Below are 72,089 nucleotides of genomic sequence, written 5' to 3'. Positions count from 1 at the left end.
CAAAATTATATTTGTTAATTTTTGGTAAGTTTAAGTCAACTTTGATAAAATTCTGCTTGTAATACTGTCCAGATTGTAAATTGTAAATTTTTGGTAAGTTTATTTCAACTTTGATAAAATTCTGCATGTAATATTGTCCTGAATGTAAAATATTGTATAATTTCTCTAATGAAAGATAAAAAAATTCCAGTTCCTATAGATGCATTAGAGTACACTGCTAAATGGAATGTAAACGTTGTAGAGTAACTTCTCTCTCTATTCCATCACTGCATGAACTCCCTTCACTAAGTCATGGTCAACATTACATATGTGCATTTTGAAACCTGTCCAGTATTTCTGCTCTTTTGTTCTTCCTTTGCTCAGTTTCCCTTGTTTGCTTGTAATTCTGTCTCCCTCCCCCACAACACTGGTGGGAATGGCAACAGATGAATAATGAAAGTAGGGAGGGAAAGGAACAGAGATTTGCTGGATTCATACAAGACAAATACAGACTGTTTTGAGTTGGCAGGCTTTACATTGAATGAAGGATCTCTCGCATCATTTTCTGTAAGAGGAAGAGATGTGGTGGTTGAATAAGAGATTGTCGATGTAATATGCGTGTGAGATCAATGGGATAAAAAGGAAAAAACATAGACAAGGTATGAAAAACCGAATCCTTTCGAGTTGATACAAATGTGACGCACACACACACACACACACACACACACACACACACACATATATATATATATATATATATATATATATATATATATATATATATATATATATATATATATATGTTTGTATGTATTATTCATGTATATATATAATATATATATATATATATATATATATATATATATATATATATATATATATATATATATATATATATATATATATATATATATATATATATATATATTTATATATATATATATATATATATATATATATATATATATATATATATATATATATATATATATTATATATATATATGTATATATATATATATATATATATATATATGTGTGTGTATATATATATATATATATATATATATATATATATATATATATACACTTTCAAATTACTCATGTAACATTAATTACCTTAGTTAGTCATCGGGTAAGCTTGACATTCAGAGAGGAAAAAAGGCATCTGACATTCGATAATCAGCAAAGGACGGTGCAATGTTAACCCTTTGAAGAGCGACCGGCCGAACACGCAAACAATGTTTAACAAAGCTTTGGACTGAGAGTGTTATTGCTTCACTGAGAATGCATGCATGCAGTGTCTCTAAATAAGACTTGCGATATCTCTTTTTTTTTTTTAACAGGTAGGAATTTTTTTTTTTTTAACAGGTAGGAATCCTTTCTCAGTTAACACAATGGATTTGGTTTTGAAATTTAGTCGTTAAAGCCAAACACAGGGGTACTCGCTTAAAAGAGTCTAAGGAAGGAAATGGAGCGGTTGGACAGTATAACTGAAGAAAGGGATTAGGTATTGGGGGTAGAGTAATAGGCTACAAAGTGGTTGCTGCAGGGACCAAAGGGATGTTGCAAACGCCGTTTAGTAATGCCTACAGTGCTCCCCGTGAGATGCGCTGACAGCATAATCCCCCGTAAGTGAATACACAGAGATTATGTATTAGGTATTAAAGGGAAGGCACTTTGAATGTGTTACCTACTTTTGAATGAAAATTATCAGAATTTTTTTAAAGTGTGTTCGACATAAAGACCATTACTACCTCACGTGTTTGAAAATTATTTCAATATATTGTTAGTTACATAACTAGGGTGTTGAATGTGACAAGACGAAGGTTCATAAAAATAAATTGTATTTGAATCAATTTTAACTGCAGGCGATAGATTGACATAAATGAACACCACGACAAAAGTACTAAAATACAGTGACCCCTGTAACCTTACACCCGTAAGATTTGCAGTTTTGAAAAATAAAATTTCTTCCAGCCACGTTAACATGGAGAACTTTGAACCGTGCAATATTTCTAACACGGAAATAGAAAAGTGACAAACCATTTTTCTGATTTTACACAACAGCTGGCGACGTTCGTGCATTAAATGGACTCAAAAGACAAACAAATGACAAAGTGGCAGAGTATATGTCATATTGAATCAGAGGTCAATAAGCCTATAGGTTACCGGAGAAAGCAATGCACCTAGCTCTTTGTTGGGTGAGTCGGTAGAGCTGCGGACTGTCACTCGATGGGCCGAAGTTCAATTCCCCGGCCGGCTGATTAAGAGTTAGAGGAATTTATTTCTGGTGATAGAAATTCATTTCTCGCTATAATGTGGTTCGGATTCCACAATAAGCTGTAGGTCCCGTTGCTAAGTAACCAATTGGTTCTTAGCCACGTAAAATAAGTCCAATCCTTCGGGCCAGCCCTAGGAGAGCTGTTAATCAGCTCAGTGGTCTGGTAAAACTAAGGTATACTTAACTTTTTAATGCATCTAGCAATAAAACCGCACACACCTACACACACACATAACCTAATCACATAAAGGAAAACATAATTTGAGAGTACTAACAACACCAGTAAATCGAGAAATTAATGAGAGATGGAAGGAATTTGGCAAGACGCGTCCCCTAAGGCTTTATTCCTTTCCTTTATTCCATTTCCCCTCTCTCTCCACGTCCCATTTTCCCACTCCCTTACACTAACATCCTTCCCACCATCTCACACACACACACTCACACACCAGGCTACTTCGCCTCTCCTTTGTCTGATCGGCGGGGTGCTCATTTCTTCATTTTCCCCTGGCTATTTGGCCGGGTGTTGGGAGTCGTAGAGAACGCTCCCTGGAGAGCGGCGTTTCTTGCATTTCTTACGCTTCCCTGGTATCGAACAGTTCATTCCGCCATCCCGTACAGCACGAGCACAAGACAGTTTCGACAAAATTCTACGGTTTTTCTTTTTCTCGGATTCACCACTTGTCTCTACGATGGGAAAAGTTTATTTTTATAGTACCCGTAACGTTCAAATTAAACTGATGTCCATTTTTTTAATGACACTTTCAGCACAAGAACAGGACATTCACGGCAAAATTCTCGGGTTTTCTTTTTTTTTTTTTTAATTCACCATCTTGGCTTTACAAAGGAAATGTTTATTTTTTATAAAACCCGTAACGTTTAAGTTGAATTAATGTATATTTTTTTAATGACTCTTTGAGCAGTTGTAGTGATTTTACAGTTTTACACAATTAGCACAACAATTACTGTTATTTTTTTTTCTTTTTTTTTCGCCTTACTGATTCAGAGCATTTCTAGATAGAAGTTATCTTGTCAAGACCATTGGGAAAAAAATTCATTGGGTCAGACAGCCATCACTGTTTTAAAATATTAATTATTTTACATACTATGGCGGAGGTTACACAGCTTAGTTTGTGCTTGCAGTATGCATTTTTAATTGTAGTATTGAACTATGTATAATTCTTATATAACAAGCAATTTGTAAAATCGACCAGAATGCCCATAAAAAAAATTTACGGGAAATGGTATTCAAAGATTATAAATATCAACACCCTAAATTAAGATAGCGAAAGTTTTTGTAAGAGAATAACAGATCAACTTAGAATCAAGGAGAGACAGGTATCACAAAGTTCTACACTTTCTTTTAGTACATCCCAAGAACAGGTACCATAGGCAATAGTGAATAGTTACAGACATTTTTTATTGGGAAAGTGACCCATGATATTGCTGTTTCATTCTCAGCCTGGTCGTTGTAAAAATATACATATCTGAATACTTTTCTCCAGGTTACAGGCCTCATAAAATAAGCCAGTAAAGTTCTGCGTTACACTGAACAGCTGTTGGGTGTGAGGAATGGTTCAGGATATTACATCAGGCCACATAAGAAATGTAACTCATGGTGAAATTTATGCCTCAGTGGGACTTCCTTTTATGGTGGAAAGAATTTGTCGAGTGAAATAAGGCGATACCAAACGTCCCGAAAGGTTTATAGATTAGGAGGATACAGTGTCAGTAACCGAAAGCATTCCTTTGAGATCTGAAGTCAAATAACGCGGCGATGGTAATTTCCGTTCACGTGAACGACTCTGTGATATATCAGAACTGGTCGATTCCTTTTGTAAAAAATTCACCTTTACCCATTTCTTACTACCCGAGAGAGAGAGAGAGAGAGAGAGAGAGAGAGAGAGAGAGAGAGAGAGAGAGAGAGAGAGAGAGAGAGAGAGAGGTGGAAGGGAAGGTGATATTGGAATGCTCATGTTTGTTCTATAAAAATTCACCCTCGTTCTTTTTCTTCCCTCTTGTCTTCTCTCGTGGGTGTATGAGAGAGAGAGAGAGAGAGAGAGAGAGAGAGAGAGAGAGAGAGAGAGAGAGAGAGAGAGAGAGAGAGAGGAAATATAATATTCGAAGTCTGGGGTTTAAGTGGGAAAGGTTTTTCTTCGAATCAAAAGGTTCCGGAGGAGAGTGACTGAGTACCGAAATGGAAAGACTTCCGGAAATGGGTTAGGAAATTGATCGCCAAACTTGGGTTCCGGTAAAATAATGCAAATATGATTCTGATTCTCTCTCTCTCTCTCTCTCTCTCTCTCTCTCTCTCTCTCTCTCTCTCCTGATCTTCTTATCTGGTGTTTTTCTTTCTCCGAAAGAGATTAAACATAAATGAATTCAACAGGGAGAGGGAGAGACCAATACTGTTTAGACATTGTTAATTTTTTTCCAGAATAGACCAAGAGTTACATTTACAGCAAGTGCTGATGAATTTATAGGTTTATAGGCTTGATGTCACTTATTATTATGCCACCATTTCAAGATGAAGTAATGAAACACAAATATAATAAACTTAACATACAGATAGGAACAGGGTAATGGAATGTAAAAATCTTCTGACCGTAGAGAGTATACAGAGATAAAGTGGTAGGTAATGTACAATTGGTCTCGAGATCATCAGAGTTGACTGACACAGCAATAGAAGTATTATAAATTCAAAGTTCTAATTTGAATACAACTGAATTGCCTCTTTTGCATCTTTCTGATTTCATGAAATTTTCTTCCCATTGTTATTGTGTCTTGGTAAATATAGCTGTTGTGTCTGTGCTACGTATTTCAATTGCATAAATTTTCTCCGGAGCTTTTGTCACAACTTCTTCCCCCTAATTGGGCTGCAAGTTCATACTCTCATGAGTTTGATATAAGACAGGAAAATATCATCTCTTATTATCCATCTTGACAAGTTTACTCATTTGAAAATTGTTTGTCCGCCTGCTCAATACTGCTTGCATTTAATGGCGAAAAATCTTAACTACAAAAAACTGTCTGTTATGTTGGCTGCATATAAAGAGCCGTTCAACAGTTGCTGGTAGGCGACTATAAATATATGGAAAAATAACTGTTTTACATATTTCCTGTAGAAGGTTCATGCAAAACAGTTTCAGGTACACCCAGACAACGTCACAGGAGAAAGGGAGTTCTTGGATTCCTTTTCAAACAGACTGTTAACTGCAATATACTTTTCTCCAATGATGTTCAGTCCTTGTTATCCCATTGCGGAAAAAGTTTGCATCCTGGTCCTCCAAGCACTCAGCAGCATGATGGCTCAATTATATGTTCCCAGAATTGGTAACCATGCTGGTGGGATTTAGGCCTTGGAATCATTCATAGGTCAGATGGTGACAAATCAGTTGAGTAAGGATCTGGAAGTAACAATTTAAAGACACATTTGGTCATGTGTTGTAAGTGGATGGGGGGCCATTTTCCTAGAGGATCAGCACACCCACTTGCAGCTCTCCTTTGCTTTTGATTTTGATGGGTTTTTTTCCATGTGGTAATTCTGGTATGTCATGTTCCCCATTAATGATCTGACCTCTTTTCAAATGATCTATTGTCATAACAACCTCAGAATCTCTAACCATAGCGTCCGTTACCCTGCCTACAGACACCACTTGCATGATTTTGGTAGGTGGTAACCTGTGTTATTTCCATTGCTTGCTGTGAACGTATGTTTTATCCAGAATTATAAATCACATTTAAAAACTAACTGTATCGGCCTGGAAATAATTCGGAAGTGTTCTGTAAGTTTTCAGTCTGGTCAAGTTCTGTTCTGTTGTCAACATTCATGGGACCCATTGGGCACACAGCTAGCTCATGACTAAGATATCAGTCAAAACTTGCTTACTGGGCCGTGGTCTGGGCTATCTGTTTAACACCTTCAACTATGGGTCATCTGCATTGTCCCTGTCCATCTTGAATGCATTAGTCCACTTCATTTTACTGGAATATGAATAAATCTTACCAAGTATGTGTGACAGTGTCGTCATGGAATTCCTTAGGGATCTAATGCAAAATGCTTAATCACTATGTAGCCTTCTGTATTTAGTTCATTTAGTTCATTTTCTTCGTACCATGGGAATTTCAAAGGGTCTGCTCACTTTCATTGCAATGAAATCAAATAATTTCATTATTGTTTGGTCTGTAAGGGCTGTACGACATCAGATCAAAAAGCTTCCTTTACTGTTCTTCATATCGGGCGAAGCCAAGAACTTTTTAAGGGATTCTGATAAATATATTAAATTTAAAATTATACATATACTAATGCCTTTTACCCATAAATTTAGATCTTAATAAAAATCACTATTAAGCAGACAAAATCACAAAGCTCACATCAAATGTAGCGGGAATTAGAACCTCTTAATTTACATATTTCACATTTAAAAAGTTTCGTATTTTTAACCATTCTAACTCTCCATTCCCACAGATGTCTATGACCCCGTTCCGTTTTAAAGCATCAATCCTTTTTCCTCATTTACCCATGTAGTCCTTTTTTTTTCTTTTTTGCAAAATTAACAGAATAGAGCTATAAAGCGTTAGACTAAATGAGAGGGAAACATTAGTGTAAAAGCAAGAGAGAGAGCAATACCGAAAATGGGGCAATAGAGGGAAGAGTGCGACAATTCCACTTCTCTTTTGATGACCACTAAAGGCCTTTGTTATGGTGGCCACTAAGGGCTTTTTTAATGCATAAGGAGATTGCTTCCTGTTCTCCCTCTTCCTCTCTTTCCCCTTTTTTTTTATTTGTGTGTCTTGTTGTTGCTGTTTTTTTTTTTTTTTTGTACATGACAATTGTGTATTCTAGTCACGATATGCTTTTTGTTTCTTGATGACAGAAAATAGCCAGTAAAAATGTGAACATTGTTTCTGACGAAAGAAAGGGCTTCTCAGATGTTTACTATTTCCAGAGATAATTTGGCATTGATAAGTTAAAAAAGATATTTATTATTATTATTATTATTATTATTATTATTATTATTATTATTATTATTATTATTATTATTATTATTATTAGCTTGATGGTACGTGCTATGCTGTGCTGGAACCCAACGCTGCCCGTCATGTCTCCCCTACCTACCCTTCCCCCACCCGGGGTGGACAAACAGGTTTGCAGGAGGAGGGTGGCTGTGTCATGTCTCCCCTACCTTCCCGATCGCCTACCTACCCCGTCCCCACCCAGGGTGGACAAACAGGTTTGCAGGAGGAGGGTGGATGTGTCATGTCTCCCCTAACCTCCCAATCCTGTACCTACCCCGTCCCCACCCAGGGCGGACAAACAGATTTGCAGGAGGACGATGGCTGTGTCATGTCTCCTCTACCTTCCCGATCCCCTACCTACCCTGCCCCCACCCGTGGCAGACAAGTTGGTTTGCAGGAGGAGGGTGGATGTGTCATGTCTTCCCTAGTTTCCCGATCCTTTACCTACCCCACCCCCACCTGGGGTGGACAAACAGGTTTGCAGTAGGAGGGTGGATGTGTCATGTCTCCCCTACCCTCCCGATCCCCTACCTACCCCACAAACAAGAAAAGATCCATTCGGATTTTATTATTATTATTATTATTATTATTATTATTATTATTATTATTATTATTATTATCATTATAGCTGGCTGTGCAGTGAGACAGTAGAATATCAAAGTGATCTGAAATTTATAGCATTTGTTCTTTCCTTCGTAATGCTAAAAGAATTGGCTCTTGGCCTTAACATTAATCTTAAGAGGACCAACAAGTAGTCATCAGGGACCTGTGACAATGAATTACAATAGAATGCATTTATTGAGTGGTCGATCTCATAATACGTTCCCATGCTATGATTCGCTTTGGGTAATGCACACTGCATTTAATTATTCTAAGTATTGTCGAAAGATATCCTCATTGGCATTAAATATCTGTCATATTCCATGATATTAAAAATTTTTTGATAATGCACAGTAATTTTTGTACATAACAATCATCATCGTCATCATTATGATTACTAGTGGGTACAAAAGTTCCTATGCCTTATTAATGTCTTCTTCAGGTCATGGAATATGATTGATATTTTGTGCCAGTGAGGACATACTTTGACGATGTTCAGAATAATAATCAGTATTATTATTATTATTATTATTATTATTATTATTATTATTATTATTATTATTATTATTATTATTATTATACCAGCCAGGGTGACAGACATCTTGATAAATATGATAGAGCTTTTACAACCAAAGAAATTTATTGTGAAATACTGATATTACTTAAACGCGACAAAGGAAAAACAAGCAAACGTAAGATGATTTTATTTCTAATGGCTTTGCCTTTCAGAATTTTCTTCAAAAACCCTTAAGGTCTTTGGAGAGAGTACTCGCATTTTATGCAAAGTATTGCCCCCAAGGCACAATGATACTCGGGCGTAAAATTGAGTGTAAAAGTGCCCGGTGCTCTTATGTGCTTTAGCACCTGAAATTTTCTCTCTCTTTCTCTCTCTCCGTTATTTTCACTTCCACTGGCGCGCACACACACACACACACACACACACACACACACACACACACACACACACACACACACATATATATATATATATATATATATATATATATATATATATATATATATATATATGTATATATATATGTATATATATATATATACATATATATATATATATATATATATATATATATATATATATATATATATATATATATATATATATATCAAATATTCTCACCCATCTCTTTGAACGCTTTCTCTCATCCAAACCTACCTTATACACTCTGGCCAGCTAACTCAACACACGTCACTGACTGCATTGCTTAATCTCACTTGCTGTGGTTGCGAATTTTGTCCTGCTTAACGAGCTATGTTGTCTTTAGATAACTCACATTTAAATGAGTACTGTAAGATTTTGAAAAAGCGTTACTGATGAGCAAACATCGAAAATTTAGTGTTTGATCCTCCATGTTACTGTCCTGAAATGATTCCAGAAAAGATAGATGTAAGGAAAATTTCATCTACCTACACCATTGTATCTAACAAATTTTGAGAAGCATACTTACTGATGAAGGTTCAGTCCAGTGAAAGTTGTGGGTCACACTGACATACAAACAGAGATTTTACATGATATTTTGTGGCTCAACATGTTACATTCCAGTCCCCAGTGCATCAAATTTTGAGAGCAATTCTGACCTTCAAGTAGATCGTTTTGAAATGGATCTGTTCAGTCTTAAAAACTTTTAGGCCTGATGAGTGTTTTTAGATGGTATGTCTGTCACGTATGTAATTATTACTAAAAATGAATCAGCAGTGACTTGTGGAACATCCGCTAGGCCAATGTTTCTAAAGTTTATTCATTGGGGATCAGTAGGTGACCTATGACTTAAGTTTGAAGGTTCCTACTTTTCCTTTTCTCTTGTTACTTACATATTGATTGATAACTTTATTATTCCAACTTTATTAATCAAGCATGACATTTTTCGAGGTTAGACACCAATTTCTTCCTTTCTTCCCTTTATCTTCAGACCGGAATTAGATGATTCGATTATGTTTACCGTCTACTGGGCCTTTGTATAAAGAATTCAGATCTGATTCCAGACTTTCCTATTGTGTAATACACAGTAGATTCAGCATTAACTTTGGAAGATCAAACGCCAAACTTCGTTAATTAAGTAGAGAACTGAGAGCTAGCCCAGATATACTGGCAGATGCAGAAGCCCTGTTGTGAGGTATCAGAAAGTTAGAAAGTGATGGATCCCCTCAGGAGATGATCACATGAAGTTCACATCTTTGCCGGGGCGGGGTTGTGTTTAGGCCTACGCTAATTAGCTTATGTCTCCGTTTCTCTATTAACTCGCGTATGCGGCAAATCATCAGCGGATTATAGTGCAGGGTCAGAAAAACAATTTTTTTTAATAGAGGAGTCATTGTAATTATAGGTAACCTTGGGAGTGTACTGGTGAAAACCTGAAAGATTCAAGAGCCATTTTTATTGTTTTCTGGTTACCATTTACCACAGACTTTCTGGTAGAATCGTTGAAATACCTACGGGAATCATATCTCACTAGAGCATTCATTATAATTATAACTTAAATGAGGTTCTCTTAATTTTTTCGTAGCAAATTGTAAGTTTAGCTTCAGACTTGGAACTATTTTCTGCAGAAACTCCTGACCATCAGCCCTTCATCTTGATAGGCCTATGAATTTAGGTGTCTAATGAACTCTGTGCGGTTTTATACGTTAAACGGATGAAAAGGGCAAGTTAAATGAATTCGAAATCGTTCTTTGTCTGAAAGACACCTACTCCAGATGGTCATTAACATGTCATGGCGATATTTGTGAGAGTGACTCCAGTCAGAAGGTAAAGGTTAAAAGGCACTTATATATCTTTGGACTTCCTTTCATGTTCAGAAAACATTTAGAGGAAAATAAAAAAAAATGGAATAATGATTTATCCTTCATAAATTATTTCCTATTACAATGACTTCCTTGGATACCATTCTACATAACTTTTGCCTTAGGTTTTCTCGGCTTGAGGGGATTAGAGAAGTCATATCTGCCCTTTGTAAAAAGTCTAATGAAAAAGTCTTTTATTTTAGAGAAGTTAGTGATTCGAAAGCCTTTAACAAGATGAAACTTCATATTCTGGTAACTGGTGAGAGATAATTCCTCTCCTAAAGAAGCCTTTAACAAGATGAAACTTCATATTCTGGTAACTGGTGAGAGATAATTCCTCTCCTAAAGAAGGCACGATGGATCTTTTTTTTTTTCGAAAATGATATGGGATCATTTGTTGATGTGTCTAAAGATACCTTATAGAATTAGCCTTTGGTTCTGACCTCGTGTCTCTCTCTCTCTCTCTCTCTCTCTCTCTTGTACTCCGATACTGATACCTTCATGTATTAGTAAATAAGAAACAGAAGACTCATTAATAAGCAGTATCTTAAAAGGTAAACAAAAATAAATCACAGGATATTCATCCTGTGACTAACGAATCTAGGATGAACCCGAGAGGGACCCCTTTCTCAACATACCATTTTGTCCCCATTTCTTTATTCTGTGTAAACATGAACCTTCAATCTTCTCTTCTTTCCAGTAATTTCAGTATCTTTCAGCTGTCACTAATACTATCATCAGCAAACTTCTCCCACTCCAAAATTCATTCCTGACCCCTTGTCTCAGCCTGCAAAAGTTGAATAGAATGGTATCCAAGGAAGTCATTGTAATAGGAAATAATTTATGAAGGATAATTATTTCATCTTTTTTTTTCTCTAAATGTTTTCTGAACATGAAAGGAAGTCCAAAGATACATTAGTTCCCTTTAGGTTTTACCTTCTGATGGCAGTCACTCTCAAAATATCGCCATGACATGTTAATGACTATCTGGAGTGGGTGTCCTTCACTTAAACAAAGAACGATTTCGAATTAAGTTAACTTCCTTTGGCATCTGCTTATCTTACAAAACCGCACACAGTCGATGAACACAATTCATTTGACATGTAAATTTTCTACGTAATCTTTTACGTCTCTCAGCTCCATTTTCACAAAAATGTTGAACAGACTTACACCAGACCAGCCTTGCCACGTCTGCGCTGCTAAATCCTAGCATCACCTCCATCATACAAAAATGCTAATTACTCTCATCTCATTACCTTCAACATCACGTATCCCCAATACTCTCCACACTGGTTCACTGTCAGTTCTTTCGTAACATTAAAACGTTGAAGAAGAATAATTGGTTGCAGCGGTGACCAGACCATTTTTTTTAGGTTCAATTTCCCTCAATTACAAGGAACTAAGAAACTTAATTAAAGATCTGAAATCTAGACAGACGTCGCATCAGGTTCTCCAACCGCATCTTCACCCCATCAGAGATTCAGCGATAATGTCTTGCAGTTGCATCTCGACCCAAATGAGTTTTCCTTCCCGTCGTCACAATTTCCGTCCGCATTCGTCGGACTTTCACTCTCCCATGTTTTATTCTATCATAAATCGCTTTTCACACAAGGCACTATTGTGAACTTCGGTTGCGTGCTATCTATTTAATCTTCATATACGTTGCGTTTTATCGTTATTTTCTCAGTGGTCTGGTAAAACTAAGGTATACTTTTTTTTTTCTTCTATGGAAGGAGTATTTTGTTTGGTCACCGTTTTTCCTTCTGTCTGCTTCCCTTTTTAGGTTCTTCCGCCGCTGGCTCTTATTTCCCACGACATTCTCGTTTATTTTATCTCCCACCTTCGCTCAGCCATGGCCAACCCGTTCCCTCGCTCGAGCTCGGAAACTTTTCGTCTACTTTTTTCTTCGCCTCGATCTTTCTCTCTCGGGTTTCCACGACCTCCAAACTCGCCTCTTTTACGGTCCTTCTCCCATTTCCATTTTTATTCCGTCCCCATTCCTTCATAAAACTTCGCGGGGACCTATTTGGAGGGGGGGAGGGGGAACGGAATAGGGGTAAAAAAAAAGTGAGAAAGGTGGGAAGGATGAAAGGTTAATTGGTTTAGTATAAGAATCGGGACGCGTCTCAGGATTTCCCTTATATTCTTTTATGACTCATTTCCATTTCACCCTTTTTATGTCGTTCATTTCAGCTTTGTTCTTCCCTTCCTGTCCTTTTTCCCCTTTCCACAGTTTTAACCCCTTCTTGCTTTCTCAAAAGCTGCAATTTCCAGACACAACCAAGTGTTAAGGCAACTCCTGCTTCAAAAGAGGAACTTAAGGGGAAAGTTTTCTTTTTCGTTCTTCTTGTGAAGATTCCAGTGGGTTTTCTACCTCTAGGTATTGGCGTTAAAGGAAAGTACACCTACACACACACCCACACGCACGCACACACACACACACACGCGGGCGCGCATGGACGTAAAGAGGTAAACGGGAGGTCTCTGGAAAGACATACGCAATTACAAGAAGACATTGGGGCACAGAGAGAGAGAGAGAGAGAGAGAGAGAGAGAGAGAGAGAGAGAGAGAGAGGGAGGAGGTGGGAGAGGGGAATCAGAGAGAGAGAGAGAGAGAGAGAGAGAGAGAGAGAGAGAGAGGGGAACCAGGGGAGAGAGAGAGAGAGAGGCGGTGGGAGAGAGAGAGGGGAACCAGAGAGAGAGAGAGAGAGAGAGAGAGAGGCGTTGGAAGAGAGAGAGGGAAGAGAGAGAGAGAGAGAGAGAGAGAGAGAGAGAGAGAGGCGGTGGGAGAGGGGCCTGGTTCATACATATAACCAGAGAGAAAGGCGAGGAGGCCCACTGAATAATTTAATCAGAAAGTTACCACCACAACAACAGTGATTACGGAAGCCAAAGAATATCGCCTGTTGAAATTAAATAAGCAGAATGTGGGAGGAAGAGAGTAGAATAATAAGCTACTATAGGCCTACCTCTCCAGTAATTATAAAGTAACACAGATATAATGGAAAATAGAATGTGAAGCATTTCTTTATTTTACGAATGTACGAATCAGTTAGTTTAAGACAATCCTTAAAATGCAATCAAACTACTTCCATTTAGTCAGTAATAATAAAAATTATATATTTTACATATTTCATAAACAGTTATATATTTTTTTTTAAATTACCAGGTATTCAACAAAACATATCAGCATTAGACTTGAAAATAGAATTGAGACTCCTAATACAAAAACAAAACATTAACTGATAACCAAAGTGCATGATTGGGATACATACACTCGCTGTAATTACCTTAATTTTAATAAATGGCAAATATATTCTTGTCAGAATCACTTCTCATCCTTCTTTGTGTGAAGTCGTGGTTACTGACGACTTTTGGAACCGTTTTGAGAATGTTGGAACCATGTAAAGGAAGCTTGTGTATGGAATAAAAATCCTGTGTAGTTAAATCTCTACACATGTGATATATGGCGTAGCACTAGCTATATTTATTCTTACTATCACACGCACACACACACTATATATATATATATATATATATATATATATATATATATATATATATATATATATATATATATATATATATATATATATACACACACACACACACACACACACATATATATATATATATATATATATATATATATATATATATATATATATATATATATATATATATATATATATATATATAATATATATATATATACACATATATATGTGTATATATATATATATATATATATATATATATACATAATATATATATGAATATGTATGTATATATTACAAATATATTGTTTTTCCACCGATTATCTTTTTCCCCCAAGCGAGAGACGCAAGATCCTTGATGCCATGAACATTTTTAATCCCTGTTTCATCCATCGCAATCGTCTATAATTCGTTGATTAGGTCAGCAGAGAGACAGTGAGTTTTTAGTTGAAAGTGTACAACTGTCAGTCATCGCCCTGGTTGGCATTGTATTTTGGGGAAGAACGCTACCAATCACACCATGAGGTTCATATATGCAAATACACACAGACAAACACACACACACATACACATGAGGGGAGCTCTCCATTTTGAAACAAAAACATGGGTGTTGAATGTCAATAAGAGGAAAATGGGAGCTGCATTGTTCTAAAGTACTGTAGAAGTAGAGCAAACAAATGATAAAATAATGACGACGGGGTGCATGTGTTGCCTGAACTGAAAAAGTGAATGAGAGTATGGAGAATGGTAGGATAGCGAAAAGTGACTTTAGACCTATACCGTAAGTTTTAAGAGACAGGACTCGGAATTCCCCGAAAGGGATGATTCCATACGGCAAAAGGTGCTGGAGGATAGTGAAAAGTGCCTTTAGGCCTATGCCGTATGTTTGAAGAGAAAGGGCAGGGAATTCCCCGAAAGAGTTAACTCCTTACGGCAAAAGGTGCTGATATGGAATAACGTTATGGAATAACGTTGATATCTAGAAGACCGCGCGAGAAAGTGAAAGACATAACTGAGTTACTTCATGTAGCCCAAACCCGAAGAAAATAAAGACAGCAGGAATAAGATAAGCTTCTTTACGTGCATAGCTTGCGTACGAGGGAGGGGGAGAGAGAAAGAGAGAGAGAGAATAACTGCCTACATTCTTATAAAGAGAGAGAGAGAAGAATAGTTGCCTACGTTCTCATATATATATATATATATATATATATATATATATATATATATATATATATATATATATATATATATATATATATATATATAATATATATATGAGAGAGAGAGAGAGAGAGAGAGAGAGAGAGAGAGAGAGAGAGAGAGAGAGAGAGAGAGAGAGCCTACATTCTCAGAGAGAGAGAGAGAGAGAGAGAGAGAGAATAATTGCCTACATTCTCATAGAGAGAGAGTAATTGCCTACATTCTCAGAGAGAGAGAGTAGTTGCCTACATTCTCAGAGAGAGAGAGAGAGAGAGAGAGAGAGAGAATAATTGCATACATTCTCATAGAGAGAGAGAGAGAGAGTAGTTGCCTACATTCTCAGAGAGAGGGGGGGGAGAGAGAGAATAATTGCCTACATTCTCATAGAGAGAGAGAGAGAGTAGTTGCCTACATTCTCAGAGAGAGAGAGGGAGAGAGAGAGAGAATATTTGCCTACATTCTCATAGAGAGAGAGAGAGAGAGAGAGAGAGAGAGAGAGAGAGAGAGAGAGAGATTGCCTACATTCTCAGAGAGAGAGAGAGAGAGAGTAGTTGCCTACATTCTCAGAGAGAGAGAGAGAGATGGAGAGAGAGAGAATAATTGCATACATTCTCATAGAAAGAGAGAGAGTAGTTACCTACATTCTCAGAGAGAGAGAGAGAGAGAGGGAGAGAGAGAGAATAATTGCATACATTCTCATAGAAAGAGAGAGAGTAGTTGCCTACATTCTCAGAGAGAGGGGGGAGAGAGAGAGAATAATTGCCTACATTCTCATAGAGAGAGAGAGAGAGAGAGAGAGAGAGAGAGAGAGAGAGAGAGAGAGAGAGAGAGACTCCAATTTGTCGGATTTTAACGTCAAGGTATTGTAAATTGGCTCTTTCTTATACTGGAGACAACACAACAAATAAATACAATATACTATGAGTCATCGTATTTGTATTAGATCATCTAGATTAATATCAGGACTAAGTCTATTTCTGTAGTCCAGGTAATCAGCTTACGTCGGGCTTAACATTCAATCCTATAAGGGAAATTTAGATTAATTTCATGCCTGCGTAGTTCCATCAGAAAGTCAGGTCAAGCGGTTACAGAGTTTAAAGGAAATTTCTTGGAAGCTGCCACTGTTGTTGTTATTATTATTAATACTGTTATTGTTATTATTATTAGTATTGTTACTGTTGTTATTATTAATACTGTTATTGTTATTATTATTAGTATTGTTATTGTTGTTATTATTAATACTGTTATTGTTGTTATTATTATTGATCGTGAACAGGACCACAGAAAGAAGATTCTTTGTGTCAGTTTTCTTCCTCTTCTTTTTCCTCTTTTTTTAAGAAAGAGTGAGCTCCACCTGCTTTTCAAGGTTACAGGTTTTTTTGTGAAAATGTCAACACCAAATAATTATTTTTATAAACGTGACCTGCAAGAAAATCTTTTATAATCTGGCGGTTACATGATTTGTCCTCTGAAATAACCAGCAGCTCTGAAAATCTGGTAACGAAAAATTCCCTATTTTTATCCAATATCCCTAGGCTCCCCCCCCCCCTCCCCCCTCTCCTTTCCTCGCCTCCACCCAAAGTAAAAATTAATACATGACTGAATGGTTAAGGAAAAGAGCAGCCAACAGAATATTTGTAAAAATGCGAACAGTCTTTTCCCGTAATGTGTCAGGGTCTAAAATTCATGATTTTGAGTGTCTGGTTTATAATTTTGTAGAAAAATAATTCAAAAATAAATGTGGGTTTAAATATGGCACGAGATAAAGGCAGAAGGTTAGAATAATGTTTTTCCTTACCGTGGCATGTTCAAGAAGAATTTTTCTATCCGCTAACCTCTCCTTACCTTTTAAAAGACTTTTACTTTCATATATTTCAAGATACATAACATGCATTTCTCTTACACTCACAGATGTTTTCACATCAACATTCTATATTTCTCTATCTTCATGTAAAATGTAAAACTTTATACGTGTTTTCCTCTTTTATGGGAAACGAAAAATAACACCCACCTTTCATTAATTTGGCTTATACAAAATAAAACCCCAGTTTCCAGCGTCCTGGAGTGTAAAGAAAATGTGACTTGCACATTGCACTGAAGTGTCACCGTTGACGTGCACCTTTCTCCATTATTCCACTCTTTGAATATTCGCAGCCTGTCTGACAAACTCGTCTCCTAATATCTCAGACTGAAATGATTTAGTTTATTGTTGTTTTGAACGTCAATTAAGGATAATTAAATACACACGCCACAGGGGTCGTAGATTATTAATCTTCAATAATATTTCCGTCAAAAAAGTTTTAGATTTCTGGGTCTGTTAGATGACATAAAACTAGTGTCACCGTTGACGTGCACCTTCCTCCATTATTCCACTCTTTGAATATTCGCAGCCTGTCTGACAAACTCGTCTCCTAATATCTCAGACTGAAATGATTTAGTTTATTGTTGTTCTGAAAGTTAATTAAGAATAATTAAATGCACACGGCACAGGGGTCATAGATTATTAATCTTCAATAATATTTCCGTCAAAAAAGTTTTAAATTTCTGGGTCTGTTAGCTGACATAGAACTAGTTATCAAACTTGTTCAAAATCGTCTGAAAATAATCTTTGTGTTTGAGGGAGAACTGATTAAATTTTAGTGTGACTCTAATTATGAATCTGGACTTCCGATTTTTTTATTGGCTCAGTTTTTGTTATTGGCAAATGGTTATGGGTAAAGAAAACGTTAGCTCCCTGTTTTTTTGCGAAATGAAATGTAATTAGCGGAGAACTTTTGGGATAACTATGCTAATTGTGTCCAAGCATTTTGAAAAAGAGTACATAAAAGACTCAAAATATTGACATTGATGAAGAAAAGAGTACATCGGTTTCATCAGTCTAAAATGACTCAAAAAATTTAGGAACCTTAGTAATTTCATCTTTCTTTTATCAGGGATGACATTGATGAAGATGTAATTACCGTTACATCGGTTTCATCAGTCTAATTATGTTCACATGCACACATAAATGGGTTTTAGGAATATATAGTAATTTATATATTTATATTTATATAGGATATTATAGATATATATATATATTACAATATATATATATATATATATATATATATATATATATATATATATATATATATATATATATACATATATATATATATATATATATATATATATATATATATATACTGTATATATACATATCTATGTATATATACATAATATATGTATATGTATATATTTATACACTAGCACGTCAGCTTACCAGACACTTTGGGGTCTGACTTTTATGATAAGGAACACAGTCCGTTAAGTAACAAAGATTCTTTGCTTTAACTGCACTTGAATATTTTCTAGATATTTTAACTAACCGCAATTCCATGTAATTCCTAACCTAACACAACCTGTACTCTACATTTAACATTCAGTTTAAGAGATACATCTCAGAAATTTGGCACATCTAAAATGGTAGCATAGGGAAAAATAATCATGATATTGTAGCTGATAAGTACACAAGTGTACTAAGTTGAGGTCCAGTAAGTTTGTTGTTGTTACTTATACAGTATGTATATATATATATATATATATATATATATATATATATATATATATATATATATATATATATATATATATAATATATATATATATATATATATATATATATATATATATATATCCTATATATATAATCTGTCTATATCACACAGCTCCTGCAGTAACTTATGCGTGTATGCTTATAGAAACGTACACGTGCCATGTCGACCGCAGATTCAACTTCGCAGTTTTGGACAGAAATACGTTCGAATGGCCTTGACCTCACAATTAACATGAATTCACGGGAGAACTTGAACATGATTAAGAGATTTCGAGATTCATCTGAAAATCTGAAGGAGCAGAAACGTCATTGTGTGAACAAGGCTGCTTGAATGAACGTGGGAGGTATTCTGAAAGTGGAATGTTAATGGCCAGTTGGAGGAGGAGGAGGAGGAGGAGGAGGAGGAGGAGGAAGTGGGAGGGAAGTAGGAGGGGTAGGGCCGAGGAGGTGAAGGGTGTTGGAAGGGGGAGCGGAAGGGAAAGAAAAAGAGCAGCAGTACAGAAAGAAAGGAAGAAGATGGAACTGGAGAAAGGATAAGAACAAGAGGAAGCGGAGTTAAAAGCAAGGAGAGAAATGTGAAAGGAGCAGCGAAGGAAGAGGAGGAGGAGGAAGAGCATGAATTGAGAAGAAGGGGGATTGAGAAGATAGAGAATGAAGAGGGGGGATTGCTTAGAAAGACTAGTTGGAGGAAGAGGCGGAAACAGGGAAAAAATGGAGGAATGGTACGAGAATGCAGAGCAGGAGCAGGCAAGCGATAAGACAGAGGACCTCTCTGCAATGGAGGTGAAGCTCTCTGAAGGATAAACCTCATTTTATCTCGAAAGGGAAACAGATGCCCGGAGGGGACCCAAACTTGGGAAGAGGAGAGAAAGAAAGAAGTCTCTCTCTCTCTCTCTCTCTCTCTCTCTCTCTCTCTCTCTCTCTCTCTCTCTCTCTCTCAAGAACATAGACAAAACAAACAGCCACTTCATTATATTTTTTAGCTCTTGAGCGAGGTTCATGCCTGCATGATTTTTTTCTTTCATCAACAGTAACAGATTAAGTTGTGTTTCTGAATACATATTTATAAATATTTTTTCCAGCTAAATCGTTTTAAAGGAGAACTGATAATGCTTTTCATTTTTTAAAATACTTTTGTATCTGTAAAAGTCTTCATATTCATACTTTGTATTTCAGTTAAAAGTTAAAACTCACACACATACACACACACACACACACGTTAACACACACACACACACACACTGTCATTTTCCACTGTATATATATCTATCTATCTATATATATATATATATATATATATATATATATATATATATATATATATATATATATATATATATATATATATATATATATATATATATATATATATATATATATATATACATATATATATACAGTATAAGAATCCCACAGGAAAATGACAGGCAGAAGTTCAGTACCAAGTGCTTTCACGTTTATTAACGCATCGTCTGGGCACAAATGAGCCACAGATGAAAAGAAGGTTACAAAGTAAACAAAAAGAACAATAATACCAGATGGTCAGTTGTCAGAGGGTAATAAACAGTAAGATAATCCAGGATAATCCGGGAACAAGCGGTCACAAACTAAAACCATAGACCAAACTACAAGAGATACAAAAGTTTAGCCTGACAAAATCCAAAAACATGTATAAAATTGAATACCAGACTGGTTAAGTGCCAAGGGGTAATAAACAAAAGGGTAATCCAGGAAAATCCGGGATCACGCGAGCACAAACTAAAACCATATACATAACCATAAGAGATGCGGAATCTTACCCATTCAAATTGCAGAAACATGTATAAAACTGAATACTAATTTTGCTTATATTTATCAACAAATTTTTTAATTATGAAGACATCAAGTTTAAACAAACTAAAACTTAAACGTAGAACACTTTCATTATTTGACTTGATAAAACAATATTCAATGATATTGTTTTGTATCAAGTCTTTGTGACTGCTTGATCCCGGATTATTCTGGATTATCTTTCTGTTCATTACTCTTTGACAACTAACCATCTGGCATTCTTGTTCTTTTTGTTTACGTTGTAACCTTCTTTTCATTTGTCTCATTTGTGCCCAGACGATGAGTTAATAAACGTGAAAGCGCTTGGTACTGAACTTCTGCCTGTCATTTTCCTGTGGGATTCGCTTATACACTGAAGTCACGTGCATCTACTGTGATTTTTTAAATATATATAAATATATATATATATATATATATATATATATATATATATATATATATATATATATATATATATATATATATATATATATATATATATATATATATATATACACATTATTCTTGTATATATAATTATATATATCAGTAATTGAATAAAATATATATATAATAGATATAAGTAGATAATTATATAGAAAGAGATTCTTAGAGAGAGAGAATTGAAAAAGAGAAATAAAGAAAGATAATTAGAGAAAGAGGGAGAGAAAGGGTTGGGAAGATTAATGACGTTGCCTTTTTCATTAAAACTTTCAAAGTTGGAAACAAAAGACACACGAGGTCTATTAGAGCAAGTTGCGTTTCCTCAATCAATCGTTGTAACGCCAGGCCACTAGTAACTCCCTCCTGTCATTCATGAAGAGATGCCTAAAACCAGAAATTTTGTCTGTTCACGAAAAATAATGGAATTATTTTTACGTGGTGAAGCTTTAAAAATCAACAATATCCCAGTGAGTTTCCTTTCCTTTGGCTTCGTATATATATAAAAATTGCAACTAAAATTCCCCAAAAATTGTCTTAACCCTTTTTCAAAAACTTTGACACACTGTCGAGGGACAACAGACTATTTCTTATAGCACTGGGTTCACTTGACATAAGTTATATTAATGAAGGAAACAGTGTTCCTTAAAAACAAGAAATGAGATTCTTCTTTGTTAATTTTTTTTGAGAGCTCGCACAACACGAGGGATTAATTCGGCCTAATAGCCTAACAAAGTGAGAGTGGTGGGAAGATGGGAAGGTATTCTAGGTTTTTACAGTTCCTCAAAGTGTAAAGATGAAGCTAACTGGAGTTGAAATCATGAAAAGTCTTGTAAAATTCTAAGGCGTCTCCTCTTGTGAGGAATCAAAGTATCGAACTTTTGCGAAAAAATATGACCGTAACTTGAAGCCTTATATGAATTATTTAAGTTAGTGATTCTTTATCAGCTTTGAACAAAAGCTTCTCGCTTTTTTTTTTATTTTTACAAAATCTCCTTTAGCTCCTTCCATGCAGACCAAAATCTCATACTTGCAGACAGAAATGAAAGCATTTCACTTGTAGTCTAATCAAAAGCTCCTTCTGTGTAGATCAGAAGTTCTGGTTCGACCAAAAGCTCATCATCCCTATGAACAACTGTTCCTCTTTGCCATCTCACAGAAAACCTACCCTCTAGCCTAGAAAAACTGCTGACACTGCCTGTCACTGATTTAACCTGAAGTTTCATTGAAATGTGTACTTTTGAGTAACAGAAGTTTCATCGCCAGGATGAAGAAGTTATTTGATTGATTGATTATAGTTACTAAAACTGGCGTCACAACACATAGGTTATTGACGCAGTAACAAATTAAAAAAACATAAGTAACCCTAATCCCCTCCTTTTCAGATTGACGAAAAGTTTCCCCTAGGCTTAATCATAACTTCTTCGGCTCGAAAAAACTCGGACTGTCTAAAAAAATTTTTTTTTTTTGTTTCTTTCAAGCCACCGAAGGCTGTGCTGTAATTTGAACAAAAGCTCGTGATTGAAAAGAAAAGGAATGCTGTTGGTTATATATTGTCCTTTTATCCATTAAAGGAAGATATTCTACTAGATTTTTAACGGGCATCAGAACTAACGTTGGAGACCATAGTCTTTGACGACACTTTAAATCAATCAGTTAATCAGTCTGAAATCGCAAATTGAATATAACAGAACCGCTAAATGAATTTACATTCCTCCCAAAGCAGACTGAATGTACCTTGAAATTCTACAGAAAATTCTTCATTAAAAGAGATTGACCTGAAATCTCAGCGGTTAAATTAAACAAAACCACATATAAAATATTGTTAGCCGGATACATATGTTTCCAGGCAGCTCAGCGTCTCCAATCGTCCAGCATTCGCTCCGGATTCATAAATTTTCTCATTTCAAAACTTTCTTGTGGTTCGAAAATTACAAATGGCTTCACTCTAACAAAGGAACGAATTCCCTTCTTCTTGGGTACGACTTATCCGCGGACAACTTCATTTCCTAAACATAACTTTTTCCTTCCTTTTTCTGGTTATCTCTCTCTTCTTGTTATTGAGAGGCAAGGCGGTTCGCTTTGAGGTCCGTTATTTCATTGTCCCCCTACCAGTCTGGAAAGGGATTTGGAGATGTACCATTGACACAAAGGAAGCTACATTTGAATCTAAATAGATAATATATATATATATATATATATATATATATATATATATATATATATATATATATATATATATATATATATACATGACTTTTTTATCACATCACCGTGATTCATATTCAATCAGTAAGCTACAAACGTCCTTTAATATCAATTCGCTCTACTTCGGAAATAATATATTTTCATATATGTTACCGAAGGGGAATTTTAGTTGATAATAAGTTCGTCGTTTCGTGAGCCCACGAGACGACGAACTTATTATCAACTAAAAGTCCCCATCGGTAACATATATATGAAAATATATTATTTCGAGTAGAGCGAATTGATATTAAAGGACGTTTGTAGCTTTACTGATTATATATATATATATATATATATATATATATATATATATATATATATATATATATATATATATATATATATATATATATATATATATATATATATATATATATATATATATATATATATATATATATATATATATATATATATACATAACATATTTATATATTATATACACAAACATATATATATATATATATATATATATATATATATATATATATATATATATATATATATATAACTGAATCACGAAAGTATGGAACGTGATGAATATATAAATAAAGGCAATGCCACGTTGGAAAGAGAAACGACGGAGTGGTGCTAGGTCATTCGACTTGTCCTTTACTTAGTAATAAGTCGAAGGGACTAGCACCATTCCGTCGTTGCTCTTTCCTTCGTGGCATTGCCCACTTTTAGTTTTCTGTAAAAGAAAACTATTGAGATGGCTTTGTCTGTCCGTCCGCACTTTTTGTGTCCACCCTCAGATCTTGAAAACTACTGAGGCTAGAGGGCTGCAAATTGGTATGTTGATCATCCACCCCCCACCTCATCAAAGTTAACGTACCAAATTGCAGCCCTCTAGTCTCAGTCGTTTTTATTTTATTTGAGATTAAAGTTAGCCATGACCATGCGTCTGGCACCACTATAAGTGCTAACAACACAGGCCACCACCGGGCCGAGAAAGAAATTTTCACGGGCCGCGGCTGAGATTTTCTTGGGCCGTGGCTGAGAGTTCCATACAGTATTATACGCTCTCATTGCTTCAGATGATTAGCAACTGATACCCCTTGCTCGTGTTGCTTGCCAGGGCAGTTAGGCAGAAGAATGGGCAGTGTATCAGGTTTTCACCAAAAACCCAGAAAGGTGAAAGGAATAAGTGTTTACATTGTGTTCTCAGAGGTTGCTTGGCCTCCGCCATTTTGATGAGGCCAGAACCGGCAGGTCTGTCATCACTAATCAAGTCAAAACAGAGATTTGGCACAACCCATTCAGCAGAGAGCCGGGCACACTGGAAAACTCTATCCATGAAATTGCTGAAACAATATTTTTACAACAAGATTTTTTGAATTGATCTGAATAAGTAAATCAGTGGAACGAAACAGTAACGGGTCAGAATTTCTCAACCCTGGGATAGAATTGAGTTCCCCCTTGTTGTTTGACAGCTATGCCAAAGTGGAAGTGAAAAGTTTATTGATTCTGAGCTCTTATTTAATATTCATTCATTGTTCATTGCTGCAAAACCTCATTCTTTGTCTCCTTTACTGCTTTGACTCAGAGATGCAATGATTTGAGAGCTGGAACAAATAAAATCAAATGAAATTTTTATTCCTATTGTTATGAGATATATATATATATATATATATATATATATATATATATATATATATATATATATATATATATATATATATATATATATATATATATATATATATATATACAAACAAACACATTTATAATATATATATATGTATGTATATATATGTATATGTGTGTGTGTGTGTGTGTGTATATGTATATCTGTATATAAAGAAAAATCACAGACGTTTACTTGTAATATGCCGCCAATGAAAAATTAGAGCAAACTGTATGCCTTCGAGACAGTTTTGTCCATGTCGGAATGTGTCATGTCTGTTCAGACATCACACGTTTTTTTATATATATATGTATATATATATATATATATATATATATATATATATATATATATATATATATATATATATATATATATATATATATATATATATATATATATATATAGAGAGAGAGAGAGAGAGAGAGAGAGAGAGAGAGAGAGAGAGAGAGAGAGAGTTATGAATACATATACATAAATAAATAGAGATATAAATATTCATATCATCATTATATACTTACATGCACAGAAACAAACAGGTAAGCACATTATTTTTTAATCATCCGGTAATTTGTCTACAGTCAGTGAAACGAATTGAAAATATAAATACCTTAGGAAATTTAATGCAAGAAATATCAAAGTTTAATTGGATATAAAGGATAACTTATATAGAAAAATTTTCTGGTAAACAATTATCAAAATTTCATCCATCGTTTCTAATAAGAATTTCTCCGCAGGGGGTTAGTGCCTTCAGTGCACCTCACTCGGTGCACTGTAGGCATTACTTAAAGTACTCTGCAGCGTCCCTTCGGCCCATAGCTGCAACCCTTTTCATTCCTATTACTGCACCCCATTCATAGCCGTTCTTCCATCTTTCTTTCCACCCTCTTGTAACAATTGTTTCATAGTGCAACTGCGAGGTTTTCCTCTTGGTACACCTCTTAAACCTCTTACTCTCAATTTCCCTTTCAGCGCTGAATGACCTTATAGGTCCCAGTGCTTGGCCTTCGGCCTAAATTGTGTATTCTGTTCTGTCTGTCTTATAGGGAATTATTATTATTATTATTATTATTATTATTATTATTATTATTATTATTATTATTATTATTATTATTATTATTATTATTACAGGGATGGTGATCTTCATGTACCACCCGGTGTTCATTCCAATCATTAAATGTTATAGACTTTTATGATGATTATATATGTACGATTTCATTGGGAGATTCTCACTATAACCCCACTGGTAATGTAAAAAAGTCCTTGGATTTGTTTACACTGACAACTATTGCATGACCTACGTGTGGCAGAAAAGGAACCAGCTAAAAATTAGAGTTTTATTACAAATTACGTTCCGCTAAAGCTGTTATTATTATTATTATTATTATTATTATTATTATTATTATTATTATTATTATTATTATTATTATTATTATTATTTTTATTATTATTGTTGTTATTGTTGTTGTTGTTGTTGGATAAATCAATCCACAGTCATGTAACTGTACAAATGTATTTATTTTTAGAACTAAATGTATACAGTTAACGTTTTGAAAATAAATTTATTTTTATACAGTAACATAGCTTTTTTTCTATTTCAACTCATTCTACTATGAGTATTTTTTAATTACATAATAATAATAATAATAATAATAATAATAATAATAATAATAATAATAATAATAATAATTATTATTATTATTATTATTATTATTATTATTATTTGAAGGAGTAGATTCTTTTAAACAGGTCTTATTAGGATGGCTGTATTATGCGAATTTATCTTATATAGTGTCTTTTCTATATGATTCGCTTTTTATTATGTTATTATATTCATGTTTTTTTTTTTCCAACATGAATATCGGCCAGTTACTGACTAACATATGAGCCTGAAAAGAATCATAAGGAGGATAGAAAAGACACTATATAAGATAAATGCACAATAGCCATCCTTTTATTACCTATTATTATTATTATTATTATTATTATTATTATTATTATTATTATTATTATTATTATTATTATTCTTTATAAGAGGCATGGTTTTCAGCAGCTTCTTATATTTCCTACATTTATTGTCCATAAACAAACACCATATTTTACTTCGTCCAACCCACTTTTCTTCTCTCAACGTACAGAACGTTATCTGGGGTCCCCTTTTTTCAAAGGTTAAAGTCTTCACCAAGGCAAAAGGCTCTTCAGGCGTGTCCTTCTGCCTTATGTATTCTGAAATTTATCGTTTATTTTTTGTTCCTCGCACCTTTGGGTTATAGGATAACGGGAAAAAAGGGGGAAGTCTAAAACTGACCTGACTTTCTCTGGAAGATATTTCAGAGAACCAGACATTTTTTCAAAAAGTTTCCTTGGAAAAGTCGTTCACCCACAACCTCTCTCTCTCTCTCTCTCTCTCTCTCTCTCTCTCTCTCTCTCTCTCTCTCTCTCTCTCTCTCTCTCTCTCTCGTTTTTAATCAATAAGGAAAGTTCACTTCTCTCTCTCTCTCTCTCTCTCTCTCTCTCTCTCTCTCTCTCGTTTAATCATTGAGATCAGTTCACTTGTTATTAAACGTAATTAGAGCGTGGTAATAACCCTTAAAGCAATTCAGTAACTGATTGAAATGACTGTTTGGTTCAGTCATCTCCACTTGTAAATCAGTGAAATCAGGGGAATACACATAAATGCAATGTGAAATAAATTTATTGAGCGAGTGAATTCTACGAAATCGTCCAATCATTAGACTTCGTTTTTCCGTAATTAACCTTCATTCACCGCTGACTACGCTGCTTCCTGGTCAGTTGCTGGTCGTTGTTAATTATTGCAGGAAATTCGTTTGGGAAAGGGAGGTGTGTTTGGGTGGGGGGGAGCTGTTATGGGTTGGCGGGGCATAACTGCAAGAAGGAAAAAATCATAGCTGTATGTTATTCTGCTTGATTTTTCAGTATCAACAATTGTATTACTGTTAAATACTAAACCCAAAACAACAGAAGACCCAGAATCCAACCTTTAGGAACACCAGTCAAGATAATGTCTCAATTCGGTCTTAAGTCCATCAGAAATACTTTTTCCAGTCGCTTAAAAAAAGGGGGCGGTTACGGGGGGTTCTTTAACAATTAAGTTACAAAATTTACGTTTGAGCGTCCTGACTGATCGATCCATAGACAGCTTTAATCAAGTTCATCAAATTTGAAATTACAGCCTCCATCAACGTTGCCCTGGATAGAAAATTAGATATAAAAACCATCTCTAGTGCCCAATTGTTTCCTGCCGACATACAACTATAAGAACCAAGGGTAAAAGTGGTAAAGATTTTAACTGTTGTAAAGGCTTCCAACCAGTTCTGATGAAATTGACCCTGAAATACGACAGACTGTATGCACTGTATATTAACAGAACCCTTGTTAATTTCATTGATCATAACTCTTGATTTGGTGGCTGTTTTATGCTATACACTGTTTGACGAACTGAGGGCGGGGGCGGGGGGGCGGTTCTGGTCCAATTTAGTAAGTTAGAATTAATATTTAAAATTAAACGTCTATCTACCAAAATTAGACAGAGCTGTCAGTTCTTTGATATTTGAAACCGTTGCTACACTTTGTCTTATTGAAGGAATTTATTTTATTAGTTGACTTCGAAGCCATGATCCATGCATATGCATATAATCTCTTTTACCGCAGATGTAGGAAGGGAAAGTAGTTTTATCGTAATTTGTAAAAAAACGAAAAGTGGCGAAGAGAGGAGTTAATGCTGCTAAGCCCTACAGTTCACGTGACAGTAAAAATTTTACCTGACAAAATTACCATCAGCTCATCTAGAGATTTCGAGGCTGGATGAAAGGTTAATTTTGGGTTTAATTAGAAAATTAATTAGATGTAATTATAGAATTAATTAAATTAATTATAAAATTAATTAAATGTAATTAGAAAATTACTAAAGTGAACGCTAGCGAGAAAGATAATATTTATGCAGTAAAATCAATCTTCTGAATAATTGCGATAATTCTGGCTAAATATATGAGAAATGTGTTTCTTGAAACATCTCCAAACGGACAACAGATATAAAAATCGAAACGCCCAAACCTCATTAGGGAAGTTTCATCACACACTGAAAAATCAGTAGCGCTAATTAATGATCTTCTTGAAGGTAAGGCGCCTTCCATGAGTCTTCAAAAAAATAGGCTTTTATTTCGTTATGAATTTTTACACGTTAAGCAGAAGAGCGAATTTCTCAACATTTCAAAAAAAAAAAAAAAGCTTGCAGTAATTAAACGGTAATTCTCTGCTGTCCAAATAAGATGAAAAATGCGTTATATCTGTCACTGGAATTTCGAAACTAGGCAGAAGAATTTGGAATTTCAAAACAAGTTTAAAGTTAGATATTAGCGCCACGAATCATATTAGTTGAATGAAAGAAGTGAAGCAAAGCTGACACTGAATTACAACGTAAATTCAACCATGTTTTGCCCAGAGCCAATTTTTAGTTTTGAGATGTGACCAAAAATGTTCAAAATTAGATATTAGCGCCACGAATCATATCAGTTGAATGAAAAAAGTGAAGTAAAGCTGACATTGAATTACAACTTAATTCAACCATGTTTTTCCTGCAACCAATTTTTAGTTTTGAGATGTGACCAAAAATGAACTTTGTCAAAAATATTCTAAGTGAAAACTTGAAAAAAAATGCTCATGGGAAAACGTCGAATGAAAAATAATTGGAAAAATACTTAACGGCAGATATTCCAAAGCCCAAAATTGCTATCCTTTCAGAGATAATCTTTGTATCACTCTTTTGTCACTAGAACTAATGATATGACCCCAATAAAAAAAAAAAAAAATGAGCCCATTCCGTTCTTAACATCTACAAATCACGAAAGGTTAAGGATCGTCCCTTGTGATATCCCATGCTTGCAAGATTCCCACTAATTTTTTAAATGCTAATGAAAGTAAAACAGCAAATGTCACAGCAGTCGTATTCCCTCATGCGAAGTGGAACACTAACCGGTGTTGGTCACACTTGCCAAAAACAATTTAGCTGCTCTCTCTGGAAATAAAACATTTGTTTTTCCACTAAGTTACAGTGCGGTTTTCTTCGCTAGAAAAACATTTAATATTTTCGCCACCGTTGTTTAAAATGGTTTCATACTTTTCACAGTTCAATGTATAACAAAGTGACCTTTCGCTCTTCGTCGTAAAATGTGAGGAAAATAAAACAGAAAAAGAGGGAATTTTTTATATATAAATTTTTGGAGTTAACGGGCTAAGATACGATAGCCAGTGCAGATATGATACCAACATTTCTGCGGACGTTTTTCAAATGTGTCCAATGGTTAAATGCTGATTCGTAGGATAACAAATTCTTTAAAAAAAAAAAAAAAAGCACATACACACACAACAAAAAACAACGTCAAAATCGTATGAAAGGGAAGGGAGAAAGATTTTCATAGTTTTGCATTCAATGGGAGGCGACATAAATTTTCCCCTCTGACGATTTGGCCAAATTTTCCTGAAAGAGGGTTTCCCCTCTTTAGTCTCCCCTCACATTTCCCTGAATTTGTTGAGCATCCGTAATCATTTTAGATTTCGTTTGCTCTGTCCTCCTCCTCCTCCTCCTCTTCCTCCTCTTTCTCTCCTTCCTTCTTCTTCTCCCCTCTTTTTCGTCATGCATTTCTAAAAGATGTTTTTGGGGCTTCAGCAAAGCTCCGTGTTGTCAAAGGTTGCTTTCCTGGTGTTGACATAAAACTTTTCCCCTTATCTGCTGCAGCTTATTGTAAATGCTCAAGAAATTTATTTCCAAACGGAAATGCAAATAAAGATATATCCTGGGTCACTTCCTTGCCGGAAAATGAATGTAAAACCTAAATTTCTCTGAATTCGTGCGAAAATGTTATGATTGTGACATTTCCATTTCAAAGTGTTATTTTGTTTTAATTTCCATCGCCAAATAGAGACGAAACTTTAATCATCTCTCTCTCTCTCTCTCTCTCTCTCTCTCTCTCTCTCTCTCTCTCTCTCTCGTTATCTCATATTTCAAGTATCCCAAATATATTTACGCAAGAATTATAAAATGGTCAAAGGAATGTGAATCAAAATAATTGTTACTTACTCTACCATTACAGGCCCACCATCAAGATGAATCTAATTCATAAGATATTGATTACACATTTTTAAAAATAAATATGGGTAAATATCATGTATGTATATATAAAATGTCGGACGTAATTTCTGGAAAATGGATTTACGATAAAGAAAGCTAGAGAAATGAGAACCTTTTAATGAGAGAGTATTTAATGAAAACAAGAAATGCCAGTCTTTGAAAATAAATGAGAAATGTATGATATTAATAATTAATATCATGCATTTCTCATTTATGTTCAAACGGAAGTATACACTTTTTGCCTATGGTCAGACTATTATTTGCTAAAAATAACCTGTTTCAAAATGAAAAAAGTATCACAACATTATTTATTACAGGCAGTAATGACGATATTCACAAACAAACAGAGGAAAAAAGGTTTTTCAACTCTAGCTTTCAAGGTAAAATCAAGGGTATTTTTTTGTTTTTGAAAAATTAAATAGTATATGTTTCTCTCTTACATACACACACACACAGACACACACACAAATATATATATATATATATAATATATATATATATATATATATATATATATATATATATATATATATATATATATATATATATATATATATAATATATATATATATGGAAAAACATGGAAAAATTATTTTTATTTTTATATATATATATATATATATATATATATATATATATATATATATATATATATATATATATATATATATATATATATATAATCTTATATATACATATATGTGTGTGTACGAGTCTGTGTGTGTGTAAACAAATTGAAGAATGTTAGTAAAAAGGGAAAGATTTTCATTTTCCCATCATAGAATTGATTCTAGATATATCGTTACAGAGGTATTGCACATGTCCCATTAAATGTCCCGTTCAAAAGAACAAAGAAATTAGTTGCTCTCTCATTTGTCCTGCCAATTATCCTTCTTCGGTGCGCGTTTTATGGACTTAATTGATTGAATGATGAAAGAAACGGAAACGAGTTCTTTATTCTTCCTTATGAAACAAAGTGAACGTAAGAATTTGGATAAATGAGACAATGAACAGAATCATTTTTCCTTTTAATATTTAATTGATTGACTTATCGGGCGACAGCTCACTTCTATTATTTAGTCTAGAATCGAAAAACGCTCTAGAAAGACCAGGGCCTAATTGCAGAGAGGACAACATGCCGGCGTCTGATAAGAAATATTAGGAGAGCGAGGGAAAACGGAAGCTGGGAGAGAAAACCAAAACATATCAGTACGGGAAAGAGTCAGTCACCGAAGTGGGTATTCCTAGGATTATGTATGTCCACACAGTGAATGCAAGAAGCAGTCTGAGATATTGTAAATAAAAAAAGTGAAAGGTTGACAGATCATAATAGTCATTATTTTAGCCAAACAGTTTCCATTCAGTTCGTATGTAAGAAATTCAGTGAAAGAAAACAAAACTTGAATTTTAGAAGGCAAACGTCTGTATTTTCTGTAAGTGTAATCTTTTTAGCATGTGAACTATTTTAGTTATAGAGTATATTGTATGTTTTAATCCCAGATTATGAAAAAAATTAATTATGATCCCTAATTGTGAAAAAATTTACTATAATTAATTATATCCTCAGTTTCGTAGTTTTAATTTCTTTACTGCGAATAAATCGTTATTACTGCGGATGCTATCATATGCGGAATAAATGTGGCGCATAAATATTTATAGTGGGCGATTTTAATTTGTCAAATTAATGTTTGAATAAAACAGGAAATTGTTTAGAAAAAGGGGGGGAGGGGGCAACAGGCGACATCAATTCCCGATTCAGTTTGCATTTCATTTAGCGTCATACCCGTCATAACATAAATAAGTAAAAAAATACGCAGAAGTTTGTTCGGCGCAATCGAGTTTTCTGTACAGCGCATAATGCTGTATGAGCCGCGGCCCATGAAACTTTCAGCCACGGCACGGTGGTGGCCTGTCCTGTAGCGTTGCCAGACGCACATCATGGCTAACTTTAACCTTAAATAAAAAAAAAAAAACTACCGAAGCTGGAGGGCTGCAATTCGGTATGTTTGGTGATTGGAGGGTTTGTGATCAACATACCAATTTGCAACCCTCTAGCCTCAGTAGTTTTTAAGATCTGAGGGCGGACAGAAAAAGTGCGGACAGAAAAAGTGCGAGCAGAGAAAGTGCCGATGGACAGACAATGCCATCTCAGTAGTTTTCTTTACTGAAAACTAAAATTCATCAGTTTCATCATTATCATCATCATCATCATCATAACCATTATAATTCAAATTCTATTAATAATGAAGACCATTAATAGGTTGTTATACCGCATAAAACAAAAAGATTTTAGCTCAGCATTTCTAAAATACGCATCATATTCGCGTAAACGCTCGAGAGCCCTCAAGGGTTCAGTGTAAGTACTAGATTCTCCATCGTAATGAAGCAGACCTTTAAAAACTGAAGTATATTATTGCTACCGAATCCCTGCTGGCTCTCCATTGCTTAAACGAGAGTCTTGGGAATATGATTTGATATTTCTGTTTATCTTCGGAAAGACTGGGCTGAAAGGATTTTTTTTTTTTTTTGTGCTGTCTGAGAAGTTATCAAGAAGTCGGAAGTATTATTATTATTATTATTATTATTATTATTATTATTATTATTATTATTATTATTATTATTATTATTATGTCTTTCTCCTCTAGATAGAGAACGGGATATGCTGTATATCAGGTCCACAATAATATTCAGTGGTGAATTATGTTCGAAAGCTCTTGTAACGTTTTTATAAAATCAACATAATTCAACATTGAATATTATGTTGGACCTGATATACAGTATTATTATTATTATTATTATTATTATTATTATTATTATTATTATTATTATTATTATTATTATTATTATTATTATTTACTACTCGAGACCAGTGAATCACGTTTCCAGAATCTCAGTGTGGCTCACCAGAACTATTAAGGCGATAGATGGAGCAAGGTTTAGTTGAAGAATTATTTCTATTGTATGTAAACTGTTTCTCAGCAGAATTATGTCCTGTTGAAAAATATTCGACACCAAATTCGAATCCTATACGGACTGGATAGATGGATCCTTTGAGGGGCTCTGAAGGTTACCTGATAAATTTTGCAATAATTGAGTCTGCTGGATTCTTGCTGTGAAGAACACTTGAACTAGATGGTTTCATGAGAACATTATATAACAGGTGAGGCGCGAGACAATCCCTGAACTGAACTTGTCTAATATTTAACAAGCATGAACGGCACTACAATATCTGTTATGCTTTGTTTAGCCATAGGCTGATCAAAATCACAGGAAATGGATTCAGATGTCATGGCCTTTTAAGTAGCCTGCTAATGGAGTATAATGGGCAAGTCTAATCGCTTCCTTCGATATCTCCCTGGAACTATTATCTCTAGCACAAATACACCCTGCACTTGCGTTACATCTGGCAGCTTGCATTCCAGCATTGGGATTTTGGCCTTTAGCGAGTAGCATAACGGAAGTTCAACTGCTTTTTTTCGCTTATATGGCGATGTCTGGGGCACTGTGCTTTTCGTTGTGGTCTACTTTTTCGACTCTGGGGGCGCCCACACTGCAGTAAAACATGTCATAAACACTTACTTATCGCACAAACATCAAGACCCCGTAGGTGGGTAGTACTGCCAGTGCACCTCATGAGTTGCACTGTAGGCGTTACTTAAGGTTCTTTCCTGAGTCCCTTCGGCCTTTCAAGTGACCAGTATAATGAGCAAGTCTAATCGCTTCCTTCGATATCTCCCTGCAACTATTATCTCTAGCACAAATAAATCCTGCACTTGCGTTACCTCTGGCAGCTTGCATTCCAGCATAGGAATTTTGGCCTTTAGGGATTATCATAACGGAACCTCCACTGCTTTTTTCTCTTTTAGGACGATATCTGGAGCATTGTGCTTTTCGTTGTGGACTACTTTTTCGACTCTTTGGAGGCGTCCACACTGCAGTAAAACGTGTCGTAAACACTTACTTATCGCACAAACGTCAAGACCCCTAAGGTGGAAAGTGCTGTCAGTGCACCTAATGCACCTCGTGCGGTGCACTGTAGGCATTACTTAGAGTTCTTTGCTGAGTCCCTTCGGCCCCTAGCTGCAGTCCCTTTCATTACTTTCACTGTATCTCAGTTCAAATACTTTCTTATATCTTTCTTTCCACCCTCTACTATCAGTTGTTTCATAGAGCCACTGTGACTCTATTTCCGTATAGCTTTTCACTTGGGCTAAAAAAAATCAGAAATCAGATGGCTTGATTCCATACAATAAACATAAGAAGGACCTGATAATTTCGGAATTGGTGTATGTACAGTAATATGTATATATATATATATATATATATATATATATATATATATATATATATATATATATATATATATATATATATATATATATATGTATATGTATATCTATATATCTATATAATTATATCTCTATATATCTATATCTATTATATCTATCTATCTATCTATCTATCTATATATATATATATATATATATATATATATATATATATATATATATATATATATATATATATAAATACATTTTGACGAATCATTCGTACCAATGTTTCTCTGGTGACTGAGGAGTGATTTGCATTCCACCAGCTGCCAGAGATGGCGAAATGTTAATTCCCAGACTCCAAATCAAGTATGAAATTATTTATTCCTGCTAATGAAATTTCGAAACGCGTCAGCCGGGAATAATTGCTAAAATGAGTTTGTCGTTAACGCTGATTACACCCAAAGCTTGGTAACTGGGAAGGATGCTGGACTATGCACGGATTTTATGTGGTTGCTCTCCTCTGATTTTGCTGAGTTTCGGCCAGAGGATGGTATATATATATATATATATATATATATATATATATATATATATATATATATATATATATATATATATATATATATATATATGTGTGTGTGTGTGTGTGTGTGTGTATATATATAATCATATTTATATATAATATATATATTTATATACATATATATATATATTTATATATATATATATATATATATATATATATATATATATGTGTGTGTGTGTGTGTGTGTGTGTGTATGCATATATAATATAATCCATTACGTTAGTAACTATAAAAGATTAACTATCATTTATTTTAATCATGACTTTTTGAAAACATTTTATCTGATAAATAAAAAAAATATAATGAAAATCCATTGAGTGTGTGGATCACAATGATATAAATTTTCTCACAGAATGAAAATTATTCCATAAAGTTCTAAATAACGTTTGGTTAGTTTAACCTCAACAGTTACTGTTTGGATATTTATTTTGAATTATGTCAACTGGGAAAAAATTATCCTAGATCTCTGCAGTTATAAAACTTGACTTAAGGTACTTGCATTTTTACCAAGTTCGTTCCAGGAAAGAAAATAGTTAGAGTTATACACACACATAATATATACTGTACAGTATATATATATATATATATATATATATATATATATATATATATATATATATATATATATATATATATATATATATATATATATATATATATATATATGTATAATAATGTGTGTGTGTGCGCTTATCACGTGAGCTATCTTTACAGCAAGACAGTTTTCATATCAAATTTATGGATGTTGACACCGTCTAATCGCGAAGCATGTGTCTGACTGCCTGAAAAGCTGGATTAGAGAGCCGCACGTCTAGACATGATTTTGTGTCTCGGAGAATGTTGAATGGGATGTGATGAGTCAATGATTTATTTCACTGGTGTTATGCCATTTCCCTTTTCTAGTAACAGTTTCATTATGATTTTTCTCTTCCCTAAATTTCTGATGAGATGGTGAGAAGGTATGTGCCGGGGAGCAAATAACTCACATTAGTGTGATTTTGCACTAGGAGGTCGCCATGTGTAGGAAGTCAAGGAACTGGGAAAGTTGGAGTGCATTGCACCCAGAGACATAACTTACTAATAGATGAACAATTCTTTATCTGTGTTGTATGCTGACGGTGTCATTTGAGGTATAGTAATTGGCCTCAAGGGCTTGTCAGATTACTGGGTTTTGACAGTCTTCTAAGCATTACCCCAACCACACACGGGAAATTGTCTAGAGCTTAATTCGCTAACACTGGGAGGTCATCATCTTTAGGAAGTCAAGGAACTTAGACAATCTGAGTAGATTGTACCCAGAGAAATAACTTATAATGGTTGAAAATTTCTTCAGCTGTGCTATATGCTAATGGTGTCATTTGAGATATAATTGGCCTCAGGGGGTGTCAAATTAATGGGTTTTGTGTTAACTACACATGGGAAATTGTACAGAACATAAGTCACCACATTCCGGTACCTATTAATTTTTTTTTTTTTTATGTTTATCATCAATTTGGTGGTGCTGGTGGTGCTGAAGTAAAGAATCTACCACTTTGTATTCAATTTGTCTCAGAAGTCGACATGATTGAACCTGAGTTTCATTTTCCTTTTGTAATTTATACGCACACACACACCAGTATTATATATTTTTGAGAATCTATATACTATGTATATATATATCTCCTTGAAAGTGTTTTAACTATAGCTGAAATCGACAAGATTGATCCCTTGAGTTTCATTTTATCATATAATATATATTGTAATTTATATATTATATATATACACACATATACACATATGCACACACATATTTATATATATATATATATATTATATATTATAAATATATATATATATATATATATATATATATATATATATATATATATATATATATATATATATATATATATATATATGTATATGTGTGTGTGTGTGTATATATATATATATATAGATGATAAGAAAGCAAATATATTACGACAATCATTCATTTTTCGTTCCCATGCAGGCTACATTTTGATGACAACGTACAGAATTATGTACAAAATAGTTAATTTTCCTTGTTTATCTTTGCACAATCCAAAGAAACAGAGTAAATTACTTTCTTAAGAAATTTACTAGAACGTTTCAGAGGGAGGTTTTCACTTTGTTCTACTACTTATTTATTGTCAGATCTTGCCGCATTTTGCATACTGTCACTCTGTGTCAGATTCAGTTCTCTTATCCCTAACCCCATTGCTGAAATTATTCTTTGGTTCCAGTTCTAGTGCTCCCTCGTGTCAGAGGTCGTAAATTTTCTTCAGCGGGAAAGTCTGCTCGAGCTCCTAAACATATTTTACGAATTTATTATGAAACTTTCTTCTCTCCTTTCCGATGCAGTGACAAGAATAATTGAAAACGGGATTATGTCTAAAGAATGACGTTATCCATTAAACTTACTTCTGAAGAATCACACGACCGTGAAAGAACCACGAAGAATTTTTGGGTCTCTCTCTCTCTCTCTCTCTCTCTCTCTCTCTCTCTCTCTCTCTCTCTCGCTCTCCTTCACATATTCACATAGTTCAACTTTCCTCTAACCCTTTTTGAGAGCAGAGAGAGAAATAGAGGGAAAGAGAGAGAGAGAGAGAGAAAGTTATATTTTTTTAAATTACTTTACGTGCTATGGCATGCAAATATTTTATAGCATATTATGTCGTTTTAATGTATCGAAATGCGTCTTCATAGGGCTGTAAAAGTACTTATATTACTGAGAATTTCTTTAAGTTTTTTTTTAAATATTGACTGATTAAAATCCTTTATTCCACATTCCTTCGATCGCAGATGATTTCGGCAATGCATCTCGAACTCAGACCATTAAATAGAGAGAACTTCTGACTGTTGCTGCATTGCGTTTGAAGGCAGTCCTGACAGTTTTTCTATAAACAGATATTCGTACCACAAACTTGGGAGGTATATCGACAACATTATGGAAAAGCTTGGCACACAAGCACGCGCGCGCTATGTGAAACCGCAGAACGGGACTGGAAAAGGAAAGTTGAGTGGACTGTGTGAAATTTCCATAAAATTTCGGCTGGAGCTGATAAAAGTTTCTTGAGAGGGACGACGTTAGATATTTCCCGACGTTCTGAGATACTTGACGAAGTTTGGTCGCGGCATTAGTAGTCATTGTTGTATTTAAAATAGGATATCTCTTCCCTCCTGGTCCAGTGGATAGAGTGAGGTTGCTTTCTTGTTGGAAAAGAAAAACTCACTGTTAGGGAAAAGCCACTCTTCCTGTACCATAGGTGGAGGAAATACGGAATCGAAGCTTACAGCATCATCCCTTGTAGGATATATTTTGTAAACACACACAGTTATCACCTGAAAAAGCTACGCTCACCAAGAAGCGAGTAAAAAATGCGCCGAAGTTTCTTTGGCGCAATCGAGTTTTCTGTGCGCCATATAATCAAGGCTACCGAAAATAGACCTATCTTTCTGTGGTCTCAGTATAATGCTGCATGAGCAGCGGCCCATGAAACTTTAACCACGGGCCGGTGGTGGCCTATCCTATATCGTTGCATATTAAGCACAATTATGGCTAACTCATTAACCTTAAATAAAATATAAACTACTGAGGCTAAAGGTTTGCAATTTTTGGTATGTTTGATGATTGGGAGTGTGGATGATCACCATACCAATTTGCAGCCCTCTAGCCCAGTGGTTCTTTACTATCCTTTGTTTGTTAATAATTTATAGTAAATGACTCTCTCTCTCTCTCTCTCTCTCTCTCTCTCTCTCTCTCTCTCTCTCTCTCTCTCTGTAATAACGCCATCTGTGTGTCTGGCTAAATGTCTTTTTCTATCCGTTTTGTGTTGTTGACAGACAGACAGACAGACAGACAGACAGAGCGGGAAAGTTTGACGTTTTTATGTTTTTAAGTTGTAGATCGCAAGGACATGTCTATGGGTAATAGTGCAGCAGATTGCTGTAAAAATCGTTCAGATAGTGAAACAAGCATGAAATTTGGCACAAACATTCCTAAGACTACGCTCTCTTAGAAAAGGGCGCTGGCCACCTGAAAATCCAAGATGGCGGCTATTTTTCAAAATGGCCGCCATCTATGTTGAGATTCACTGGTTTGGGAGCATCTATTGGATGGAATATGCCAGTTTTTTTTTTTTTAAACCTCGACTTTTTAGGTTATAAAAATGTTCCATACCACACATTTTATTGAAAACCCTTACTAAATGAATTGTAACCAAGATGGCGTACAAAATGGTTGCCATAAAAGTTTTTTTTTCTATCCACAGCGCTAGCAGACATAGAGACCAACTGTTTTTATTTAATGGTATATTCATGTGATCAGACAGTTTAACTAATATGCTATTTTCAACTGAAATAGTAATGGTATGGTCACATACAACATTGTGTCTAAGACTGTAACCATAAAAAGAAAAAGAAGAGAAATACGGACTAAACGCAACCAATCTATGTATAGGTCTCTCAACCTACACCTTTGAAAAATTCGAGGATAAGAAGGTAGGCATAGCATGACACGTTGGATGCTCAAGCTAGATTATCTACTGAAGAGAGGGCAATATTTATCTAGACTTCACATTTGCAAGTGCACAGAGCTGTGCAGGGAAGACCCAGCTTGTAGCACTTGCACCTTTCCCGACAGCCTGCTTTGCATCCACATTTGGTAAGCTGTTGGCAACTCTTGGCTAAGGGCGAGTTGGTTGTCCAGAGGACTTGCCATGCTTCACCAGACTTTTGCCATCCCCACTCAGCAGGGTTCTCTGGCTGTGGCTGACACTGGGTGGCCTGCCCCACACACAACCAGCCTGGTACGCAGCACGCTTGGTGTGTTGGAGGAGAGCTCCTGGTTGGTGGAATGGCCTCATATGCCCTTTGTTTTCTGGCAAACATATCAAGTCTAGCCTCATCCACAGTGCCAGCAGTGCTGGATCTTTCATACATAAGTATGACAAACCTCTCCAGGACCTTCAGGTCACTCTCTTCCACTCTGAGAGGGTAGTGACTCAGTTTGGAGAACACAGTGGAGGCCTCTGGAAAGATGTTCCATGTCTGCCAGGCGGTCTTCTTGCCCTTGCTCGGAAGGCTGACACTGTATCACAGCCTGTGAACGCATGGAAGAAGAGCATGCCATTCACCTTCTCCTGGCCCAGAGAGTTGCACAGGTCATGCACAGCAATCCAGCGCAGGCTCTGGCCTTGGCCAAATGCCACCCATAGCTTCTCTAGCCCTAGATTGTGGAGAGTGGAGAAAGCACTGACTGCAACGACAAGAACATCTGTGTCATTTGCTTTAACCGTGATGGTCTTGGCTCCATGTTCTGTGGCATATTTGGCATGGAGAAAGATGCGGGTGTCAGCTTCCTCATGAGAGCACTTTTCCAGTCCCTGAAGACTAGCCTCATGAGTGCTGAGGACAGCAGACCCTTTCGTGGCAATGACAACATTTGTGGCAGACATCTGGGCAACTTTGTCTGCCAGGAACTGGAACAACTCTGTCTTGTTGGCATCGTGTCTTAGGAAATTGCGCCAGTTGGATGGAATTGTGTTCTTGTCTGTCACCTTGCGCCTTCCTCCTTGACCACGTTGGAGCCTGGTCTCAGCTTTGAGGCTGGATGTATTGTATACATCAAATACAAGATGTGATGATGTGTACTTGCTGCTATAGGATTGTATCACAGGCAAGAAGTCGCAAAGTGCATAGCCCTCAAAGGTCTTTCCTTTCTTTGGTGGCAAGGCATGGACCAAAGCTGATCCATCTACAATGAGGACATCAGTCTTTGGTTCTTTGTCTTCTAGTGTAACAGGACTCTCCAGGACCGAGGTCAGCTGAGACTTCTGACATGTGTACAGCCTACCACCCTCACTAAGGGAAGCTGGGAATGTTTGATTCTCGTGCTGGAAGAATTCCTGCAGATCACATTCACGGCTCTGACAGGATATAAATAGCTTTGAGAAAAGCTGGCAATCCTCCTTCAGAAGTTTCTGCTTTGACTGTTCTACAGGAGTAGCTTCTTGCCTGAAGAAGTCAGTTCTGTTCTTCTTTATCGGCTCATAGAAGGAGACTGCATTGTTTGCCAAAGAGTCTGAAAACTTCTGAAATTTAGTGCGGCCTCTGTCAAGGTGTGTCTGTAGAAGTTCTGCTGAGCTGGGGTGGGCAATGTCTTTGTTGTCAATGGAATACAGATCCTGGCTCTCTTCCTGAAAAGGACTTCCCAAGTGTTGCAAAGCCAATGACAGCTTGCTGACTCTCTCCAAGAATGTCTTCTGCGCATGAGGTGTTTGTTCATGGTGTGTTGTCTGCTCATTAGACTCCTTACTTTGAACCTCTGTTTCGTATGCAGACACCAAGCGGATGATCTCTGGGCCAGCCACCATCCATCTTCTGAGTGCTGACGGATCTTCAGTCAGCCCAATGGCTCCGCCATCAGCCTTTATAAAGGCATTGGTCTGCTCATGAGCTTGGTCAAGAGCCATTGCTGAGAACTGGCGACTGGTCTTGTGCACAACAAAGTTGCCAGCCTTGAACTCCTTGTGCAACTCTGGGTGTGAACTCTCTAGGGTAAGCATGTCCCTGAGGTGAATAGGCAGCCAACGAGCATAGTTTGTATTATTGTTGGAAAAGAAGTAGGGTATCAGCTCATGCAATGCCTGGCAGTAGAGGACAAAATTGGCCTCACGGAAGGACCTGATCAGTAGGAATATCACAAGTTCCATAGACAACACCATGTGCCAGAAGTGGAACTGTGGACTCTGCTGTCTTCGAAGGTCACACCACTCCTCAAACTCTAATGCCTGCTCATTGTTGTTTGCTTTCTCAGCACAGTAGTCAGTGTATGCTGTCCTCAGGAGTTTGTACAAACTAGAGGCTGTAACCTGGTGCATCTGCCGTGTCCTGGTTACACTTGCAGCTGACAGGAAGGATTCTGCAGTTCCAGATGAAGCAACTCCTGCCTCCACCAGAGCTCCTGTCCAACCACTGCCATGAAGAAGAGTACCAAGAGATGTCATTGCTGCCATCTCAATGTGCAGACCACCAAACATTACCAGATACTTGTCTTCGCCATACTGATCAGGCCACTGCCACTGCACCTGCTTTGCTACGGCATAGATTGGCTGATCAGCTGTGATTATGGGTATCTGGCCAGGGTTCAGAAAATCAGTGACATCCTGCACTTTCTGCAACACGTGTTTGATCGTAGCAACAGAATGAGCCTGATCACGCAGGAGAGGAAGCAATGAAGTTATGGTTACTTCAAATTCTGGGCTTCTCTTCATTGAAGCGTGATGAGCTGACCACGTCAGATTCACTGCATCATCTATTTCCTGGGTGACTATGACCTTGTCTAGCCACTGATACTCCAGTGCAAGCTGTGGCCCCAAGATATCTGTGGGTGGCTTTGGTATTGCAGTGTTTGGTGGCACAGGGTTCTTTGTTTGAAAGGAAGCTGGTGAGATGTTTGTGAATGTGTCCGGCAATTCAGGCACCGACCTCACTTTCTCAGGTGCAAACTTTAGTTGCTGTCTTTCCTGTCCAGTGTTCTCCTTGGTGGGGTGCTGAAATATGGAGATGCTAGTTCCATGGAAGGAGGTAGTGGCAGTAGTTGCAGATGGGTTGTGGTCGATGTTGTCCATCACTGCAGTGGTGAACAACCCTTTTCGCAGTACTGGGGACAGACCACACCCTCCTCCACATATTTGCTAACTGTGGCATCTCCTAACTGTGCAGAGACCTCCAGTACTCTGTCATAAGAGATACTGAGGCCATACTGATGTAGCATTTCAACCAGGTTTCTCTTCCTGGTTTTGGCATAGACTGAGAGTCCCATGTAGACTGGGAATGGTGTTTCTCTGTCTTTGGAGTGTCTATGAGTTGTTGCTCCCCTCTTTGTATCGGGGAGTAGCAGTTGAACTGCATGAGCTGTGCAATGGCCTGGTCTGACTTTGATGCTCCAAATCGTAACTGTGACTTGATGTCAGCCCCATGCTCAACCATCCCTACAAACTGGAGCAGGAGGAGGCACAGAATTTCGTACACAAGCCTCAGAAAATGTGCCATCAAACCGTGACTGATGATCAAGTATAGACTTTCTGAGAATATTTGCTGCTTTAGCAATGATAACTGCCTCTGAAAGATCAGATGATTGAGCAAGTGCTTTTCCCACATCCTTTTGAAATGCAAGTAATACATCTCTGCCAGATTTATGAGCCTCAAGTTCTGGAATTTCTGCCAGAAGTTTGTCTTTGAGTCTCGTGGAATTTACACTTGGTGACTCTACACCTAATTGTTCCAGACGTTGTTGGTAGAGGTGGCAAATATCTGCCAGCCGAAATGTGACTGGATCATCTGAACAAAGGTTGTTTTCAACAATGTATGTCATCAGTTCTGACAGAACTAGTGGATACACATCTGATTCTGACTCAGTGCTACCTTGGTCTTTCTCAAGGCTCCTCAGGTAGGACCTTTTTCTGTTGTAGAGGGCACAAAGACAGGCATGGTGATACTTAAACTCCTGTGCAATGACATCCCCACCAGTCAACTTAGCAAGGAGCTTGCCATCACTAAGTATCTCTGCACATTCACGCAATTTCAAGTCAAGGCCCTTAGTACTAGCCTGTCTGAGATCAGATGCAGGTGCCACTTTCTCACAGAAAATGCAAACTTCATTGTCATGACTGGTTCGGCGCAGTTTTGCACGACTAGTCTCAGTGTTGCTGGCCTGGTCATTGGATTGTCGCTTTCTTGCACGGTCCAGTTTAGTGTTGTTAAACAACAAGCGACAGTTCACATGGTATTTTGCTGCATTTTTTCCTGAGAGTGGCCTCTATGCCATCACCTTCATCCAGCCTTGCTGGATCCATTATCAGTGGCATTTCATTAATTTCACTGAACATGGGAATGTTCCTTGCCAGCATTGTGTACCCATCATGGTCTAGGACATGATGACTTGGAGAGTGATGTCAAGTGCTCACCTCTTTTGTCCTTCTGACAAAGACAACACAAACTCAGTTTGTTTTCTACTGCTCAATATTGGATTGGCATCACATTCTGCCATGATTTCACTTTTGATTAAGGCCGAGGGTTATCCTTTTACCACCTTAAACAAAGCACACATTCCTGTATGGGATTCAACTAGGTTCGGTCTCCCTACACCTAGCCCGATCATTCATCCAGTGCCATTTAAGTCCCGTGTGATCTGTACACCATCCGGGTAAGTACATGAACCATCATGTACAGCCCCATACCCTTGGCTCGGCTCTCCCGCGCTGGCACATCCTGTCTATTCAGGTGCGGCTATCTAACTATAGCTGGTCTGGGGCTGTTAGAAAGCATTTGGGACACTAAACTAAACTATACTACAACTACTAGTCTAAGACTACAGGATTAGTAAAGCTGGATTAGCTGGCACTGAACCCCATGCTGAGTTACACAGCAGTGATGTCACCAGTGTGCCCTGGTTGTGTGCAGACATACACTCTTTTACATTTATTAATTTTCCTTCAAAATTGATGAGTTATTCGAAAGAGATGGCCTCATTAGGATCTAAAACCACAGAAACCAAGATCCATGCTTAAAACGATAATTGTTGAACGGGCATTATTTCTCATTATAATTATTGTTTCTACCTTTTCTTGGCAGCCATATAGCCCCCATATTTAAAGGTAAACTGTACTGGGAAGCTACAGAAACATAATATTCACAAGAAATAGTATGGAAGAGCTTTACCATATTGCTAGAAGCAAATACATGCCATTCTTGTGAAAAAATTAGCCAAAATCTGTCGATACTGGCCGCCATCTTGGAATTTGGCCGCCATATTAAATTTTTGTGGCCAGCGCCCTTTTCTGATAGAGGGAACTTTAAAGAGCACTTGTGCAAAATTTCATGCTTGTTTCACTATCTGAACGATTCTTATGAAATATGCAATTATCTGCTGCACTATAAGCAGGAATAAGAGAAAACGAAAGATCGTATGAACCTTATTAATTTTCATTTGTTTGTCATTAAGTAGCAGCTACGATAAGAGAGTGGGCGTGTGTGTGTGTGTGTGTGTGTTTGCTTATTTATATTTAAATGTGAAGGCGCAGCGTCATGCACAAGAAGAAAGGATTGTGAAGACGGGCCAACACAAGCAATCAAAAGAGAATAAAGCACAAGTAGAGTTTGTAGTTCTCTAATGTGTTGGGGAACGCAGCTAACAAAGGGAACTCGCAACTCCTTCAAGCAACTCCTTCAAATTGTTTAAGGAACATTATTACCATAACCTTTGAAACAAGAGGAACAGGTGGCACTTTCCCGGGATATTACCGAGCACTGGGACCTTTCCCTGAAAAAAGCGGGACGCCATTACTTAAAAATCAACCATAGAATTTTCTTGAAAATAATCCCATTATGTTCCCCACAACCAAATTACGTTGGAGTTATTGATCTAACCTAACCTACCCCAACCTAACCAAGGGGCATGTCAACAAAACCGGGACTGGTACAATACTAGCATACATCTCAGGAATTAGCGAACAGGTTCAGTGGCAAAGTGAGAACCTCCTCACTCGCTCTTTGTTACCTTGTCAGTCATCTTCGAGATTCTAAAATGCCTAAATGTTCAAATTTTTCTGTTTCATATAAAATTCATCAAGTTTGTTAATGATTTTCTCCTTGGGAGATATTGATCACTCAAGAAGAACTCACCACATATATATATATATATATATATATATATATATATATATATATATATATATATATATATATATATATATATATATATATATATATATATATATATACATATATATATATATATATATATATATATATATATATATATATATATATATATATATATATATAAATATATGTATAAAATGAGGTGAGTTCTTTGAGTGATCACTATCTCCCAAGCAAAAAATTTAATCATTAACAAACTTGATGAATTTTATATGAAACAGAAAAAATTTTAGCATTTAGCCATTTTAGAATCTCGAAGAAGATGACTAGGTAAATATATATATATATATATATATATATATATATATATATATATATATATATATATATATATATATATATATATATATATAGATAGGGTTTTGTACTTTTTACCATGGCCCATAGATTATTTTTGACAATAAAGAGAATAATTCAAAACTGGAAGAAAGACGAGCTGGAATGAAGCGAGTGAAATGCTAGTGATAAAAATGAAAATAATATAATATTTGTTACATTAACAAATAAGCATGGAACTAAATAGAACGGATTGGTTTCCTCACTCCATTCGCCAAAGAAGAGAAAATAAAAATAAAATCATCATTGTGGGTCTGAAGTACTCTTAGTTATACTTTAATGAAAGTGAATTGTGCAGGACTACTAACACCGCACGGTTATTAGTAAAATGTAGAACTTTTAATTTTTGAAATGTGTGCTTTGTGCCAAATGCAAAGCATAAAGACAGAACACAATTACTTTGTGGCTCTTCTTTCAATCTTCTAAATGCAACGCGCAGAATATTAAGAGCACGTCTCTCAAAATCAGTAATATTTTGCATGTCGAATGCAATATTTACTTTACAAATTTCGCAGTTTAACTTTTTAACATATCAAGTAATTCATAGTATTTTTCTTTTTACATAACGTCACGTTCATCTAAGTAACTTTTCGTTGAATTTTCGATAATGAAAAAATATAACTATTAACGGCACGTGGAAAATATCACTTAATTGCAAGAGAAGTTTACTTGTTTTCATCACACTGTAATTGGGGCAAAATCCTGAACTAAGAAGCTTATTAATTAGCACACACGTGTTCCAACGGTGTAGCAGAAAAAAAAAGTATTTTGTAACAACAAATGAGATGGTTTTTTTTATGACAACAGCGGTTAATTATGTTTTATATAAACAAAATTCATAGGTCTCGATGACTCCAGTATATATAATGCAATACTGGCAATTATTCAGGGAGTCATTAAACACAGTATGAGGAGTATGAGGGAGTAAAATCTGTCTTAATAGTTCATGTCTGGGGTGTCAAAATCATGGTCCACGAGCAAAATGTGGCCCTTGGAATAGTCAAAAGTGGCCCACGAGATGACGTTTTGATTTGGTGTTGAAATTATGATTTTATGAAAGAAAATTAAATAGTGTAACTTTTACAGTAATTATTTGGAATAAATAAAAAACACAGCTTTTGTTGGTATTTAAACATACGAGCAACCAAATGTTTTCACATGAAACAGACACGAATGATTCAGTTATCCGTTGCTATGAATATATTGAGAATGAAGGTGCACATTTTACATGAAATGGGGAAACTTTGTAGGCCTACGAATAGTAGTAAGGGAAACTTTTGTAGGCCTATGTGACAGTTACGTCAAACCCGGTGAGTACAAACTTAGCCAAACCTTTCCAACTTATCCTACTATGTTATGTGTTCCTGTAGCGCTTCCAGTTTTATTTGTTATTTATTTATTTTTGAGTGCTGGTAATCTTTTTACTTGCCTACCAGTCTCTCTCTCTCTCTCTCTCTCTCTCTCTCTCTCTCTCTCTCTCTCTCTCTCTCTCTCTCTCTTTTCTTGTCTGACTCTCGCTTAAACGTAGATGTGAGCTGAAAGATTTTGTTTGGAATTTGCTACAACCCAATGAAATGGGCTGTTTTGGATAAGATGAAACTCAAAAGAGCATGCTTTGTGCTTTGTATTCACTTCCTTCTTAATGTTTTGTTCATTTCAGTTATTCGATTGTTAATATTAAGACTGGCTTTCATTTTTCCACAGTTTTATTCTTTCAGATCAATGTCCCATTTTTAATCTATTTCCAGCATTTATCTTTTTCTATCTGTCTTCATGCTGGAATCGTATCGTTAACTCTCTCATATTATATAATAGTACTGAGTACTGATCTGTTCATGTTAGCCTCTCTGAATTATGTAACGTCTCTCAATGTTTTTAAACACTTTTCAATTTAGAATACGGTGACGAGGTAGAAATATATACGGATATTCTACCTGAAATAAACCGCAGGTTTTGTAAAATATGTTTTCATTTTTCCAGGTGTGGTATAAACAGAATCTTTTTCTTTTCGATTCTGCGTATTAAATGAAAAGATACAGCAACGATCGTGTAACATTTCCAGTCGTTTCTTGCATTTGAGGACGTGTCAGAGTTCATACGAAAATCCAACATTATTCTATCGAGGAAACTGAATGGAAGTGGATTATCAAACAATTAATGAAAATTGCGAATAGTAACAAGATTCAGGCATATATATAGACACACACACACACACACATATATATATATATATATATATATATATATATATATATATATATATATATATATATATATATATATATATACACACAAAAAATATACATATGTGTGTGTGTGCGTGTGTGTGTAAGGCGATCTTTGGAAGGGGCCTTTATAGAATTTTTGGCCTTTTTGAAAATAAACGGTAGTAGAAGCAGTGACAAAAAGGTCTTATAAGAATCCGAGATATTGTACTAATGAATTTGTTTTTAGCTTAATCCATAAAACCAAATGCCCCCAAATACTCTCAACTGAACTACCAGTTCACCTGACAGTTATATGAACTGCAGTTCAAAGTCTACCCTCACAGACTGAAAATTGCAACCGTCACCGCTTAGACATTTTGATTTCATCTGGTATTCTTCCGTAATATCTAATGGAATGAGTTTTGATTTATTCATCATCTGCACTGCCAGGTTAGCCATGCTGTCTTCCCGGCCAGATAGATTATTATAATGATTACTAGCAACAGAGTTCGTTGGTGTAGTACATGAAAAGATAGTAACATATAATTGATAATATATTTGCTGCGTTAGAGTGATATGTGCCTCAGGACAAGGAAAGTGATAAGTGAGTGGAAGAATGAAGGAGGTAAAATCTTACAGGAGTTTAGGAGTGAATGTAACTGATATAAGTAGAATGAGATGGTAAGCTGCTGAACAGGTAACGAAAGGAAACAGAACGAAAGTCTTGGGAGAGAGGGTGAGTGACCATGGAAGCCAAAGATGGATTGTATGAAAGGATTTTTGAGTCGTCTCTCCTTAAAGGGAGTCGGTTATAGGTATTTTATGTGAGTGATAGAGAACGGTCAAAGCTATTGGGACTAATAGTATCCATAGCATGTGCAGAGTACAGTAGTAAAAGTAGATGTGAAGTCATGGCAATAAGATATAGGGTACATGAAAAGATGAACCAACATGTTCTGTGATGTTTTGATTGTGTGAAGAGAATGCAAGGTGATAGCTTAGTGAAAAGCGTGAATAATTTAGAGGTGTTGGAAGGTAAGAGGGTAGGAAGACTTTCAAAATGCTGGAAAAGTGACATAGAATAGGTCTCGCCGTGCTGCAAAGAGAACTTACCATACAGCCGAGAGAAATTACAATAATTCCTAGAGGAGAAAACTTGAAGGAATTACTCAGCCTCATCTGTGCTGGACTAAATTGACATCATTTATCCTTGGGTTAAGCTCGTCTTCCATTCCACCACTATTAACAGATGATGGTAGATTGGTTACTGTCCCTAGGGAAAAGGCTGAACTGCTTCATTGAGTTTTTGAAGCTAGGCAATCAGCTGTGGATGTCCCTCTCCCTGATACTTGTCATCCTGAACCTATTCTTATAAAATTTGCATTTGCTCTAGGGATGTTAAGAAAATTCTTGATAATCTTGATAGCTGAGGTGGAGAAGATCCTGATGGCTTCTTCCTTTGGTTTTTTAAAAAAGTTTCTGGTGTGTTCTCTCCCAAGATTAGTAGATTCTACAGATTTTTATGTCGACACAGTATCTTTGTGGATAAATGCAAACTTAGTAGTAGAGTGCCTGTTCCATAGAGTGGCATATCTGCAGACTGTAGCAACTACAGGCCAATTTCTATTCTCCCTGTGCTTTCCAAAGTTGTTGAAAAACTTATTTTTAAGTCACTATTTAAGTATATTGAATCTAGATTATTGTTAACTGACAGTCAGTATGCATATAGGAAGCAGTTAGGTACCTGCAATGCTCTTTTAGACTTGACATGCCATTTGCAAGAGAACCTTGATAAGAGTTTTGAGTTCAGAGTAATTCAAATAGATTTTAGTTTTGTTTTTGATTTAGTAGATCGCAATGCACTTATTTATAAACTTCAGAATCTTGGAGCTGGTGGATATGTTTTAGGATTCCTTCAAGATTTCCTTACAGGTAGGCAGCAGCAAGTTGCTGTTGATGGGTTCTTTTGTAAACCACAGGGTAGTGTTCTTAAGTCCACTGTCATTTTTAGTGTATACAAATGATATGGTTGATGGAAAACAGGATTGTTCAGTATGCCGGTGATGCAACACTTGTGGGTGTAGTAAAGTCTCCACTAATGAGAAGTGAAGCTGCCCTCAGCTCAATCGGGGCAGGGACCGGATCAGTGAATGGTATAGTCAGTGGGGTGTGAGGCTAAACTCCAGTAAAACGAAACCACTATTGATTAGCAGATCTCGTACAGATCTTCCACCACAGCCTCCCTTCAGGTGGATGGGACTTTGCTGAATGAGTCTGAAACTTTAACTATTCTAGGTGTAACTTTTAACTCGCATCTTACCTTTGAGAAACATCTAGCGAAAGTTTCAGCAAATGCCGCAAGAAAGTTAGGTATTCTTCGTAAGGCCTCATATTTATAACAGTGATAAAATCAGTGCAACCTGTTTTAGGTCATTTGTGCATCCTTTACTAGAATACTGTTCTCCGATGTGGATGTCTGCTTCTGCCAGAGATTTATCTCTTTTAGATAGAGTGCCTCGTGGTGGTAGGTTTCTCTTTCCTAATATTAGCAGTTATGACTTGGACCATCGACGGATGGTCCCTTGTTTGTCACCTTTTCACAAGTTGTATTTTAACACAGATCTTTCACATTCACAATTGATCCATGATTCCCTTTTCCTGCCGAGAGCGACTATATTCATTGAACAGCAGCACCAGTATTCAGTAAATGTACCTCGCTGTCGAACTTTCTTTTACTCCGCAAACCTATGGACTGTGGAACAGCCTCCCAGAGGATGTCGTACAACTGGAAATTCAGAAGTTCAAGCTAATATGGAACACATTACTACCCTCATACAATTCAACGTGTATTTTAGTATTTTACTTACATTTTTATTTATTTATTAATATGTTAATTTATCTGTTTTTCTAATAACTGATCTCCTCTTTCTGCATTTCCCATTTTTACCTTCTGTTGCTTCTTTCGAAGAACACCATATTCTTTGGAAGCTTGAATTTCACGTTTGTTCCAGGTGAAGAGGATTCATCTTCTGAATGATAATAATATCAATACAAAACGGGTCTTGATATCCAAAAAGCGTTAAAGTACACCCAAGATATAGGCCTAAGACGCTGTTTGTGTGTGTGTGTGTGTGTGTGTGTGTGTCGGAGATCGGAGTTACACTTGTAACTGGAGATCCTTGAATTACGTTAGCTTACATGAAGAGATTAATATTTTGAAAATTTTCTGTACATAATGTCTGTTATTCATTCGGCAGTGGAAATGAATATATCAGTGACTGTTGTCTTAGTTATTTTCTGGAGCCATCCCTTACCATGGGAAGCGAATTATTGTAAAAATGAATTATGTATAATAGTAAATTCATTTATTTATAATTTAACAGAGTACCGCAGACATGTGGATTCAAAAACTGCATTTCTGAAAAGTGGAATCTCCTTCAGGTATGATTAATTGTTTTGTTGGTTCGTTAAACTAATTACTTAATTACCTAATTACAAACTTTTGCAGTCCCCGACTTGAATGTTTTCATTGATATCTTAAACTTTATTTGTCGTTAATTAAAGTAATTAGTTGCGTGGGATAATTTTTTTTTCAAAGCGAAGAGAAAATCCGGTGCTCAAGGAAACTAAATTTTTTTTATAAGCAGGGAGGTTGAATTTCCTTTTATATTTAATGCGGGAACTGAATTTATAACTAGTTATTTTATGTAAACTGGATATGTTGCTCTCTCTATATTCACTTAGTCTGTGAATGTTTGTGTAGCATGAGATTTCATGTCTTGTTTCCTTCTATACGTTCTTGAAATTATTGAGTTTTGTTTCCTAACTGATTGGTTTAACGCGCTTTCCTGCACAATTTTATTTCTAATCATCATCATCATAAAATTCTTTAGGTCAGCTTTATGGAACAAGATGTGAAATGAGCTCTCTCCACGTTCTTCTGTTATGTGTTATTATTTGTTTCGGCAATCTGTCAGATGCTTCTTCTGTTCGTCTATTTGTCATGGAACCAAACTGGCCCCCGTAGTGGGGGTAGTGACGTCAGTGCACCCCATGCGATGCACTGAAGGCATTACTAAAGGTTCTTTGCAGCGTCCCTTCGGCCCCTAGCTGCGACCCCTTCCGTTTCTTCTACTGTACCTCTGTTCATATTAGCTTTCTTCCATCTGACTTTCCACCCTCTCTTAACAATTGTTTCATAGTACAACTGCGAGGTTTTCCTCCTGTTACACCTTTGGAGCCTTTCTACTCTCAATTTTCCTTTCAGCGCTGAATGACCTCAAAGGTCCCAGCGCTTGGCCTTCGGAGAAAATTCTATATTCCATTCCATTCCGAAACCAAACCGGCAATTATCGGCTGTAACTAATTGTCTCATCCTTCCTCCAGCACCTTTTCCCATAGCTTCATAGTAAGCTCAAGTAGTCTAAATCTTACGGAGTTTCCAAAATGGAGTATATCTACTTTCCAATGATACAACATTACTCTAAGAATCTTTTCCCACACGTTCTGTCTCTTCCTTTGTCAGGCGTGTGCATTTTAGAAAACTTTTGCTCCTTTCATTAAGCCGCCTTTTATGCTTGACGGTCTTGGGGCTTTTCCATTTCCCATCATCCCGAGATCCCCTTTAAACTCCTTAGGTGTTATGTTTTCTTTTGGTCTCCTTACTACGCCCTCATCCTCCTTTTCGTGTTCATTTTCTTCCTTCAGGCTTTCAAGATACTGCCTCATCATTTTCTACTTTCACCTTTTATACGTGTTTTTTGCCCACGTTACATCTCTCTCATCTTCCCTGGCTCACTTTTCTATCCAGAAATATTTCCTCTCTTTGAGGGTCTTGTGGTGCATCTCACAACTCTTTTCCTTTACAGGTGTCAACTACCTTTAAGCCTCCCTCTTTTCCATGCATTTCTTATCCTTATCTCTGTCAGACCTCTGCTATAGACTGGAGGCTTTCTACTTCTCAACGTACATCTTGTCTCGACCATCATATCTTTCTTTCTTTATTACTCTTTCCGAGTATAACCCCACATATTACTTCTGCTGCCTTTTGTGTGCCTTGTCTCAGCGGTTTCCACCAATTGCTCACATTTAATCTTGATACTTCTTTTTAACTTATTCATTTTTCAGTTCTCATCCTTTTATTCTTTGGACTAGCTGTTCTTCATCTTCTTACTAACCATCACTGTTAAGTTTTCATGCAGCAATCGATTTTATATTAATCAAGTTTAAGAGTGCAATCCTTTCCTTTTATGCTGTCTTGAATTTTTATTATAATTTTTACTTCTTCCCTAACGTTGTCTTGATTTTGATCATTCTGTAATTTATTCGCCCCACTGCTGTCTCATCTTCAGCCATTGCATCTTTAATCTGTGTACCTACTCCATGTTTTTCTTGTATGACCCCGATTCTACTAAAATCTATACTTCTTTGTCCCTACCGAAGTTTTTTCGTGCCAGCTCCTTTGTACCGTACCTACTGAACACATTAAATGTCACGTTTCTTCTTGTCCGCATTTTCAGTGATTCTCAGCTTTTTTTCTGCTATTATTTCCACATTTATAGCTCTCTTTTTTTTTTTTTTTTTATTGAGCTTCCCTTATTTTTCGTCTTCGCGCACCAAGCCTCCCTAAAGCCTACCCGGTTCGGGAAGCCATTTCATTTAGAAAAATTTTTATATATAATTGCAGAGCTGTTGCATTTTTGCAAGTTCTTTTGCTGTACCTAATTGAATCAGTCACCCTTCCCCCCATCCCCTCAAGCTCTCCCCTCCTATTTTCTCCATATATACCTTATTTATGTATGTGTGTGTGTACAATAAATTATTGTGATGAGAATAAGTGGTAAATTATATTATTAGAGAAGGCATATCATGTTGAATAACATCTAGCTAAACCCACTCACATGAATTGCGTTATAGTTTTAAATCCGTTTTTCATATGCGTTCCTCGTTCGTCGGGTAATAAATATTTTTTCAAGATTATTTCTCATTCGAAAGACACCGATTGGAATAGGAATAGAAATTTTCCTTTCAGAATGTTCTTTGTAGTTCCTCGGTGGGAGAGAGAGAACTGAAAGAAATTAAGCCTTTCATCTCTCTTTTATTTTCTGTCATAGAACCAAGTTCTTCAAAGGTTCTGTTATTACAGGAGAAAGCGCTTCGGAACTCAAGACAATCCGGCTTCAAAATTCTTTGGTTCAAATCTGTCCTTGAAATTCACACTACAGTATTCTCTCTCTCTCTCTCTCTCTCTCTCTCTCTCTCTCTCTCTCTCTCTCTCTCTCTCTCTCTCTCTCTCTCTCTTGAACAATTTGTTTTTGTTTGAAGTACTTAGTTTCATTTGCCAAGCATTTAAGTCTTTTTCATGAAGATTATTATTCAATAAAATTTATATATTTATGCTTTTAGAATGTCATTTGTTGGATAAACTATAAATAAAGCGTTTTTGGGAACAGTTTAAAAGTAATAATAGCCGATAAAACTGGAAAATTATTTTTTCCTTAGTCACGCGCGTTATGACCCAATATAGATGGCTCTCTCTCTCTCTCTCTCTCTCTCTCTCTCTCTCTCTCTCTCTCTCTCTCTCTCTCTCTCTCTCTCTCTCTCTCTCTCACTTCCTTCCTGGAACAATTTTGTTGTGTGTGTGTGTGTGTGTGATTTAAGTACTGAATTTGAGTTGCCAAGCATGTAGGGCTTATTCACCTGTATTGCTATTCAATATAACTAATATATTTTTGTCGAGAAAAGCTTCGTCAGAGACATTTTGAATACATAGTCGATAAAGCTGGAAAAAATATTTTTTAATAATCACATATCGTGACCCAATTTTAGATAATATTCTTCATTCGAAATAGTTTTTCAATTTTTGTTTCTCAGTGTTTCACAAGGTTTTCTTTGCATGTCACATTTTTTTCTCAGCCGTTCACAATTTTTTCTCAGTGTTTCACAATTTTTCCTTAGTATTTTAAATTTTTTTCTCATTATTTCACATTTTTTTTTACCATTTTACGAACTTTTCTTAGTATTTCACAATTTTTTCTCGGTAATCCACATTTTTGTCTCAGCATTACACAGTATTTCTGTTTCACAAATTTTTCTTAGCATATCACAAATTTTTCTCAGTATTTTACAATTTTTCTCAGCATCTCACAATTTTTTCTCAGTATTTCACAGTTTTCCTCAATATTTCACAAAATCTTCTCAGTATTTCATTATTTTTTTCTCATTTCACAATTTATCGCTAGCATTTCATAATTCTTTCTCAATATTTCACAATTTTTTCTCAGTATTTCGCAATTTTCTGTTTCGCTTTTTCTTAGTATTTCACAATTTTTTCAGCATTTCACAATTTTTTCGCAGTGTTTCACCATTTTTCTTTATCATTTCACAAAATTTTCTCAGTATTTCATATTTTTCTCGGGATTTCACAGTTTTCTCTCTCACAATTTTTTCTCAGCATTTCACAATTTTTTCTCTATTTCACAGTTTTCTCTCAGTATTTCACAATTTTTCTGAGTAATTCACAATTTTTTCTCAGCATTTCACAAATTTTTCTCAGTCTTTCACAATTTTTTCAGCATTTCACAAATTTTTCTCAGTATCACAATTTTTTCTCAAGGTTTCACAATTTTTCTAATCATTTCACTAATTTCCTTCTAAGTATTTCGTATCCCACGACCACACAGCAACCAAACAATTCCCACGCAGTAGTTTTGCCCTTTAATAGGATAATTAAACGACCACTCGCTACCACATTTCTTTGCAAGAGATTTCAGGATAATAAATCCTAATAATTCTTTCCTCCTCCCGCTCTGCCTTCAGGGAATCGGACGCCTCGGGGAATATGGAATTGAATTTATGAATTCTGGCAGCTGGAGGTATAAATTAGATCAGTGTCCGAAAGCCTGGGAGGTTACTTCGTTTCTCACCTCGGAAAGGGAGGTCTTTAAATTTCGTTCCTTTCTCGCAAAAGCAAGAAGAAATTGGATTACCCGTTGTTCTCGTTATATTGTTGCACCTAATAAAACTCTTTCACTTCCTTGCTACCTTTCTTAAAATAAGAGAGAGGGAGAGAGAGAGAGAGAGAGAGAGAGAGAGAGAGAGAGAGAGAGAGATGTACTTGTGTACATTAATATTCTTTACATAATTTAATTCTGTAAAGTTATTTAATTCCACTAATAACGAGAGATTCTTGGCAATTGTTGTTATTTGAATATATGTATTTGCAAATACAGGAGGGAGAGACAGAGACAGAGAGACAGAGACTGTTTGCATTCGTATTCTTCGTAAAATTTCTTGTAAAGTTATTTAATTCCCTTGATTACGAAATATCCCTTGCAAAAATAGCAACTCCCAAGAGCACTCGTGTACTCATTTTTTCAAGTGAGAAAAATTCTCACATTAACAAACTTGTAGCTATATACCTGAAATCCGTTCTGAACTGGAAAAATCTCCCAAGAGAGACTTGACCTCAGGTCGAGTTTAGCTCCTTCGGATGAGATTGTGTCAAGTGATACGACCCAGGATTTCTTTGCATTTTAGGGGACGTGTGGGTACGGTTGTATACGTTTCTTTCTTTTCGCGTGAGGAGTTAAATTCTACGTGATTTTGTTGTCAATTTGTGTGGTTTCTTATGTTATTTAATTTGTATACTTGCTCATAAATAGTTGTATGGCTATCATATTATTTTTTCCTCTTACTTTCGGTTCGTTGATTTATCGTTCTCTCTCTCTTATCTTTCTCTCTCTCTCTCTCTCTCTCTCTCTCTCTCTCTCTCTCTCTCTCTCTGTATATATATATATATATATATATATATATATATATATATATATATATATATATATATATATATATATATATATATATATATATATATATATATATAATATATACATATACAGTATATATACACACACACATATATATATATATATATATACCTTGCTTTCCACCTGAGAGACCTGGGTTCGATCCGACGTGAGTATATATATATATATATATATATATATATATATATATATATATATATATATATATATATATATATATATATAAATCTGTCGTTACCTTTGTTCATTTTACGTGGGCAACTGTTAACTATTTATTCATAAATAAACATTAATGTCTATTTCTATTTACCTTATATGCCAGTCATTACAATGATATTAGCCACCGGACATGGATTCAGTTCTATATTCACTTTAGTTTTACGATAGAACTTGCCTTTCCGTGTTCATTTTTCTGTTTTATTTCTCACTCTTTATCCAGAAACCAGAGCCTGCCAGAGACACAGACATTTATTCGGAAAGGGATGTAAAATTCCTTCGGAAAATTGTGTGAAGCTGGAAGCTTGCCCAGGTGTAGCATCTAATGTCGCCATGGAATGGATGCAAAAATATAACCCCCATCTCTCTCTCTCTCTCTCTCTCTCTCTCTCTCTCTCTCTCTCTCTCTCTCTCTCTCTCTCTCTCTCTCTCTCTGGAGTGGTGGGAGGCTTTATATATTCTTTCGAAATAAACTTCTTGTGCCGTTTTTGTTGCCATAAATCTTCATGTTCGTTGCAACAAATCGCTACCTTTTCGCTGGAGTTTTGCGAATTTCCCGGCAATCTGTCTTCATTCCATCTTTATATTTATTCACCTCTATTTTTCTAACTATTACGGCCGAATCTCCTCTTTTCTCGTGTTTTTCTTTTCTTGATGCTGTGTCAGGTTCTCTCTCTCTCTCTCTCTCTCTCTCTCTCTCTCTCTCTCTCTCTCTCTCTCTCTCTCTCTCTCTGCGTGTGAGGTCATGATCTTTTTGAGAGATTTTTTCTGTGATTTTTAATTACCTTGCAATGCAAAGGGAAATTACAATTTTTAATTGTGGCATCATGAAGCATGATTAACGAATTGTTTTTCTTTTTAACCAGTGATTATCAAAGGGAGTAATAATGTTATTCGCATTAATCTTTTTCCTGAATCGCGTTAATGGACTCAGCCACAATTCTTGCATTCCCTGTCGAGTGCCTTTAATTGGGAGGATGTGTTTCCATTGATAAAGTAAAGTAAAAATCTTTGAAATTCAACTCTTAATAACGAACATAAGTCAAGGGACAACTTAGATTATGAATGCAGGACTGCAGATTAATTTTCAAAATATACGTCGTGTATAAATATAAAGGACAATGTAACTTAGTAGTTCCACTGAGCTTAAACTAGAGACCACGTGAATATGAAACCCGCTCATTGCACCTAAACTCAAGTTAACCAAGATATTGTTTTGCGCGTTTTCAGAGGGTTTTTTTTTTTTTTTTTTTTAGTTATCATCAGGTATGGCGTAGACCTATTTGTTGTGATATGTGCCAGTAAAGGTCAATATTTAATTATTCGTTTACGTAAATTAATGTGTTTAATGTCCATTCAGTTAGATGATCTCGTTACGAAAGACGAATACAGAACTAAAGATTTCAAGACATCAATAGCCAGAGTGCAGCATTTCGTAATGGGGAGCCATAACCATCATAATTTAGGGAAGGGTAGAATCCTGTTGGAACGATTACTGGAGCCTTTTACAATTGCCGGATAAACAAGCAGTGAACGCAGGATTTACAGGTTTTATTTACAGCGTTAATAATCCATGTTTGCACAGAGTACATCAGGGTTAAATATTTGATAAAGTCTTACTTGTGGTTTCACTATTAATAATTTTTATTCATTTACCAGAAAAGGCTTAAACTTTATGAAAGTTGTTTTATTTAGGTATTTTATTTAGTTATATAAATTAGTTATTGTAATTAAAGCGTCATCACGGCTTAAACATTAAAGTTCCATATGTGGTTTCATAATATTCATTTATGCAGCTTACCGGAGATGAGCGCTTCCTGTTTTATTTCAGTATTATTTTTTAATTTATTCGGCATTTGAACAGTTACCTGATTTTCACTTGATAATAATAAATATTTGTTTTCTCCCATTTTGGGATGAAATTCTCATATGATTTTGACTTGATAAAAAGCAGTTTTTGTTTTCTCCCACTCCGGAACAAAAATCTTATATGATTTTGACATGATAATAACCATTTTCTTGTTTTCTCCAGCTTCGGGAAGACAGTTTTAAATAATTGACTTGATAACTATTTTTTGTTTTCTCCCATTTTGGGAAGAAAGTCTCATATGATTTTAACTTGATAACTATTTTCTGTTTTCTCTTGCTTCGGGAAGTCTTATATGATATTGACTTGATAACTATTTTTTTCTCCTACTTCCAGGAGAAAGTCTTAAATGATATTGATATGATAACACCCAAATTTTTTTCTTCCCATTCGGGAAGGAATTTTTATATGATTTTGACTAGATAATACCCATATTTTTCATTTTCTCCCACCTCTATATAGAAAGAGTCCTTCCGAATTCACCTCAGACCTAACTATTCAGACACGGCCCGTCTCTTGCTTCAGCGTCCTCTCTCGAGTTTTCCAGCAGCCTGACTGTCTTGAAGACACGCCCATATATTTTCCAGGAGAAAGCAAAAGCACACCCTGAAGGTCATGGGACCCGAGCCGGTACACAGCAGAATTTACAACTCATTTCCCAAACGGCTCCCTTGATGCCGTTTAAGCTCTGGAAGCAAATGCCCTTGATAGCGGCCGGTGGCATTATGCTAAGGGAGGGCGGTTCCAGGGCAGTGCTGTACTTTGCATTGCATAGTCCCTGCGTCTGTGTGCGAAAAAATAATTGAAAATATCACGTAATAGACCGTTGCATAGCGCTGATATTAGGCTGTTTTTGGTCTTTTCTCCGAGTTAATGTTTATACATGTGTATGTAACGCTGCAGTTTTGTATGCCTATGTAATTATTGTCGTCCAGACACACACACATATAATGTACATATATATATATATGTGTGTGTGTGTATGGGTGTATATACATATGTATGTATGTATGTATGCATGTATGTATGTATGTATGTATATATATATATATATATATATATATATATATATATATATATATATATATATATATATATATATATATATATATATATATATATATATATATATATATATATATATATATATATATATATATATATATATATATATATATATATATATATATATATATATATATATATATATATATATATTACTAAGGACCTCATTCAAACTAGATGGTATCTAATGGAGTATTTATTCAGAAAAAGTTACAAGCTTTCTTGGACAAACAGTCCACATTATCGAGAAAGCTTGTAGCTTTTTCTGAATAAATACTCCATTAGATACCATCCAGTTTGAATGAGGTCCTTTCAGTAATTCTACTAATGCACAGAACAATTGTGTATGTGATAAAAATATATTATATATATATATATATATATATATATATATATATATATATATATATATATATATATATATATATATATATATATATATTGTCAAGAGGTAAACCTCGCACACACCATCTCATCCTCACATTCTAATGTAAATACCCATATAAGACTAATTTTACTTCTCTTAAAATAATATTCATTTTATTTCTTTTATCTTGAATATAGTTGCTGGTGGAAATTCGCCCCTATTTCATCTCCTCTTACCACTACCCGATTTGGGAAAACCTTTAATCCTTTCTATGCCCTAGTGACTGCCAAAGACCTTGATTGCAAGTGCTGTTCTTCCGGAAGACGTTAATCCCGCCTGAGGCAGGCACACCCAAAATAGGAAGCGCTCCCATGCTGGCGACTGACCCATGTGACCGGCGCCATTTTGAACACCTGGCAGATGACCCGCATACCCCGCATGTGGACCGTATACAAAGCGGGACTCCAGGGGAATGACAGTAACGCCGCCGCCTGGAATGAATGACGACATAATCCTTATGAGAGCATAATAGGAGAAACGCCAACTCTCTTGGTCTTAGAATAGCCTCAGACCCAGAAGACGTTGGAACTCACCCAGGACACTTGGTCCTCCACTCTGCTCCTTGAGCTGCCCCTTTGCACATCCTGCGTGGCTGTCCCTGAGCCTAAGGTTTCCTTTGTAGTGAAGTCCCTTAACACTGCCCTCCACCGCTCCCCCACGAGAAACAAGGAATCCGTCTCCCGATGAAAGTAATGTACCGATGTCAAGGTTCTTAAGTCACTCACCTCCCTGTTAGCCTTTCACTATTTTTCCTTGTCCTTTCTAAGGCGATTTACCTGCAGTGAGACCCGTATTACTTTCAAACCTGTGTTAACATAAAGATATCTACAGTGAAGTGAATTATTCGTTTTATTACTTGTAATTAGTCACCAAAATCGAGGCCCTTCTTAGGTTCCTTCTGTGCATGCCCCGGATTCCTTAATTAAAGCTCCCAATACAACTACGTAGTCACGTGTATTCCCGATTACAGATACGAGTTATACCTGCTGTGGATCTGATCGTCATCCTGTGTGCACAGTGGTATAACCCCTGCTTATTTCTCCTCTCTGGTGCCCTTATGAAGCGGACCCTTTGAGTTTCGTCAGGGAAAATACCCCGACTTGTTTGTTATTACTTTGGAACGACAGGATTCTGTTTATCTGTCCTAAATTACGCTTCATTCTTCCTCTGATACGTCTTTAATGTAAATATACTCTTGTAAGTGAAACTTTAGTGTTTACCTTAAGTTTCCCCCTTTGAAATAGGCCTCATCCGACACTTTTGCATATTATGTTTTACTGAACTCGACCTAAGAGTCAGATATGGTAAGTTTTCAAGGTAAGTCTCCGTTGCATTCAGTCTTAAAACATATAAATATATATATATATATATATATATATATATATATATATATATATATATATATATATATATATATATATATATATATATATATTATTCTTCAACTTTGAGACGTTTTTCTTTAACAGAGAGTGCCTCCAGATTGAAAAACAGAACGGTGACTGCCCCATAATCTTAGCTGTAAGAGGGCTAACCCCCAACGCAGTAAAACTTACACATAAGCTGCTTCACGCCTACACAGAAATCTTATCAGCAGCGAATCAAAAGCCCCTATACACACTGTGCCACTCACCTCTATCTTACATGCATTCTTCTGCATCCTAGATATTTTAAGGCCCTTCCTTTCCAGTACCCATCATAGTAACAGAAAGTAATGCTTAACGATATACATTTCGTCAACAATGTATGAAACACAGGCAGGAACGGAAATTGTTCACGGAATTTATTTAAGAATTTTACGATTTCTTGGAGAAATTTAAACCTATAAAAGCCATGTACTCAAACGAAATGTGCGCAGTTCAAAGATTAGTGACGGTAGGAAAGCGCAATAATTCGCAAACGATCTGAAACTCGGAAATAACGAGCGTGGCAAGATGGAAGGCGCTTAGCTGTCTTTTTCCGGAATTTTATGCATCCATAAACAAACGGAGGCTTCGGCTCTCTGGCGGCAAAGAAAAATCAGCGTACAGTAAGCCGAGCTGTTACAGTGTGTTTGCTGGCTTCGCTTCCATAAGGAATAAGAGCTGGAACGCCATCTCAGTCCTCTGTTAGTGTCATGGATGGGAATGAAGTCGTTTCATCACTGCTGTTACAAAACGTACCCTAATAACGGATTTTTTTCCCCCTTTTTTTTCTTAAAGGTAAATTGTAAATTTATTCAAAGCTATTTCCTCCAAGAGCGATCTCATTTTCAAATTATGTGTGAATTATGCTGATGGAGGGAGGGAAAAAAATTCAGGGAAAACGTTCATTGCCTAGTTAGTTACGTCACTGTGGAAGAGAGCGACGTGGAGTTTTTACTTATTTTGAGTGAAATTAATATTTGCAGTTTTGAAAAAATGTTGTTATTATTATTATTATTATTATTATTATTATTATTATTATTATTATTATTATTATTATTATTATTATACAGAGGAAGTTCATTACCAGTTTCCTAAAGATGAATTGTTGAAATTTCCTGCCCTCATTCTGCATACTCAGAATTTTTCTAGTGAGGAAAAATTGCATTTCGGTTTGGCAAGCAAAGAAATAGTAAAAAACATGCACACCTCCTAGCATGTGCACACACACAGTACTTATATATATATATATATATATATATATATATATATATATATATATATATATATATATATATATATATATATATATATATATATATATATATATATATATATATATGTGTGTGTGTGTGTGTGTGTATAGAAGCCTCATGATAATTCATACAGAGTAACACCATTAATTAAGGCAGGATAGTCAAAAGCCAATTAACACTTCTGATTTTATTTCTAACAGTCAACAGTTTGGGGATGAATCCCATTTTCAAGGGCGTAGAAGACAAAACAGATGAAATTATACAATTACACAACAAATTATCAATTGACAAAATAAGACAAAAGAAATATCGGGACAAAGATTTAATACACAGTATATATATATATATATATATATATATATATATATATATATATATATATATATATATATATATATATATATATATATATATGATTATTATCACTTTTGTACGTGATTCATTTATCGCACATTACCACAGGTGAAAAATAAGAAACGGGGTGTAGGTCCTGACCGGTTTCGACTTTATTTCAAGCCATTGACGAAGGACTGATACAGAGTGTGAGAAGTCACAAATATATATACTACAAGAACAGTACTGACGAACATATACAACCGTTAGAGACTCCATATCCCCACTCAGGCCAGTGTCGAGGTAGGAGTGGCCTTTAAAACTCATATATATATATATATATATATATATATATATATATATATATATATATATATATATATATATATATATATATATATATATATATATATATATGTGGTTGTATGTATGAGTGCTTGTGTGCGTGTGTCTGTTAGTGTATGCCTTTTGAATTTATATTTTCAAAGTACGCATAGAATCCAGTATACATTGTACCATCATGAAGCCAATATCTTCAATTATTCCATAACCGTCGTCTTGGATAACCAAGACCCCATCCTGAGGATCAGCTGAATCTCCCACATCCCACGTTTCCTCTCCTCCTCCTCCTCCTCCTCCTACTCCTTGCAGCAAGGATTAGATCAGGAATCAGGTCAAGGAATCGCCTCCTATCATGGCTCGCATCGAACGCCGGTGCTACATGAGCCCTAGTCATAGATCCTGATTAGTCCTTCGTGCCTGGAAGGGCGCTGCGCAGCTGAGATGATAGGATGCGTGTAGGATCTGGGCGCGCGTGTGTATCTTAGGACTAGGGTAGGACTCATGTTTGTCTTGGCGCATGTCTCCATCTGAGAATTCATGGCTCTAGGATCTATTGGACTCTCTTGTAAGTTTTTTTTTTTTTTGCCTTTCCATTTGGATATTAGTCTCATGCGCATCTTACGATCTATAAATAACTCTAGGCTGATAGTACCCTGGAGGCCGTCTTGTTCAGGAAGGGTTACGATATATTCAGTTAATAAGGAACAAGTCTGTTGTTGACATTCCATTAATACTTGTTACTGTGAGTAAACCATTGATCAGCCTGGGTCTTGAGACATATTCTTGGCGGTGCCAGGTAGAAGCCCACCAATCAAGCGAGCTAACTGAGAATTATCATCGTTCTAATTTTTTATTCAAGTATTTTTTATAAGAAAAATGCAATGATGACATGTTTTCGAGGAATACTTCAAATAGCTAATCACTAAAGTATTTGATTCTCTCTCTCTCAGTATCTCTTCATCCAATTTTTCCAACTTATTTTATTTTCTACAATTTTATTTTTCTCTCATTCACTCCCATCCTTTTATTCTACCATCTTCATCATTTACATTTTCATCTGTTCATTATTATTATTATTATTATTATTATTATTATTATTATTATTATTATTATTATTATTATTATTATTATTATTATTATTATCGAAATAAATTCAGAAAATAAGAATCATCGCTTATGCAAGCGAGTGCCTATATTCAGGCTTCCTTATCCCGTTTTAAGAGCAGTAAAAAATATATATATTTTTTTTTTTTTGCTAATTGTTTTAAGCTCTTAATTTATCAACGTTTTTATTTCAGTGTCCTGATGTTTTAAATCTTAGTTACGAATCGATGCCCATATTATTTTTGTTATTACTTTTGATGGCTTTATAAAATTAAAGTTTTCATTTTTTTTTAATAGTGGAGAATAAGTCAGGAATACTGTGTTTTGGTTAATGCGTCGTTGCAAATTTTGAGTTATTGTAAAAACCAAGGCCAGGTCCAAAAGTAGATTAGGTAAGGTCTATAAAAATGATCTTGTTGAAAATTAAATTCTTATTTCATGAAATAAAAAAAGACTGTTAAAATACTGGACAGTTGAAAATTGAATTCTTATTTCATGAAATAAAAAAACACTTAAAATACTGGACAGTTGAAAATTAAATTCTTATTTCGTGAAATTAAAAAACCCATTAAAATACTTGACAACTGAAAATTGTATCCTTTTTGTTCCATGAAATAAGAAAAAACACAAAATACTGGACTACTGAAAAGTAAATCCTTCTTATTTCAAGCAATAGAAAAAAAGCACCATTAAGACACTGGACAATTGAAAATTAAATCCTTCTTATTTCATGAAATTAAAAAGCACCCTTAAGATAATGGACAATTGCAAATTAAATCTTTCTTATTTCATGAAATAGAAAAAAAGCACCATTACGATACTGGACAATTGAAAATCAAATCCTTATTTCATGAAATAGAAAAGACTATCAAAATACCGAGCAATGGAAAATTAAATCCTTATTCCATGAAATAAAAACCACAGTCAAAATACTGAGCAATTGAAAAATATATCTATTGTATTCATGTAATAGAAAAAACCACCATTAAGATACTGCATAATTGAAAATTAAATCTTCCTTATTCCATGAAATAAAAAACCACCATTAAGATACCGGACAATTGAAAATTAAATCCTTCTTATTTCATGATATAAAAAACCACAGTTGAAATATTGACAACTGAAAGCTAAAACTTTCTTATTCTATAAAATAAAAAACCACGGTTAAAATATTGAGCAATTGAAAGCTAAGTCTTTCTTATTGCATAAAATAAAAAAACCACGGTTAAAAGTATTGAGCAGTTGAAAGCTAAATCTTTCTTATTTCATAAAATAAAAAAACCACGGTTAAAATATTGTGCAATTGAAAGCTAAACCTTTCTTTTTTAATGAAATAAAAAACCACAGTTTAAATTATTAGCTCTCCTCAAGTCGAATTTGGATCATAAATTTCAACCTCATTTCGTACCAACCGGGAAAGCTGGGAGTGGGGGAGGGAGGGACCAGAAGTAATCGAATCAAACCTAAACAAAGGGGCCAAAATATCCCTTCCTAACTAGACCTAACTATATCAAAGGCGGGACGGATAACTCTGTTAAACAGTATCCTCCCTCATCGCGGAGGGAGAGGCTCTGGAATATGCATTTCCAAAATGACCTCATTGGTCTATCCCGCAGGATTCTGCAAGACAGCCCTCGGTGGATGGAGCGCGAGGCGTGGATGCGGGTAAGCAAATATCCGCTTTCGTGTGCAACAGGATTCCCAGATGTGGGTTAGCCACCTCTCTCAGGCGCGTTCGTACGCCCTCGGAGAACACGAGGGAAATTGGCTTGTTTTGGGGTTAGTAACGAACGTCATAACTAAAACGTTTTGTTTAGGGTAAGTAGATATGATTGATAATATATGTGTTGCACTTTACAGCGGTACTAAAATGTTCATCAATTTTTTCTCATTTTTCTCCTTTTTGAAAAGAGGTTGAGTCTACCTCCAGTGTGCGTGAAATAACAATGCTACAGTAGAACGAATGTGATTAACTATTGTGTGAAATTCTGCTTTTAAACGAAGAAAAACGTCCCCAGGGTCGATTTGAACTCGAAGGCATAGCAAAAACGAAAATCCTTTCTGTCGCAGTGAATCCCCTTCCTTTTATCCATCAAATTAACATTGATAAAAATAAGCCAGAATTCTGACATTCCCCGTGATTTCTTTTCGGATATTTTGCCCGGCCCCCCCACCCCACCTCAAGCCCGATGCCGTTTCCTGTTCGCATCGGAATGGGAATGAACGAGCCTCAAGATCAATTACCCGAAGATAGAGCAACCAGAGGATCTGTAATCAAGGATTCTCCTCAACTGAAGGACGAAGCCTGATTTCCCTTTGGAACAAGATATTCTCCTCTTCCTCTCCTCTTCGTTTCTCTTCTCTTCTCCTTCTGCGTACTCTCTCTCTCTCTCTCTCTCGCGCGCTTTCTCTCTCTCCCTCCTAGGTGCAAGACAGACTGCGTAGTGGTTGTGTGTGTGCTAGTAAAATGAAAGATGCTGTGAAGCGCAGAGGGGCCTTGATTGGTTGTTTGTGCAGCTGCTTTTTACAGCATACTGTACTTCATAACTCTCCCACATGGATGCTGTAGGAAGCTTGATGCACAGAATATTCTGGAAGTTACAGTTTCTTTATTTTTCTTATGCCTTTAATTGCCAGCATAAACCTTTTTCCCTTTCTGAGTATGAATGCTTTCGTTTGCTCAGACATTTTGCAAAGACTCTCTCTCTCTCTCTCTCTCTCTCTCTCTCTCTCTCTCTCTCTCTCTCTCTCTCTCTCTCTCTCTCAATATTGCTTTGTGTATTCTGTCCAGCTAGAAGTTTCCTCTGGCTAGGCAAAGGAAAACTAAGCGACGTTTTGAGAAAACCGATAATTTTTTATAGACTGCGCCAAGTTTACAAAGTTTGGTAATTGTAGCCTCTGTTTTTATCGATAAGTATTTACTTCAAGACGATTTCTCAAGTTGATTTCTTCCTTCCGGGACGTGTATTTTTTTTTTCTTATATCTTTTATAGTGTGAATAGTTAATGGATTTGATTTTTTACGGGCTCAACTTGCACTGCGGTAGACTGTTGTGATTGATAGGAACAATAGCCTGGCGGACATTTGTTCAAGAAATAAGACTAAATTTTCATGGCCCCGACTCACTCCGATTATCAGGAAGGAATTGCAGTATATACGTTGACAAGACATTGCTGTTTTATTAGCGTTCCAGGAAACTGTGCCTTGCATGTTGGTGATGTTATCAACTTACAGCATTTCCAAACCGCCTGCGCGCCCACCAGCAGCCCTCGCAAGCACACACTCGCATACACAGTCAACAAATTCCCGTTATCCATCACCCGGGCCGTTCCCTCCCACACCCATACGCTCTTCTAAAGTGGTGATTTGCCCTTCCAGTGGGCGTGTAATCAGGCTTCCAATAGCTAACTGGAATCGGGTTCCATTTCCCTTCAGGGACGATAATACTGGACCGGTTGAGGGGGCGGGGAAGGTGAGTCCTTGGGATTATGGGGAGGTTAGGGGAAGGAGGACATGCGGTGGCGTTCATTGGTCGTGGATGCCAACTGGGGGGGGGGGGCCTAGGCTGAGCCTGTGTGGTGGGAGTGGTTGGGTGGTGTTTTGGGTTGCAGCAGAAATTAGGGTGGGTCTCGCGAAGAAGCGGCTGGGAAGGACGTGGATGGGTTCTTCACGGATTGGTAATTCCGCAAGACAAGGGGCTCTCTGGGAGGTATCGGAGACTGATTTTCGAATTCGAAGGGAGAGGGGTCTATAAACTTTACTAAATTATTATTATTATTATTATTATTATTATTATTATTATTATTATTATTATTACTTCACTAGATGAAACTTAGTCACATGGAACAAGCACACAGGGGCATTGACTTGAAATTCAAGCTTGCAAAGAATGTTGGTTTCAACCCCCCACCGCAGACACCACACTGCGGCAGTAACTGATCATGATACAGAGTCGGTGATTTAAAAGAGAAATATATAGTGTGAGGACAAAGATAATGAACAAAAAATTTCATTAAGGAAAGAAAAAGGTGTGTGTTTGCCTGATATAATCACACACACATGACAGTAGTACACGAGAGGGTTGATTTGCATGTTCAGACTCTAAAGACGTTACGCACCGTCACAAGGCATGGAGCATGGTGCTTCCATTCTTCATAATCTATATATGGGCTAGCGGTGAACGAGACGACATAAAGCTGAACATGGAGTAAAGTATCGATGTATATATATATATATATATATATATATATATATATATATATATATATATATATATATATATATATATATATATATATATATATATATATATATATAGATATATATATATATATATATATATATATATATATATATATATATATATATATATATATATATATATATATATATATATATATATATATATATATATATATATATATATATATATATATATATATATATATATATATATATATATATATATATATATATATATATAGAGAGAGAGAGAGAGAGAGAGAGAGAGAGAGAGAGAGAGAGAGAGAGAGAGAGAGAGAGCCAAAATATTTAATGTAACTTACATATACTGTAGAATAAAGATTAATTTATTTGTTAAACTTAAGCTACTAAGTCTTCCCGAGTGGAAACCAGCACCATGAGGAGATAACTTCTCCTTCCCGTTCTGTCTTTCTCCTCCTCCTCCTCCTCCTTATCCTCCCCTCCCCCACAAGACGGTTGGGAAATCACATGACTAATCATGTGATCTGGCATAACGGCGGGATTGCACCGGCTGATCGAGAGATTGGGCGTAGTGGAATGTTACTCCAACAATCAAGGCTGAGTGTTAAGGTGCTGGTGGTGCGATGATGTGTCAGTAGGGATCTAGGCTTATTACCCAAGACTGATTGTGCTTTATACAAGATACAGCAAAGAGGATGGAAGCAGACGCTCAGGTCGTCTACTAGAAATGATGTGCATAGTTGGCCTAGGCTTTCCTCCAGAGACACCGAGACAGAGGTCCTACGCAGTCTCTTGCAGGGACAAAAACACTCCAAGTTATCTTTACTGAAGAGATATACGACGAATAGATCTTGAAGCTGTCAGCTAAAAGAACAAAGAAGTCTTCAGCTGCTTACGGGAGGCGAGGGAGCCCTCCCCAAAGGCGTCACCCGTTTGAAGAGGAAGCAGTTATCCGACGTGGTGATACGCACAACCGAAAGAGGAACTAACTACCCGTGAATCGATGAAGTCACTGAGCCTCGAGCGTTCGTCAGTTATTATGTGCGTGAAGGCACTCTAGCCTGTGAAAAGAGAGACCCAGAGATTAAGACAGAAAATCGAGGTTAATTGACAAATACCGATCATACTGACGAGACGTATGCATCATCATAATTTCTTATGCAGTTTCTATCCATTTGATTTCCAAATTATATTCAACCCATTCATTGTTTAATTTGCCCTGATTTAGTCTTCATTAAATTCCAAAACAAGAGAGTCTGTATGAGATTTTATTATTCCTAAATATTTAAGAGACTCAGTTCCATTAATTCTTTCTCCAAGTAGTGCATGAGTGATATATCATTACTTTGTGCCAAGACTGTCGTCATTTTTTATTTTTTTTATATTTATTTTGAGTTGCGTCAATTTAGATATTTGATTTACTCTGTTAAGGAAACTTTGTCAGTCTTTATGTATTTTACTGATTAAAGCTAAAACATCTGCGTATTCTGAGTTTTACGTCTGTAAAGTATCTTTTTGTTTCTCCAGTCTAAACCTTCTCGTTTACCTCCAAGTTTTTTCTTCACTTATGAAACCGGCAGACAACTCAACTAATTATTGCAAGTGCAGTTAACAAGAACCCGCCAACATTAATGTCGCATCTGAATCTTACTATTAGCT

This window comes from Macrobrachium rosenbergii, chromosome 8 (genome assembly GCF_040412425.1).
Source record: "Macrobrachium rosenbergii isolate ZJJX-2024 chromosome 8, ASM4041242v1, whole genome shotgun sequence".
NCBI lineage: Eukaryota > Metazoa > Arthropoda > Malacostraca > Decapoda > Palaemonidae > Macrobrachium > Macrobrachium rosenbergii.
Note: the sequence above shows the minus strand (reverse complement) of the source record.